The 57,970-nt window shown below is 38.4% G+C and overlaps 6 protein-coding genes across 14 annotated transcripts; 3 read left to right on the forward strand and 3 right to left on the reverse strand.

The window, feature by feature from the left end:
• Positions 1-21,087: 21,087 nt before the first annotated feature.
• LOC112166542 (UDP-glycosyltransferase 87A1) lies at positions 21,088-23,561 on the forward strand. 3 transcript variants are annotated; one of them, XM_040507435.1, is made up of 3 exons: positions 21,088-21,850; positions 21,958-22,133; positions 22,397-23,561. In XM_040507435.1, exons 1-3 carry the CDS (start codon positions 21,355-21,357, stop codon positions 23,288-23,290), a joined length of 1,566 nt encoding a protein of 521 aa, XP_040363369.1. In that variant the 5' UTR covers positions 21,088-21,354; the 3' UTR covers positions 23,291-23,561. The 3 variants fall into 3 exon arrangements, with proteins under 3 accessions (XP_040363369.1, XP_040363370.1, XP_024159183.1); XM_040507436.1 differs by lacking the exon at positions 21,958-22,133 and having other exon boundaries at positions 21,092-21,850; positions 22,449-23,486; XM_024303415.2 differs by lacking the exon at positions 21,958-22,133 and having other exon boundaries at positions 21,094-21,850; positions 22,416-23,486.
• Positions 23,562-24,171: 610 nt separating this feature from the next.
• LOC112167814 (UDP-glycosyltransferase 87A1) lies at positions 24,172-27,948 on the forward strand. 5 transcript variants are annotated; one of them, XM_040519781.1, is made up of 4 exons: positions 24,172-25,038; positions 25,159-26,035; positions 26,512-27,092; positions 27,171-27,945. In XM_040519781.1, the coding sequence occupies exons 1-2, from the start codon at positions 24,435-24,437 to the stop codon at positions 26,001-26,003; spliced, it is 1,449 nt and encodes a 482-aa protein (XP_040375715.1). In that variant the 5' UTR covers positions 24,172-24,434; the 3' UTR covers positions 26,004-26,035; positions 26,512-27,092; positions 27,171-27,945. The 5 variants fall into 5 exon arrangements, with proteins under 5 accessions (XP_040375715.1, XP_024160665.1, XP_024160664.1 ...); XM_024304896.2 differs by having other exon boundaries at positions 24,173-25,038; positions 26,505-27,092; positions 27,171-27,944; XM_024304898.2 differs by having other exon boundaries at positions 24,306-24,350; positions 24,509-25,038; positions 25,159-27,092; positions 27,171-27,948.
• Positions 26,600-27,667, forward strand: LOC112164114 (UDP-glycosyltransferase 87A1). Its single transcript, XM_024300355.2, has 2 exons — positions 26,600-27,092; positions 27,171-27,667. The coding sequence occupies exons 1-2, from the start codon at positions 26,600-26,602 to the stop codon at positions 27,665-27,667; spliced, it is 990 nt and encodes a 329-aa protein (XP_024156123.1).
• A 6,044-nt stretch (positions 27,949-33,992) lies between the features above and the next one.
• Positions 33,993-36,488, reverse strand: LOC112168047 (UDP-glycosyltransferase 87A1). Its single transcript, XM_024305162.2, has 2 exons — positions 35,909-36,488; positions 33,993-34,984 (listed from the first exon to the last, which is right to left on the reverse strand). The coding sequence occupies exons 1-2, from the start codon at positions 36,399-36,401 to the stop codon at positions 34,122-34,124; spliced, it is 1,356 nt and encodes a 451-aa protein (XP_024160930.1). The 5' UTR covers positions 36,402-36,488; the 3' UTR covers positions 33,993-34,121.
• Positions 36,489-46,003: 9,515 nt separating this feature from the next.
• LOC112167119 (putative pentatricopeptide repeat-containing protein At1g12700, mitochondrial) lies at positions 46,004-48,096 on the reverse strand. The gene has a single exon (XM_024304087.2). The coding sequence runs from the start codon at positions 47,943-47,945 to the stop codon at positions 46,101-46,103; it is 1,845 nt and encodes a 614-aa protein (XP_024159855.1). The 5' UTR covers positions 47,946-48,096; the 3' UTR covers positions 46,004-46,100.
• A 1,168-nt stretch (positions 48,097-49,264) lies between these two features.
• LOC112166830 (beta-glucosidase 12) lies at positions 49,265-56,638 on the reverse strand. 3 transcript variants are annotated; one of them, XM_024303755.2, is made up of 14 exons: positions 56,442-56,638; positions 56,245-56,314; positions 55,619-55,677; positions 54,591-54,666; positions 54,365-54,442; positions 54,175-54,262; positions 50,813-51,068; positions 50,662-50,705; positions 50,530-50,601; positions 50,188-50,408; positions 50,063-50,094; positions 49,857-49,959; positions 49,653-49,761; positions 49,265-49,567 (listed from the first exon to the last, which is right to left on the reverse strand). In XM_024303755.2, the coding sequence occupies exons 1-14, from the start codon at positions 56,601-56,603 to the stop codon at positions 49,399-49,401; spliced, it is 1,539 nt and encodes a 512-aa protein (XP_024159523.1). In that variant the 5' UTR covers positions 56,604-56,638; the 3' UTR covers positions 49,265-49,398. The 3 variants fall into 3 exon arrangements, with proteins under 3 accessions (XP_024159523.1, XP_024159522.1, XP_024159524.1); XM_024303754.2 differs by having other exon boundaries at positions 50,530-50,705; positions 56,442-56,603; XM_024303756.2 differs by lacking the exons at positions 54,591-54,666; positions 55,619-55,677 and having other exon boundaries at positions 50,530-50,705; positions 56,442-56,637.
• Between the last annotated feature and the right edge of the window lie 1,332 nt (positions 56,639-57,970).

Here is a 57,970-nt window from a genome sequence, read left to right on the forward strand (position 1 = left end):
TTATAGAATTTTGTTTTGGGATTGTATACGAATTTACATTCGTAAAGCATGATCCAATTATGAGCATTACTGAGGCATGACATTTTCAATTGACAAGCAAGTCAGCTTCAATGTAGGCGTGGATCTTCACTTACTGCGGTGATCACTGCAGCAATTGACCATGAATTGGGCCTTAATCGCGAAACTTCCAGATGTATAGACAAAATTGAGGAGCAATTGGAAAACAAGATCAGACTATGCTCTTGTAGTTCAAATCGATCCTCGCTTGAGGTTCACTGTGCAAGTAAAACTTCTGGGTAGCCTCTGTAAGTACACTTGCTTGTATCCATCGATTGCATTGAATAATTGAGATTTTTTTTTCTTCTTCTTTAGCGTGTAATCATTGCGTTCCCTTTCTTACTGCGGGGAATTGTAATTTCTTCTTCTACTGCAGGGATTTGTCTGAAGTCTTACGCTTTCTTCAATTCGTGGAGTTGATTGCATGATTCTTCTCATCTCAGGTAATCTTGAATCCTTGGGACTTGCTGAATTGGGTAATTCTCGCTCTTCCATGTTGAATGGCTTATGCATGCAGATGGGTTATGGGTTGTTGGGATGTCTTGTGATGCCCAGAGTGAATGTTGATATTGAACCAATCTTTGCCTTTGCTGCGGCCGACATTCAAATTGCTTCTGCGATGACAAACTCTGTTTTCCCTTTTTTTTTTTTTTTTTGTCTATGCTCAATCTTCTTCTGTTATGACCTTGAATCGATGTCGTTTATGCTTTTGCCTACGCTATCTGATCATATTGACCTGGTGAGCTGCATCCTTGCCTTAAACGCCATGAGTTGTGATGCAATTCTGTAGAAGATTTCATAATTGATTTGAACTGTTCCCTTATGCAGTGATCTTTCTAACACTAACTTATCATCCTTTTGTTGTTGCGCTTGATTGCATGGCTTCTTCTTCTTCTTCTTCTTCTTTTGGGACTTAGTTTATCGAATTGAAAGATATTTCTGAGGCTATTCTTGATTTTCATCAAAAATCCGCATCCCCCTTGAGAAGGAGGACTTAATTGAGGAGCCTGCTACCATACATTGGTTTCTAAATTGCTTGATGTCTTCGTGTGTGATAATGTTAAATTGGCTATTTATGTCTCAAATGAAAATAGGTTTTGGCAAGAAAAGGATTTTTGTTGTAATAGAATCTACTTCCAATTCTGTTTTTGGGTTCTACCTATTCAAGCCTTGAGCTTTCACCGATGGGCCAATTTAGTGATAATAGTATGTAGTTATCAACAAATTTTGGGGAAAGGGTTGACTTTGGTGTTTTTAGAAGACACTGATTTGCAAACTTTAGATGCTGGGTGTGAGCCTGATGGATTTGATGAAGAAATTGAAGGTATAATGGAACAATTTGAACAGGTCAGTAGTGAAGATTTGGCAGCTAGTGATTCTGAGAAGCCAAACACATTGGAGTCATTTTGAGAACATTAAGGATGGATAGAGTAGTTGGAAGTAGACTTCACGAAACATAGAGCTATGATGAGTTGTAGGCAAGCTTGTCAACTTTTACTGAGTTCGATAAATACAGTAGCACAACTTCTATTTTCTCTTCATTTTTCTTCTCTCCAGGCTTTTTCTCTTCAAGCTAACAAGAATCACCGCAGCTAACTCTTCCATATTTTTTTTTTGTGCGCACTGCGTGGGTATATGTATGTGCATTGTGCTTGTGTTTGAGGTAAGTACTATGAAGAGGAAAAGGTATGCGGCTTTAGCTTGTATGCTTGGAGTTGATCAAGAATAGCGTTTTACTGTCTGTTCGTCTTGTTTTTCTCCTTTTTTTTTTTTTTTTTTGTGCATGGGCTGACTTATTAGGATATATCAATTTTGAGCAGGGCATGAACATGTCACATGTTGGCTTGGCTTGTGCATTGCTTGACTTCCGTTATTCATTTTTTGATGTATTGTACATGGCATGACTCATGTGGTGATCTCAATATCTCTTTATGAGCTAGCTTGTGAATAATTGCTTGACTTCGTTCTACTCATGACTTGATTGCAAGAACCATGCTATTTGCAATAACATTAATTCCAACTACAGTGACTTGTAGACTTGTAGACTTGTGAATTCTATGGGTGCATAAATGAATTCTTTGAGTATGAAAAAGCTTCTTGCTTGATATCTAGCATATAGATCTTTGCTTGACTAATTTACTGCATAGACATTTTGTTCAAGATCAATGACAATATCTGTAATTTTGCTGTGGGTGGTAGTTGACCACAAAACATAGGTCTAAGGTAATAGTTGTGGAAAGCTGTAGAAAAAGGATCTGGGATAGAGTTAAAATTCTTAAATTCTGGAGTTTGGACATGGATTTAGGAAAAGTTAAGTTTATGAAGCTGGTTCTGATAATAAATGTGTGTGTTCACTACCGCGGTAAACATGGTAAAGAGTCTTGGTTCAAGGAAAGGTTTAAATGTGAGTTTTGGGTTTGAGTTGATATGGTTTGTTGTTGAAAAGTACTGTGTCTAAAGGATTGAATTTGTGGATCTCAAATTTTGTTGCTTGAAGTTGTGACTTCTCCATGGTAGAGGACACAAGGTACTGAAAATGGCAAATACCATGCATGAACTAGACTAAGTGTACTAGCATGACTACAAGGATAAGCCTATAGTGTAACATAGAATTTGTGATTACTGCTTATGGGGTTTTGCTTGCTGCAGTTGTAAAACTTTCGACATAGTACTAATTATTTTGGTTTGACATCAGGCCTAATTTGGTAGAGCTCAGCGTTTTGATCAATGTTGAGGTTTAGGTTATGGAGTAGAATAGTTACTGTAGTAGAAGTTTTGGCTACGGCAAGAAGCTTTCTATTGTTGTAGTGAAAGTGTGAAACATGACTGGGAGCTGCGGGGAGAAAGAATAATCCATAATACAAATCATAGTATTAAGACTAGCATTCGTTGTTTGGCTTGGATAAAGACTTGGAATAAAAATGTCATTTCGACATTAGAATCACTTAACCATGGTGGAAAACAATGACTATGGCATATTTATGATCATGGCTGACACAAAGGCTTGGGAGAGGTATTGGCTTTTTCATACGTGAGAGAAGGGAATATTGAAATATATGTGCTTGAACTACAATATATGATGATCACATGAATGTACTAGGGACTAAATTAAAACTTCACAGTAAGCCTGAACAAGATCACCATTAGTTAGCCCCCAAGTGTCATAGCATATTACTATGAGATACTGATTGTTTTTTAGTGTGATGATGGATAATGCCTTTTGCTTGGAGTTGGCTTGATTGAATAGTGATTGCTTGCTCTAATGCTTTTGGCTTGATTGAGTATTACTTGCTTGTTCTAATGCTTTTGGCCTGATTGAGTATTGCTTGCATATTCTAATGGTTTTGGCTTAACAGAGTATTAGTTGCTTGTTCTAATAGTTTTAGCTTGATTGAGTATTGCTTGCTTGTTCTAATGCTTTTGGCCTAATTGAGTATTGCTTGCTACTTGATTGAGTAGTGATTGCTTGTCCTAATTGTTTCCTTCGATGTGTGTTTAGTATTTCAAATCAACATGGTTGAGGCAATGAGCTTTAGGAAAGAGCATGAATGGCTTGGCTAGCTCTTTATTTTTTTAAGTTTGGATTTCTCGTTTTGACTTGAAGGCTTGAATGGATAAACATGTATTACAGTAAGTCAAGAAAAGTTCACTGCAGCTTACAATGCGCTTATGAGAGGTACCAGCTTGATTTGGTGGGTGTGAATATACATGTGAAATGTGGGATTAAAGTATGGTGTTGGAATTTGTGTGCTTGGCTAAAATTTTGGTTTTAAGCTTCTAGGATAATAAAGCTTAGCATGCTAGGGTAGGTCTGGTTTGCTGAGCAAGTGCCTTTCTACAATTCTACTGTTGCAATATTGACTTTTTAGAGTCACGTATATGACTGCTGTGTAAAAGAATGCTTGCATATTGTGTAAGAGGCGTGCTTGTGCCTTTATCGCAGTGCACTTTTTTTCTTTTTCTTTTTTTTGTGTTTTTTTTAAGTGCTCACAGCAGTAACATAGCTTGGAATGCTTGAATTGCTTGATGTGAATAAGGCTTTAAGTGCATGATGCTTAAATTTCTTGCTCTGAGTTTTTTTTCAATAGTGTTGCTTTTTCTGGTTCAGATATGGAAGAATAATAGAGTGATGAGGAAAGGTTACACTTTGTTGGATTAAAGATAGCATCAGGTTTAGCATGGAGCATGATTGTTTTTATTGGATTTGTCAGCATGAGATTGACACTGTAGCATGAGAATAAAGAAGGGCTTTTTTTATCATAAGAGATTTGGTATTTTGCTACAGCACTAATGGAATGAAATATATGGTCTGAAATTGAATTCTGGTGTTGAGTGGATATTGGATAACAAAACTATATATAGTAGTTTGGCTTTGATTTTTGTGACAAACTTGAAACATGAACTTATCTTGACATAAGGTGATTTGGCTATGGCAGGTGAGGATATGGCACATTGAAGGTTTTGGCTAGTAGAGAAAGCATGTTTTAGCTTGTTGAGATTTGCTTGAAGCCAAGAACATTAACGGAGTGATGGGTGAGAGGAAATAAGGGATCTAAATAAATAATCCGGAACTTCTTATCCGGCAAATCCCTCACACTCAGGGATGGATAAAATCAATGAAAATTTTGGCTTTAACAGCAGATGCATTGGCTTGAGAAAAGCTTGTAATAAGAATTTTGGTTTGACTTCAAACATATCCCTATTTTATTACTGCAGTGAAAAATTGTACTATGCAGGAAAAGTTGGTTTAATAAAGGCTTGAAATAGTTGGTTTGACTTGATATCAAGCTTATTTGATCTTGAATAGTTTGATTACTGCAAGTGAGGTTTTGGTTATTGCGGTGACAGCTTTGAGTCTGATGGTCGATGTTTTTGTTTGAGCTTTGACATCAGGCTTATTTAGGTACAAAAAGAGGAGGTGTTGGTTACATCAATGAGAGTTTTAGCTATGGCATAATCTACTTTGGTTCGAGGAGGCTTGTAATAAGGAACTTGCAAACTATAGTGGAAATTGTTACTGTGGCTTGATTTTGGCAATGGGAATGTTTGACTATAGCTGTGAATATTTCCTTTTGAAAATGCTAGAATGCATAAAGCAGGAATGGATTAAGTCTCTATTTTGGCATGAACACAAGTGAATGATCCTGACCAAGAGTTAAACCTTCACCCTTCAGCCCCCAAGTTCATTAGCATAAATATAGATGTAGATTAAGGTATACTCAAATGCAATTCAACATTATACATCACAAGAATTACTGATCAAGCTTGTTTGCATGGCATGAATTGCTATTGTGAACTATAGCTGTGGGTGGTTTTATTGTGGTAGAGGATTTGGCTAAGATAGTAAAAAATTTAGCTAGGCATTGAAAGTTTTAGATCTAAGAAAGACTTGTAACAAAAAGTTCTGGTTTGAAACATTTTCAAATATGGCAGTGAAAATTCTGGTTATTTCTGTGAAGACTCACACTTTGGCAAGGAAGGCTACAACTTGGAAAGGGACTTCCTATAAGAACTAATTTGTTTTGACATCAGGCTAATATAGATATAAGGCTGAGTACTATGACTGCTGCAAATGAGATCTCCACTATTGCAGTGGAAGCTTGGCCCTAGAATGAATGTTTTAGTTTATGAAACGCTTGCAGCAATGGTTTTGGTACTGCCTAAACTCATTTGGCTAAGATGAAAACCTTTTTTTTCTCTCTCTAGGAATGTACATTGGTTTGAAGAGGGTTTGGACTAAATGGTCTTAACTGCAATGAAGTATGGTTACTGTAGTAGAAGTTTTAGCAATACTTGCAATGGACATTTGTGTTATCTGCAGTAAATGAGGGCTTGAATATGAGTGTGAATAGATGGTTGCTTTAGCTCTGGCTATGGTTGTAAATGCTTCTTCTAAAGGAAGCTTGAATGTGGTGACTATGAATAGAAGAAAAACTCATTCTGGCATGAACATAAAATGAAACCTCTGTCTAGATTAATTAAGAAAAGGCATGTATTCATAAACCACAAGCATGTTTGCTTGTCTGTATACATTGAGTATAACATATTAACAAGAGGCCTTGTTAATTGCATAAACATGATCAAGCATGGCTTCAAATCGCATTGATTTTGAAAATGAAAGACCACTTGCTGCAGTGCCTGGTCACCAATATAAATTCCTGTTTCCAGCTTTCATAGTTGAATTCTCAAGTCTTCAACTGAATATGTACTTGCACATAGTATAACATATTAACAGGGGAGCCTCTGCTAATTGCATCCAACAACAGCTGTGAATAACAAAAGCATACTTGAATTGAAGAACTGCTTGATGAATCATTTTTCTGAATCACAACCTAGTCCCCAGTGGAGTCGCCAAAATGTGAGGGTCCTTTTTGAATTAAGCATCGACTAGGCCAAAATCAACCCAATAATTCAATTAATGGGAGGACATTGTGTGTGATTCAGATAATGAACAGAGCTTGCCGTGTGCAGCGTGGTGTGGGAGCTAGAAACACATTGTGGTGAGAGAATTGGATTGTTTTTGGATTTGGGATTTCTGGGAAGGCTTGAAGGACGATTTGGAAGGGTGGCTGAGGACTGGGTTTATGCTTGAAAGCTTGAAGGCATGACTGATATAGGTGCTTCTCAACTTTCTGGGCTTTTGCTCAATTTGTGCTCCTCCCTTTTTACACTGGAAAAGCTCCCCTTTTATAGACTCCATTGGAGAGGCTTTGAAGCTTCAGAACATTTGGAAATATGGGTAAAGCAGTGTTTTCTCATCAATCTATACAGAATCTCTGCCTTAAATTTAGGAAAAGAGATGCTTGCTTGGAAGATGAGAGCTTGGGAGACGTAATGGTGGCCACAGCGGTTGACACTCCTTGTAGCAGAGACAGCTGCAGTGATGGGAAACAAGGAACGAGGCAGACTAGGTGGTTAAGGGGAATTGAAATCTGTAAACTCATCGTTTAAGGAAGAAAGACATCACTCTTAACTGGTCACAATATTTCCCTTTCACTACTTAGCAGAAGGAATCAATCATTCTTGAGGATTTTAGTTTGATCTGTGTGTACAATTGCTGCGGGGAAGAAGTCAAGATTAGAATGAAGAGAAAGAAAGCTGGGCTTTCTGTCTTGGGCTTTTTGTTTATTTGGGTTTTGAGTTTTTAGGAAAAAGGTTGGTCCAAATCTCATATTCACCATTTCGCTATCGATTTAAGTCATTGGGCTTGGATTTCGGGCCCAAGACCGAAATCACCAACAACACTAAATCAATAGACGAGCAATATGTGTTTCCGTAACCTTCCACACCACACCCACTTCTGCAAGCCCCAAGAGCGTGGTTGTGGCTTGGGTCCACATGTGTGGCATGACGGTTCGATATGTAATTTTTTATTGTTCCAAATGTCGTTTGCATTTATATCTCCCTTTTAGGATTTGAAATGTGCGTACGGGATGTCTCGTGCTTTTTTGGGTATCAACATATATATATAGAGGACGGTTCTGAAGAGGACGACAGTAGTTCATGGAGCGGAGTAGTAATAGATTTTAGTCTATATATATATATATATATATATATATATATATAGGACGGTTCTGAAGAGGACGTCCGCAACCCTAGAAAACTGCGGACATCCCTCTTTCGGCGTCGAGAAGGCAGCGATGGCTGCACTGCGGTTGTCGGACGAACCCTCTGAACATACCATACCAGTTTGCAGTCGGGTGGACTCGCCGGCTACCACTTTCCGGTCAACCTTGATCGGACTACCACTTTGCAGTCGACCACGCTGCCCAGACCTCTGACCTTGATCTCTTTGGTCTTTGTCTTCACTGCAAACTGGTCTGGGATACTGTTGGCCTCTATCCGGCAAGAGGCGCGCCGCCGTCGGGGCTTGATCTCGGAGAAATCCCAGACGTCGGCACTTTTTCTGGGTTGCGGACGTCCTCTTCATAACCTCTCTCTCTCTCTCTCTCTAACTATATATATATATATATAGTTACTTAGTTAGTTTTTTTTTTTTTTTTGTATATACTATGAAGTTAATTTGAAATTTCAGAATACATACCTATAGTACGACATGGCTTTACAGGTAAAATATCCAACATAATTGCTCTGCCTTTTCGAAGGCATCCCACTAACCCAATAGATTTGCTCTGCCTCTTCTTTTAATTTTCATTATTGTATATGGCATTTGATGATTTAAATTTGGGATAATTGTTGATTCAAGCTACTATACATTCATTTGGAAAAAGAGGACAGTGAGATATTTGCTTAATATATGCAGGTATGTCACTTTGCTGCTGTGCTCCGTCCCTTGTTTCTTCTTAGGTTCCTACTGCTTGAACATATGTATACATATATTGTAGAGGTATTCAAGTTATAGTTCCTAGGTTCCACCATTTGCATATTCATGGTCATAAGAGAAAAAAACAAAGGGTATGGTGGCTCTCCTAAAGTTCAAAGTAGATGTCAAAAATGTTATATATATATGTTAGGAAAATAACTAACTATATATCATATGTATGCGGGTTTTTTACTTCAACAGTGTCTGAACTCTTCAAGGACTTTTGAAATGATACCTGAACTTTCAAAGTTATCAATGTGGTACCTGAACTCATTTTTTTGTTTCAACGTCATACCTGCGGTACGGTCGATTTCCATCACAGAACCGTTAACTATGACCACGTGCCCAGCACGTGAGGCACAAAATAAGGGTAAAAATGACATTTCGCACTTTCTTTAGTTCTTCATGGGGTTTTTTTACTTCAACAGTGTCTGAACTCTTCGAAAACTTTTGAAATGATACATGAACTTTCAAAGTTATCAATGTGATACCTGGACTCATTTTTTCGTATCAACGTCGTACCTGCGGTCGATTTCCGTCACAGAACTGTTATCTATGACCACGTGCCCAGCACGTGAGGCACTTAATGAGGTTAAAAAACTAATTTACCCACAAAAGTATTGTTTTTTATTATTTTTTTGGTTTCTTTTTTTCTTTTTTTTTTTTCTTTTTTTTCTTTTCGACGTCTTCTTCCCTCTGATTTGTCCCCTCCGATTGGAAGCCATGGCCGCAAATCAGATCTCAACTTCTCTCTCGACCACCCAACCATTTCCAAGCACTACCTAACTACAACCACATTGAACTCAGCAAGATCGATATGGCTACCTTGCAAAAATTCAAGCTCCTCGCCACTCAATGCCCCGTCATCGCCTAAAGCCCTACGAGCAGCCCATCCGCCAACCCCGTCATCCACCTCCGTCGCCGTAAAACCCTCAGATGTTCCTCACCCACCCTGACCGCCGCCGATTGCCTCGCCGGAGTACCTCGTCCGATGCTCCCACTAAGTACTGATATTACAGCCGCAAATAACCAAAGGCCGGTTCTTTTTTGGACAAATTGATTAGAAGCTAGAATCAGTGAAATGATCATTGCCCCATTATTCGATAAATCATATATAGATAGATATAGTTATACACAGACAAGCAGTTGCGGAAAAATTAGTTTTGGGTTTTCTCCCATCATCACCATCCTTCGCCTTTTCACCGCTGTTGAGAGAGAGAAAGAGAGTTGCAGAGAGAGAAAGAGAAAGACTCTTAGTCTCCCTCACTTTTGCAGATTTTGATTTAATTACAAAGACACGGACTATTTTTGAAATTCATGAACTTATGCTGTGATGTTAGTTGCAGTGAGGAAGCCGAGTGCCACGATGGCGTGGCCCACCTCAGTCATATCTCCAGCAAGCTGCACAAGAAGGTATGGATTGCCGTTGGCCATATTCTCTCTCTCTCTCTGATCCCTCTGTTTGAAATCTCAGGTAAATTCCAAGTCTCAGATCTGGAGGCCAAGAGTCGAGAAACCGTCTACACCACTTCGGCCTGCAATAAATTCAGAGAAGCAAAGCCGTTGAGCAAGTTGTGCTTGGAGAACTCCGATGAGATGGAGTCCCCGGCGGTGTCCGTCCATCAGAGAATTGGATTCAAGTTTTTCTTTGGGTTTTTCATTTTGCTAGGAAATGTCATCATCCCATCTGATTGCATTTTGTAGATGAAAAAGGAAATAGAAATGGAGAAGAAGAACTGAAGGTACGACGGGACACGTGAAGAACTAAAGGAAGTGGGAAAGGTCATTTTTACCCTTATTTTGTGCCTCACGTTCTGGGCACGTGGTCATAGTTAACGGTTTTGTGACGGAAATCGACTGTAGGTACGACATTGATACGAAAAAATGAGTTCAGATATCACATGGATAACTTTGAAAGTTCAGGTATTATTTCAAAAGTCCTCGAAGAGTTCAGACACTGTTGAAGTATATACTTTTGAGGGTAAATTAGTCTTTTAACCTCATTAAGTGCCTCACATGCTAGACACATGGTCATAGTTAACGGTTCTGTGACGGAAATCGACCGCAGGTACGACGTTGAGACGAAAAAATGAGTTCTGGTATCACATTGATAACTTTGAAAGTTCAGGTATCATTTCAAAAGTCCTCGAAGAGTTCAGATAATGTTGAAGTAAAAAACCCTATGTATGCAGAAGTACTTGCATTTCGTAGTTACTACTGACACCTTTTGGCTCTTCTTGGTAACAAGAGAAAATGTAAAAAATTTCTGGTCTAGATATAGCCTTGACATGTAAGATTGAAGAAAAAGTTAAAAAGATTCAGTTGCTCACAAAATCTCTACTGTAAGTGCCGATACCACATAGTTTTTTGATTCTCAAGTAGATGCATCATACAGTTGCAAAATGCATATATTATGTTTTGGCATGTATACGCATGTATCTAGATAAGATATTTTTTGGCAGTCACTGTGTGTGTTAGTATACATGATTTAGTTTTGTGAAGTATGAACTTGACCATACAAAACTGTCACATGCATGTACATCATAAACCCCGTTTTTCATTTTCATTATCTTCTGGTTCTTCGAATAAGTTTCCTGAAAAGATGCCCCTGTGTACTTAGGAATTGCAATTGTACATCATGTGCCAAACAGTTGAAAAGCAATTGTAGAGGTACAAATTTCAGTACTGTCTTATAGAACAAGGATATCCATACATGATCATTTTGCCTTGTCTTTAGCTGCTGCTTGAGTACTTAATTTGAGTTTGGTTATTTTTTTTTTTTTTTTTTTCGCTTCTATTATTCATGACAAACTGCTATAGCCATGTCCCAACTGATATATTTTTGTATCTGTTAATTAACAACCAATTTTTTTTTAATGCTATTTATATTTTCAAACTAATTTCAATATGAGTCAATTTCATAATAAGTTTTGCTGAAATTTATTTCACCCAGAAATCTGTGTGAGCACATTAATCAATTTACACAAACATTTGTGGGGGTAAAAAACATACTTCACACAGATATCTGTGTGCGTTAAGTGCTTTAAAAAGCTATTTCACACAGATATCTGTGTGCATCAAGAATGTATTTCACACTGATTAAGATATTAAAATATTATTTTCATCTCACACGGATTACAGAAAATTTAACTATGCATGCTGGAAGACAAGTGGGACCCACGTGAAATTTCACATAGACTCCTAAAACCGTGTGAATAGAGCATTAGAGCCTCCTCCGAAGGCAACCGAAAAACATTCCGTGCTTGCACTGTAGGTACAACCTTTTACATATTGATATCCGTGTGAAATAGTAGTATTTTACACAGATTTAAATCTGTGTGAGTTGCCCATTTTGCTAGTAGCTAGTGATTAAGCAAATTGCATATTTTTATTGCCCAATAGCAAATTAATTATCTTCTTGGAAGTTCGGGAAAAATTCACCAACAGTGTCTGGACACTTTGGTGACTTTCACAATGATACCTGAACTCTGAATGTTATCAATGTGATACCTAGACTCATTTTTTCATATCAACGTCATACCTACGACCAATTTCCGTCACGAAGCTATTAAATTTTACACGTGCAATGCACGTGAGTCACTTAATGAAGACAAAAAGACCGATTTACCCTGGAAAAATTCACCAACGGTGTCTGGACACATAGGGGACATTCAGAATGATACCTGAACTTACAAAGTTATCAATGTGATACCTGGACTTATTTTTTCATATCAACGTCGTACCTATGACCAATTTCAGTCACGGAGTCATTAAATTTTGCACGTGAGTCACTTAATGAAGACAAAAAGACCGTTTTACCCTCAAAAGTTTTTTTTTTTTCCTTTTCTTTTCTTTCTTTCTTTCTTTATTCTTCTTCTTCTTCTTTTTCTGTTTCTTTATTCTCTCCTTCTCTCCTTGCCAACACCACCGCTTTCGGAGAACCCACCATCAAATATTCAGGAAGAAAAATGGGGGAGAGCCACAACAACCTCCACCACTTCGCAATGACGTCGTCCTCCGCTGCTTCTCGATTTGGTTTGGGGATAAAGATTGCTTCTTCCTCCACCTCCAGCGAAATCATGGAGGCTCGAGGCCATATTCTAAGGGCCACCGGCCGGAAGGACCGCCACAGCAAGGTCTGCACCACCCAAGGCCCTAGGGACCATCGAGTCCGGCTCGCCGCCTACACCGCCATTCAATTCTACGACGTGCAAGACCGGCTCGGATACGACCGGCCCAGCAAGGCCGTCGATTGGCTCATCAAGAAAGCCAAGGCCGCAATCGACTAGCTCGACGAGCTGCCGCCGTGGAACCCGAACTCAATTTCTGTTCAGACAACATCTTCTCCGACGGTGCCGATATCCGCCGCGCAGGACACGCTGAACGCGAGCCTCCATTTCTCGATGGTGGAGGCTCCGAGTTCTTTGTCTGCTAATCGGCGAGGCGCAATGATGGGTAGCAGCAGAGTGGCGGAGCTGGTGAATCAGAACAACTCGAATTTTCTGCAAGTGAGGATGGTGTGGAGGCCGAAGTTGTTAATCTTTGTCTGCCTACAATTGCCTCTTATAGAAGTTGGGCTAGAGGCCGAAGTTGTCGGCTAGACCGATGAAGTTACAGGTGAGGATGATGTTGCATGTTGGGAACGACGGAGAGGATGGCGGGGTGGGATTGGAGCTGTGATTTGAGAGTGGAGGGCTGGCGGGGTCTGAGTTTCTGATCAATGGTGTATAAAAGGGGGTCGAAGGAGAGAATGAGAGTGGTGGTGGCTAAGTCGGCGGCGGCGGCGGCGGGGATGAACTCGGAGTGAGCGGCGAAGCCTCAATGCACAATTTCAATTTGCTGTAGGATTTGAAGTGGGGGGAACCAAAAACATATGCGGTGCATGAAGGTGGATTGAGACGCAACGGCGGTGTTTGATCGGCAATCGGCAGTAGGAATCAGACAGGCAAGATTATTTGAATCTTGATGATTCAAATCAGGGGAAGAAGAAACCAAAAAAGAAGAAGAAAGAAAGAAAGAAAGAAAGAAAGAAAGAAAGAAAGAAAGAAAGAAAAGAAAAAGAAAAAAAAACTTTTGAGGGTACATCGGTCATTTTTGTCTTCATTAAGTTACTCACGTGCAAAATTTAACGGCTCCGTGACGGAAATTGGTCTTATGTACGACGTTGATATGAAAAAATTGAGTCCAGGTATCACATTGATAACTTTGTAAGTTCAGGTATCATTCTGAAAGTCCCCTAAATGTCCAGACATCGTTGGTGAATTTTTTCCTAAAACAAACTGAGGGCAAAATGTCTTTTTTGCCTTCATTTTTGGGCTCACGTGAGTCACACGTGCTCACAGTTGACGGAGACGTGACGGAAGTTCGCCAGAGGTACGACCATAATATGAAAAGTAAAGTCTAGGTATCACATTGATAACATTCAAAGTTCAGGTATCATTGTGAAAGTCACCAAATTGTCTAGACACCGTTGGTGAATTTTTCTCTGGAAGTTCTGATAAGATTGTTTCAAATAGAGATTTTCTTCGAGGGGAATTCTTCATTATAATTACAAATTTATAGGGACTGAAGAGTTATGCCTTTTGCAATTGATTTCGTTAGGTAATGCATATGTAGTGTCGGCATGCTTCTTACAACTAGTTCAATGAGTTTGTCTTTGATGTTGTAGTATCTAGCTTTCCTTGCTTTGGAATCCAAGTTAATGCTTAAATGCTAATTTTTAAGTTCTAAATCTCCAGAAGCTAAGATGTTTTCAAAGCATATATAGTTATGCTTTTGGTCGATATTTCATTCCCTAACTTCGAACTTCAGAACTTCAGGACAAAGTTTTTGGAAAGAAGTGCCTCCTTCATTTATCGAAACTGTTTTTTTTCACTAAACCATTCCTTTTAATTTCTTTTTTAATCTTCCAAATTAATATATAAAATTAAACATGTATTGAATTTTGACCCATTTATCACTCTGATAAGTCACTCACATTTAGCACTGTGTCACACTCCTCCATTCACTATTGTTAATTAACTGTCAAATGATCGTAAATAATTATATAAATTGAAGTGTATATTTGTCCCAGTGATGAAAAATTAGATCTCTCTTTGGTAAAAGTCTAGGATACACAGGCTGTAAGTTACGCAGCCAACTAGGGGTGGGCTCGCGAAACCGAAAACCGAAAAAAACCGCACCGATACCCGAACCGCAGCCGAAAAAAACCGCACCGAACTGGAAAAAACCGCACCGCACCGAATCTGTTTGGTTCGGTTTTCGGTTTCAGCAGGGCAGAAACCGAACCGAACCGCAAAACCGCACCGCAAAACGACGTCGTTTTTGAATAGGGTTTAACTTACCCTAATGACCTAATTCACTCGGTCTCGCTGTCTCGCACTCTCGCCTAACCCTCGCAGTCTCGCACTCTCAGTCTCCTCTAACCCACCCTCTCGCTCCTCAGCCTCGCACTTTCAGTCTCCTCAGCGATCTCTGTCGAACCCACCCTCTCGCTCCTCAGCCTCCTCTAACTCTCTATTCTCTAAGCCTAACTCTCTCAGATTGCCTCCTCTAAGCCTCTAACTCTCTCAGACCGGCGACCTCTCTCTCTTAGACCAACCTCTCTCTCGATCACCTTCAGGAAATCGAAGCTCTCCCGACTCGGCGACTAACGACCTCTCTCTCAGACCGACTTCTCTGCCGATCACGTTCCGAAAATCGAATCTCTCATCGATCTCGCCGGTAAGCACTGTGTATCTCTCATCGATCTGATATTTAGGGCTAGTTTCTGCGTTTCTCTCATCGATCTGATTGAGTCTCTATCTCATCTCACAGCCCCTAGTTTCTCTCCTTACCAAGTCACCATCTCGCCTCCTCAAGTCCTCCATAGCAGTTCTGGGCTCGTTTGGTCTGGAGTTCTGGGCTCGTTCTCCTCCACAGCAGCAAGCGAGCAAGCCACCTCCACCTCAGTACACTCATTCGAATCTTTACGCCGGTAAGGGTTGGATTGCATAATCTTGAATCGATGGGTGTGATTCATTTTTGCTCATTTGTGTATAGAATCGATGATTTGGAGTATTTATTAGGGTTTTCAGTACTAGGGGATTCCAAAATGTCTCTCTCTCAGTCAGGTTTTGTTAATGAGTTGCTACTGAACTCAAATGTATTATCTTTTATTACGATCTGTTTGCTTGTAGAGGTTGGGATATAGGTTTGGTATTAAAAGCATTGTCAGGTTTTGTTAATGAGTTGCTAAATATTGTGTAATGATGTTCTGATGTGATTTTGCAATTTTTATACTAGACTATATATTACTGTTTATATATGCAGTAAGCTAATTGCAGTTTGCAACTCCTTGAATTTGAATAGGAGTGATCAGTAGCAAACATTATGAAGAGGCAATCAAAATCTGCTGCTACTAGTTCCGGTGCTAATCCGAAATCAACTTCTTCATCTCAGGTACCAATCTAAATCTCTGCAGTTTGTTTTTCTGTAACTATCAACTATGTTTATCTTCCACTCTTTTAATTTCACTTTTGAACAGAACCTCTCTTCTATTTTTTTCCCCTTTTGCATGTGCACAGTTGCAACTACTATGTTATATATACATATGTGTGTGTATCTATATATATATATGAATAGCAGAGCTCTGCACAAAGCTATTGGGTGCGGTCTTGGTTTCAGGTACTTTGATTTGCAATGGTACTTCGAATCTATGACAACTCCAATAACAAATAACCATGACCCTTTTGCGTTTTCTTGAACCTGTGACCAGTTCCTCTTATTCTGTTTATGTTTATACTTAAAATAACTGCTTACCAAACATGACTTCTCTGTTGCTGTTTCATGGTCCAAAATTCAAGTATATTAATCTATTTGAACAGCTCTAGAGTCTCAATTTTAGTTGCATGAGTTCTATTTGAATAGCATTCTCCATTCACAACCTGCTGATTGTTTTTACAAACACAGATCGCAATGCTACTCATTTGTATTTTATGAATTTTTGTGTGCACCTTTTCTCTTTGGCCTGGAACTTGAACTTTTAATTGAAAATCTCTTGGGTTGTGAGATTAAAAAATTAAAAAAAGATTTTTCTTTTTGTAAGTGTATACCATGATTCTTCTGTCTATCTCTGATTCATTGCTTTTGATTATGGGAAATGGGTATTTGGTGAATTGGTTTTTGGTTACTGTTAGAAATCAGGTATTGAGATTCCTGGGTTTTGTTGTCTTTATTCACTGTGGCCTTTGGGTTCTAGCTCAACTCTTAAAAGGTTTTAATATGTGTGTTGGCTTGTGTGTTGAAGTAAAAAACTGATGTTAATATGTGTTTCTGCATGATGCATACCCGACATTGAGTTAATTTGACCTTCATCTAATCATTGACTTTGATCTGTGCATGATCCATAGCTGTTAAACTCATAAAGTAATACTATTTTTCTGTTTGCACTCTGTAGTTTGTTTTTTTGTTTTGTGCTGGCATTATTGCAGTTTCTGCATTTTGTTTTCTGCCTTTTGTTTTCTGCTGATGTTTGTGCAGTTTCTATTTGTGCAGTTTCTGTTTTGTTTTCTGCTTTCTTTTTTGTTTTCTGCTCTCTGTTTTTCTGTTCTGTTTTGTTTCTTATTGCAATTTCTGTTCTGTTTTGTTTCTTATTGTAGTTTCTGTTCTGTTTTGCAGATCAACACTAGTGTTGGTGAATCTACAACACCAATAACTCCCCATGAAGGAACTTCTACTGCAACTCCGGAAGTTCAAGGAACTCAAGCAACCGAGCTTGAAGATGATGGAAGTGTGGAAAGCATCCTTGAGGCGTTGAAACGGAAAGAAAGGTCAGATATTTGGAATCATTTTGAGAGGGATATGGTGGAGGGTAGAATTAAGGGTAAATGTAATTATTGTGGAAAAATTTACTATGCCGATCCTAGGAAGAATGGTACAACCTCCCTTAATAATCATATGGACAGGTGTCCAAAGTATCCCCCTAATATTGAGATGATGAAAGCTAAAAGGCAAAAGATTTTCTCTTTTAAAAAACCAATTACTGAGTTGTGTACTGTAGAATGCACTCAAGAAGAGCTATCTATGTTATGTGTGGAGTACATTATATTAGATGAGCTACCATTTTCTCATGTTGAGGGAGAGGGGTTTAGGCGTTTTATGGGTAGAGCTCTTCCTTATTGGAGAATTCCTTCCCGTAAGACAATAGCAAAGGATGTCCTTCAGCTTTATTTGGGGGAAAAGGAAAAATTAATGGATCAATTGAGTAGATATAGGTTGTCTCTTACAACCGATACTTGGACTTCTATTCAAAACATTAATTATATGGTCCTCACTGCACATTTTATTGATGATAATTGGGTGTTGCATAAGAGAATTTTTAATTTTTATGTGATTCCTAGTCATAAGGGAGAGGCTATAGCTAAGCTATTGGAGGATTGTTTGTTGGAATGGGGTATAGAGAAGATTCTCACGGTCACCGTTGATAATGCTTCGTCAAATGATGTTGCATTGAAGGAGTTGAGTAGGAGGATGGGTGATTGGGGTGTCCCTAATGCAGTTTTGCATGAAGGGAAGAATTTGCAAATGAGGTGTGTAGCCCATATTCTGAACTTGATTGTCAATGATGGGTTGAGTGTGATGAAGATATTCATTGGTGCCATTCGGAATGCGGTGAGGTATGTTAGATCCTCCCCACAAAGGCTTGATTTTTTTAAGGAATGTGTTGAAAGGGTAAAACTAGAGTGCAAAGGGCTTGTGATTTTAGATGTCCTTACTAGGTGGAATTCCACATTCTTGATGTTGGAACGAGCTTTGAAATTCCAAAAAGCTTTTGATAGAATGGTGGAAGAAGATGCGTGCAATTTTTGTGCATGGCTTGAAGGTGCCAAGGGTGAAAAGCCAAAAGAAGGGCCACCGGCAAGTGTTGATTGGCAATATGGGGAGCAATTTATGGATTTCTTGAGACCATTTTATGAAATCACTTTGAAGGTATGTTGTTCTAATTCTCCTACCGTTCATAGTACTTTTGGTGATATACTATCTATTTATGGTCTCTTGCAAGAACAAAAGAACCCATGTTTGTCTGAGATTGCATCACCTATGCAAGACAAGTTTGTCAAGTATTGGGGTAGCTTTGATAAGTTGAATCACTATCTATTCATTGCTATTGTTCTTGATCCGCGTCATAAACTTGAGAAAGTTGTTGACTATTTTGAGATTCTTGATGATGGGGATATGAATGAAAATGTGGAAGCTAACACAAAGACTGTGAAGGATCTCTTGTATGACCTTTACAAGGTGTATGAGGAAGAGGGAAGGGAAAGTGGTGTTGGTGAGATTGTGGGTTCTCAAGTATCAAGTGAGGGGACATCTAGTTCAAGTAAGGGTCTAACGGAGTTAGAAAAGAGATTGAAAGAGAAGGAGCAAAGGAGAAGAGCAATGAAAGCCGGGATCGTAAACAATGATGTGGATAGGTATCTTGGAGATCCTATTGAAGGAGATGGTGAAGACTTTGATTTGTTGAATTGGTGGAGGGTGAATGGAGTTTGTAAATATCCTATATTGGCCCGCATTGCAAGGGATGTTCTAACTATTCCGGTGTCAACCATAGCTTCGGAATCTTCCTTTAGCACGAGTGGGAGGATTATTGATCCATACCGTAGCTCCCTAAGTCCTAGAATAGTGGAGGCTTTGATATGTACACAAAATTGGCTTAGGAGTGAAAATGTGTATCTACATCATATGCCTACTGTTGAGGAGATGGAGTTGTGTGAAGAAGCGGAAAGAGGTAATTTAGTTTCTATTTTCTTAGTTATAGTTTTTTGGGTTAATGAAGTTGTAATATTTATGTTATATATGATTGTATGTATTTATTTTCTAATGTTATTTTTATTATTCTCTTATACTAATGTAGAGATGCTTAAGATGTCATGTGGAGCTGCAGTGGGGAGTAGTCGAAGCGGAATGTTACCTCCAAAGTCGAAGCCTTCAAAGTCGAAGACTTCATCTTTCCGAGCTTGAGATTATGCTATTGCCCTCATTCATGTAATGATGGACTTTTATAAACTTTGGACTCTATATTTTTTGACAATTTCATATATTGATGTTAGAATTTGATGGACTATATGAATTGAATTATATGGACTATGGAGTATCGAATTAGAGATTATTGTCTAGTGAAGTACAAAACATGCATTAGTAAACTTGTAAACTTCTTGTTATAGATTATAATTACAGGTTTGTAGAAACAAAAACTTCTCGAGTTACAATACCAAAGGAGTATATTAGGTAAAAATCTGTTTTTCAAAAAAAAAAAAAAAAACCGAAACTGGCCGAACCGACCCGAACCGTTCGGTTCGGTTCGGTTTTCGGTGCCAACTTTCCAAAACGTAAAAACCTCACCGAATGTCATTTCGGTTCGGTTTTCGGTTTAAGCTTGGAACCGAACCCACCCCTACAGCCAACGTCTGTTAAGACATAGGAGCTTAATTGACAATTTCACTTACTGTATTAATCAGGGTAAAATATCTTTTACAGTCCTCCTCGTTAGCGCATCAGCCGCCACAATCCAATTTTGTTCGTCTTCTTCTTCTTCTTCCTCCTTCTCCTCGTCGGCCAGAAAGCACATTCTGCAACCATATGAAAACTGATTAGGGATTAGGATCCGTGTCCGCAAAGATTTGGATTTGTTTGGCATCGATTTGTTGAACCCAATTTGTTGTTTTCAGTAGTATGTTATCACGGCGTATTCCATCAAAGGAAAAATCCGTCTAGGCTGTCGAGATCTACTGCACCGGATTTTTTTGTTGATGTTCTGCAGAACTTATTAATTATCAGACCCAGATTAGATTTTTGATAGCTCCTCATCAAACTTCTGAGTCATATTATTACTTAATCAAAGAGATAATAAGGACCATGAAGCCCAACTCTATGTTGGGAAACTGGCTGGGAACTACTCCTATGATCCATCTTCAAATTCTTTCTGATAAATGCAGATGAGACATATATTACATGAGTTCTAGAAGGATCTGGGTAGTTAATCACTATATATCTTGACCAATATTTGTGAGATGGGATGACATATATCTTCATATTTCGCTATTTCGCTATTCCACCCTAGTTTTCTAAGATCTGAAAGTTTCCTAATCGACTTCATCGTCTGAAAGTTGAAAAGTCTTCATCATCTTCGCCTACACCATCCTTCAGAATGATCTTCACGTACACAGCCGTTTATATTTGACCGACCACTTCCCTTCACTATGGATGTGCTCTGTGAAGAGAAAAATCCCCTGCTTTGTTCATTAACCAGAGCTTTCTTTCATCGCTGAGATGAAGAAGAGAAGGGTGATGTCTCGTGGCTTCAAGAAAACACTAGGCTATAATGTCCTCATGTGAGAATTGATTAATTAATCCCCTCATTTTCTACTTTGACGGCCACCAATTTACTCATAACGACCGTCAATTACGAAATTACCTGATGCCCCTACTTTCAGCCATTTTGTGGCGTAAAGAGAGCCACGTCTCCTTTTGTCAGCAGCTGCAAGTTACAGCCTGTGTATTCTAGCCGCCTCCCTCTCTTTGTCCCAATAATTATATAAGTTGAAGAGTTTTTCAATTGGCATGTGATTGACAAGACCTGAACTCAGACAAAAAAAAAGCAAAGACAAGACCATGTGCTCTGTCTTTCAAATGAAAACGTAGACAACGACACATAACACACAGGATCTGTACATGCACAGTGACCAGACCACCGATGTCCGAACCGAAATAGTCCACATGTAATAGTTGATTACTGTTCGTGGTTGAAGGTAGGAATAGCACGTCTGGTCATTCATTTCGATCAACGAAAATTTTAGTATGCACCTTAGTCCACCCAAGACTCTTTAACTCAATTAATTATCTTCTTCTCCTCTTGTTCTTCTTCATACTACTTCTGGTCATTCATTCTCTGTTACAAAACTTCATAGCAAACCTGATCATCATAGAATTCCGACATGGATTCCGCCACCATAAGACAACCAAACGGCGTCTGCCACATAGTGGCCATGCCCCATCCCGGCCGGGGTCACATAAACCCTATGATGAACCTCTGCAACTTGCTAGTTTCCCAAAAGAGTGATATTCTAATAACCTTCGTCCTCACAGAAGAGTGGCTCGGCTTAATTGGGTCTCAAGCCAAGCCAGACAACATTCGCTTTGCCACAATCCCTAATGTGGTCCCATCGGAGAAGGAACGTGCCGCCGATATGGTTGCGTTCTTTGAAGCCGTCATGACCAAAATGGAAGTTCCGTTTGAGCAACTCCTGGAGGTTCTCGAGCCACCACCTAGTGCCATTGTGGCTGACACTTTCCTGCCTTGGGCAGTCGCCGTCGGCAACCGGAGGAACATTTCTTCGGCATCGTTTTGGCCAATGACAGGGTCCCATTTCTCCGTGTTCCAGCATTTTCATCTCTTCCAGCAAAATGGACACTTCCCAATTGATTTGTTAGGTGAGTATCTGTCAGTCGATCTCTCTTTTGCGTATTTTTTAGTTTACACTATGAACAACTCTTTAAAAATAATAATAATAATAATAATAATAATAATTTGAATTTAGGGTATCAAAGTACTATTCACTTTTACCAATGCTTGGTGGTTCAAGTGGTAAGGAGCCTGTTCCCCTTAAGCAAGGTCTCGAGTTCGAACCTTGTGAATGGAGCAGCCAGCATTGAGAGAGCTTTCCCCCTAAATAGGGTCCGACCCGGCTCGAGATGGATTAGTCCTTGCCTACGGGTGAGGGATACCTTGGTTTAACCAAAAAAATACTATTCACTTTTGAAATTTGGGATATGAAATGTGATAGGATATAATTTTTTTGCGTTGAGAACTTGAGAGAAATAAGTTAATCTAGATAAAACATCAACATATTTGCAAAATATTACTTTTTATACATTTGTTAACGAAATTCAAAAAATTTGACAATTGAATAAGCTTATTATTTTGCATATAAAATTGTGATTTCTTGGAGAACGAGATGCGATTTAAATCACATTTAGCATAATTATTGTTTGACAGAGAAGGGCAATGAACGTGTTGATTACATCCCAGGAGTTTCTTCCATACGGTTAGCGGACACTACTAATTTCATTGATGGAAGCCAATCAAAAATTCTGGACAATATACTCAAGGCTTTTTCTTGGGTGCCCAAAGCACAATATCTCTTTGTCACCTCTATCTATGAGCTTGAAACCCAAGTGATTGATGCTATAAGATCAGAACTCTCACAACCAGTTTACACAATAGGCCCATTACTACCTTCCTTCAAAGCTATCAGTCCCACTGGTACTAACCATCTACAATGGTTGGATTCTCAACCTTGTAGCTCTGTTTTATATATCTCTATGGGAAGCTTTCTTTCAGTTTCAAGTGCCCAAATGGATGAGATCGCAGTTGGTTTGCGAAAGAGTGGTGTTCGATTCTTTTGGGTTGCTCGCACTGAAACGAATAGGTTACAAGAGGTTTGTGGTGATATGGGGTTAGTTGTTCCCTGGTGTGACCAGTTTAGAGTGTTGTGCCATTCTTCTGTTGGTGGGTATTGGTCACATTGTGGATGGAACTCAGTTAGAGAATGTGTTTTTGGAGGTGTTCCTTTTCTTACCTTTCCCATAACTTTCGATCAAGGCACAAATAGTAAGGTGGTTGTGGAGGATTGGAAAATTGGGTGGAGGGTGAAGAGTACTGAGGTGAAAATCGACCATTTGGTGACAAGTGAGGAAATTGCAGTGTTAGTGAAAAAATTTATGGATTTGGAGGATGATGAAGGGAAAGAATTGAGAAGGAGAACAAGTCAACTCCAACAGATATGGAAAGGTGCCATTGCAGAAGGCGGTTCAACTAAAACTGACATCAATGCGTTCATTAGAGACATTTCACAGAGCCTTGAGGGTTAAGCAGAACTGAATCTTCTTGTTGGACCGATGTTTCACTAAGATTGTCTAGACCATGGATTTCCTTCACTGGATACTCGTCATAATGTATGAGTATGACTAAAGAGAACATGATTAGTTGCATTTGATTTTGTTTAGTTAAAAATGTGTAGTGACATGTTTACCCCATCCAGTTTAATTATGGATGTGTTTTACTGTTTTATATTATTTTTTATCACATAGATGTTCAGTGTTATGTTAAAGTCGACAGGGCTCTCCCTCTCTCAATTTTTTCCACCGTAGCCGTCATCGGCATACCTCCTTTACAGTTACTACTTCTTTCACATCTTACTTTTTTACTGTCTGTGCTCCTCGTATCCAAATCCAATGTCAACCATTGAGATGTTTTCAATCTAGAGGTGTTGAAATTTAGGTAATGTTTGGGTAAGGGATTTTGGGGTGGGAGATTACACTTGGATGAGATTTTAAAATCTCAAATCCAATGTCAACCCTTGAGGTGTTTTTAATCTAGAGGTGTTGAACTTTAGGCAGTGTCTGGATATGTGACACATTTATTAAGAAAAATTCATTTCTGAGTTCTACCTAAAGAGGCATAACTTTGAAATCTCAAAAGGCACAACAACACGACATGGATGACCTTGATTTCTCACAATTTTCTATCCTTCAATCGCTAATCCCTCGATTTGTTCTACTAGACTTGTGTTTCTCTTTATAATCTAAGATTTTATGGTTGAGTTTTGCGTTTTTCGATCTCCAATTTATGTGATTTATGATTATGGGGTAATATACTTGAGCTTCAACATTCAACATTCATCAGGCAAGTTTACCCCCAAACTTCCATGTTATTATTATTAATTTTCTTAAAAAGTTTTATTTCAATCTTAAATCTTAATCCGGATTAACAAAATCTTAAATACTTACATTCAACATTTTTTTGATAGGCACAACTGTACAAGAAGAGAGTGAGAGTGACCAAAAAAAATAAAAAATACCTCCCTATAATACCCCCAGACACCAATCTCTTCAATTTTCACAAATGGAAATTATTCTATGCACCGACAGTGTAAGTGACCCAACCCTCATAAAATAATCTCAATCCTTGATATTTATTATCAACTTTATTTTTAATAAATAAAAAGTGTATTTAATGCAATCTAACCATTCATTTATGTTGGTGCAAGTGCACGGCGGTGCTCTGAATAATCTCTCTTTCACAAATAGGGTGCGCATTTTCCATACTAACAAAACCGTCACCTCAGAAACCCCCAGCTTCCCATCTCTTTATCGGAGACGCATGAATACAACCCCCACCGTCTGCCACGTGGTGGCAGTGCCATATCCCGGCAGAGGCCACGTCAACCCCATGATCAACCTCTGCAAACTACTAGCTTCAAAGAAAGACCACATTCGAATCACCATTGTCGTCACAGAGGAGTGGCTTGGCTTCATAGCCTCTGATCCCAAGCCTCACCAAATCAGCTTCGCTAGCATCCCAAACGTTCTTCCATCTGAGCTAGTTCGCAGTAAAAACTACCCTGAATTTTACGATGCAGTGATGACAAAAATGGAAGCTCCATTTGAAGAGTTAATGGGTCGAATTCAGCCTCCGGTGACGGTGATTATAGCAGACACCGAACTTCTTTGGGCCATTCCCGCCGGCCGCAGGAGGAATATTCCGGTGGCATCGCTCTGGACAGCGTCGGCGTCAGTCTTTGCAACCAAATGTGAAGAGTTGAAGATGGATTTGTTAGGTATGTGATGAAGTTTTAATCTTTGGTGCAAGTACATTGTCTATGAATGTTTTGTAGAAAGAAAGAAAGAAAGAGTTTAAATTTATTAGGCAACTGAGTTTGTTTGGTTTTTTGTGATAGAAGATGGAGAGCTGAAATTGGACCAAACAGGTGAGCTGGGAGAGCTAGAGGACCCAAGAGTAATCAAGCTCGCTATGGAGTGCATTGCAATGGTTTCGAAAGCGAATTACCTACTATTGAGTTCAGTGTATGAGCTTGAATCCAAAGTTGTAGACACTTTACGAACAGAATGCACTTTCCCTGTGTACCCAATTGGTCCGGCAATACCTTATTTAGAGCTTGAATGTGACAATGGCCTTGACTATCTGAAATGGCTAGATTCCCAACCTAAAGACTCTGTCTTGTACATCTCGTTGGGGAGTTATCTTTTGGTTTCGAGCACCCAAATGGACGAATTTGCTGCTGGGCTTCGAAAGAGTGGGATTCGGTTCTTATGGGTTGCTAGGGGAGAGAGTGCTAGGTTGAAAGAGAGGTCTGGTGATATGGGGTTAGTGGTGCCATGGTGTGACCAATTGAAGGTGTTATGTCATACTTCTGTTGGTGGTTTTTGGACTCATTGTGGGTGGAACTCGACTCTAGAAGCTGTGTTTGCTGGTGTTCCAATGCTTACTTCCCCTTTGGCTTTTGATCAATTTCCTAACAGTTGGCGAATTGTTGAAGAGTGGAAGATTGGCCGCCAGGCAGTTAAGAGAGAGGTAGAAGCTGATCAAGACTCGATGACAAGGGAAGATATTGCTGACATTGTGCAGAGTTTCATGGATCTTGAAAGCAGTGATGGAAAGGAGATGAGAAAAAGAGTGAAGGAACTCAGCACTTTGTGTCACGGAGCAACTGCAAAAGGTGGTTCATCTGATAAGAACCTTGATGATTTTATCATGGACATAACCAAAGCTGCAGCTATCTGATAAAACCTCTTACCCATAGCATGAGGACAATGGTATGTGCATGGCCTTGTAGGTTCAATACTTCTATATATTCAAATTAGCCTTTATGTCTGAATAGGTGTAGGTGGATACCATAAACATGATAACAATGGTGTACATGGTCTTATAGGTTCAGTATATGTTTTGAAATCTAAATAACTGCTTAATGATAATAGTAAAACTTTGCATATCTTATTTCCTTTTTGGCTATCATGAAGCATCACAGTACTTTCTATATATTTGTCAATTGCTCTGGTACAGTAAATAATAATAATTGAGTTCTTTTCTTGTTGCTGGAGAATACAAATTTGGCTACTTATGTTTTAGCATTTGTTAGTATCCGATTTCAGTAATTTTAAAGCATAAAAACTCCCTACTTCCCTATACAAGCGTCTCTCATTTCATCTGTTCTATTACATATTATATTACCTTTGAAGCTTTCTTTCTGGCATAATAAATCAATTTATTCCTAAACACCAAAAGCCAATAGGGTCACTTTAGGGGATTCTTCTACTTCATAATCCCCTGCATATGCTGTGGCCGGCCAACCTGCTATCTGATCATCATAGAATTCGGACATGGACTTCATCAGTGGACAACTGGCCAGTATCTGTCACGTGGTGGCCATGCCCTATCCAGGTCGGGGTCACATAAACACCATGATGTACCTCTGCAAGTTACTAGCTTCACAAGAAACTGACATTCTCATCACCTTAGTCCTCACGGAAGAGTGTTTAGGCTTCATAGGCTCTGAAGACAAGCTGGACAACATTCGGTTTGCCACAATTCCCAATGTTCTCCCATCAGAGCTGGTCCATGCTGCCGACATGAATGCCTTCATTGAAGCTGCCTTATCCAGAATGGAAATCCCATTTGATCAGCTCTTGGATCAGCTCAAGCCACTGCCTACTTTGATAGTGGCTGACACTTTCCTGCCTTGGGCAGTCAGTGTTGGAAATCGAAGAAATATCCAAGTAGCATCGTTTTGGCCGATGTCCGCATCCATTTTCTCTGTGTTCCAATATTTTCATCTTTTTGCCCAAAATGGGCACTTCCCAGTTGACTTGATAGGTAAGTCACCAGCTTCTTTTCATTTTTCTTTTCATTTAGGTTTCTTTTTCGCTATTTAATTCTAGCTTTGGTGAATAGATGAGGGCAATGAATGTGTGGACTACATCCCAGGAGTTTCTTGTACAAGATTGGCAGACCTTACTAATTTCATCGATGGAAGCAAACCATATATGCTGGGAAACATCATTGAAGATTTTTCTTGGGTCCCCAAAGTACAATATCTCTTGCTTGCTTCTATCTATGAGCTTGAAACTACAGTCATTGACATTTTAAGATTAGAATTTTCACTGCCTGTTTATACAATTGGTCCATTGATACCTCACTTCAAAGCTAATGACCCTCCTAGTAGTGGTCTAGACTATCTAGAATGGCTAAATTCTCAAACTTTTTGCTGTGTCTTGTACATCTCAATGGGAAGCTTTCTTTCAGTCTCTTGTGCCCAAATGGATGAGATTGCAGCCGGTTTGTGCAAGAGCAGTGTTCGATTCTTTTGGGTAGCTCGTGGTGAAACCGGTAGGTTACGAGAGGTTTGTGGTGATAAGGGGTTAGTAGTGCCCTGGTGTGACCAATTGTGAGTGTTATGACATCCTCGTATTGGGGGGTTTTTGACTCCTTGTGGGTGGAACTGATAAGAGCACAAAGTGTGACATTTTTAATATGTATTTTCCCTCATTTGGCTAAGTTATTCTCTTAAAATTAATAATTATAATAAAATTTATGTTTTTAGTTACTTCAAGGTCGGAAATGGTGAAAATAGGTAAAAAAGGGCATAAATGAGCATAAATTAAGGACAAGTCATTTTAGAAACTTTCCTCTTTCATTTTAGGAAATAGGGGGAAGGGGAAATTACTGGTCACTCCCTGTACTTTTAGGGAGTCGACAGTTCAGTCCCTGCTATCCTAATTTCGACAAGTTACTCCTCAGACTTTCAAATCTCACACAATTTGGTCCAAAATGACTATTTTGCCCCTCCCTTCCTCTTTTTGTTTTTTATTTTTCTCTCCTCTCCCCTCCTTTCTTCTAAAATTCATAATTAATTCATACGAACTCCGATATTTGCGTTCCATATATGTACGAGATCGTATCGATGAGCTCCACAACTTTTATGAAGAAAGTTTTTCCAAATTTTGTATGTATAAAAAGTCAATTTTCACAACCGCTCCAAATAACATTCGTTTCGAAAATCCACTTTCTTCTAAAATTCATAATTAATTCATACAAACTCTAATTTTTGCGTTCCATATATGCACAAGATTGTATCAACGAGCTCTACAACTTTCATGAAGAAAGTTGTTCCAAATTTTGTACGTATAAAAAGTCATTTTCACTACCCCCCTAAATAACGTTCGTTTGGAAAATCTCCTTTCTTCTAAAATTCATAATTAATTCATACAAACTCCGATTTTTGCGTTCCATATATGTACGAGATCGTATCGATGAGCTCTACAAATTTTATAAAGGAAGTTTTTTCAAATTTTGTATGTATAAACAGTCAATTTTCACGACCCCCCCCCCCCCCCCCCCCCCAACCACAAAATAACACACACACACACACTCTCTCTCATTATGCACATTTCAACCCAAGAAATATCAAATATTTGAATTATGAATATTGAGACTATTTCATAAGTAGTTGTACGAGAAATTCGGTTTTGTATCAATTTTAGTTTCGAAATGAACGTTATTTAGGGGGGGGGTCGTGAAAATTGACTTTTTATACATACAAAATTTGGAAAAACTTTCTTCATAAAAATTGTAGAGATCATCGATACGATCTCGTACATATATGGAACGCAAATATCGGAGTTCGTATGAATTAATTATGAATTTTAGAAGAAAGGAGATTTTTGAAATGAACGTTATTTAGGGGGGGTCGTAAAAATTGACTTTTTATACATACAAAATTTGGAAAAACTTTCTTCATAAAAATTATAGAGATCCTCGATACGATCTCGTACATATATGGAACGCAAATATCGGAGTTCGTATGAATTAATTATGAATTTTAGAAGAAAGGAGATTTTCGAAACGAACGTTATTTAGGGGGGGTAGTGAAAATGACTTTTTATACGTACAAAATTTGGAACAACTTTCTTCATGAAAGTTGTAGAGCTCGTTGATACAATCTTTTGCATATATGGAACGCAAAAATCAGAGTTTGTATGAATTAATTATGAATTTTAGAAGAAAGTGGATTTTCGAAACGAATGTTATTTGGAGCGCTCGTGAAAATTGACTTTTTATACATACAAAATTTGGAAAAACTTTCTTCATAAAAGTTGTGGAGCTTATCGATACGATCTCGTACATATATGGAACGCAAATATCGGAGTTCGTATGAATTAATTATGAATTTTAGAAGAAAGGAGGGGAGAGGAGAGAAAAATAAAAAACAAAAAGAGGAAGGGAGGGGCAAAATAGTCATTTTGGACCAAATTGTGTGAGATTTGAAAGTCTGAGGAGTAACTTGTCGAAATTAGGATAGCAAGGACTGAACTGTCGACGCCCTAAAAGTACAGGGAGTGACCAGTAATTTCCCCTAGGAAATATTTCCTATTTTGTTTTAGGAAACTTTCTTCATTGGAACTTTTCTATTTCTGATTTTCCTATTTTAATGAGAGTCCATCCCATTAAAAACTCTTGAGTGATGAAATCAAGAAAAATTGAAGGATTAATGAGGAAGAATTCGAGGAGATAAAATGGATTGTTTTTAATCAATATTTATTCCTAATTATCTGATTTCTTATTGATTATAAACTCTAATTAAATTCTGATTTTTCTTGATTGTAGGAGTTTATTGTGTGCACAATTCTTGGAAGAAATTAGTGCAAATTAAAGGAGAAAAATAAGGGATGTATCTGGTCGCTATTCAAGGCATATACAATGAGCCATTAAGGGGAAAAGAAATCAGAAAATTCATGACTTTGTCAAGAGAAAATCAAGCAAATTTGGAGGAGAAATCACCTCAAGATGATTGGCCATGATTGGATCACAAGAGATGAGAATTCCACTATAAATAGCAGCCATTCTCTACTCCAAAATCATCACTTCCTGACCAAGATCAGTTCCTAGTTAAAAATTATTCCATAGCTCTTCCCAATTCACTTCTCAAACCTCCATCACCTACAAGATCGTGACCACCATCCTTCCATCAATCCAAGAAGTTCTTAGGCGCTAAGTCAAGGACGATCCACCACCATAGCGGAGACGAGTTCATCACCTTGTTGCCAAGCCGCTAAGGAAAGCTTCAAAGTGTAACTATGACTCTACTTACAATTTTTGTTTCGGTTTTGTTTGTTTGGATTTGTGAGTTGTGTAATTGGAGACATGAGATTTTCAGAATATTTTTATTAATATTTTTGAGATTTTCAGTTTATTATTAAGTTAATTTTGAGAATTCTTTGATGATGCATATTACAATCTTGTGCCCTTTTATGTGTTTAGGTAATTTTAAGAGTTAGATTGATAAGTTTGCACGCTAGAATAAAGGTGAGAGTTCTTGTGTGTTTGCTTCATTTGCCAAGAGTAATTGTAATTTGTTAAGGCGCTAAGTTAAACAAGTAGCAATTAGTTATAAAAAGTGGTAAAAATCATGCTTTAATGATTAAACGATTCTGGAAATTACGTGTTAAATTCTATGTCTAATGGTTAATTTGCACGTGTGAGTTGATTCGAGGGTTAGATAATACTACTAGTTAAGAGAATTACGCTAAGTGTTTTCGAACATTAGTAGTATTAGGCTTGGTAAGGACTTTTCCGATTCAAGCCTACATTAGAACGAATTAGATAAATGGATTGATCCGCTAAGGCTTTTCATTTGGGCTCTTATCTAGACATTTAAGATGGGAACATTTTTGTAGCATGTTGAAATGGATTTTCTATTTTTACACTTAGTAATTTCCGAGTGGTATTGGTCTAGGTTAGGGAAGTCGATCATTGTATATAGTTTTATTTGTTTTGTTTTTATTTTATGTAGATTAGAAACCAAATTTCAAAACCCCCATTTTATTCTTTTATTTGTTAATTGACCTTTTTGTGTAGGTGTACCCTACAATCCCCGGACTGAACGATCCCTGCTTATCCTATACTGACAACTACATTTTGCAGGGTTAAATTGTGAGGCTATTTCAGCCGCATCAGGAACTCAGTTAGCGAAGGTGTTTTCTCTGGTGTTCCTTTTCTTACTTTCCCCATGATTTTCGATCAAGGCCTGAACAGTAAGATGGTTGTGGAGGATTGGAAGATTGGATGGAAGGTGAAGAGACCTGAGGCGAAAATCGACCAGGCGAAAATTGCAGGGTTGGTGAAGAAATTCATGGATTTGGAGGATGGTGAAGGGAAAGAGACGAGGAGTAGAGTAAGAGAATTACAGCATACATGGAAGGGTGCCATTGAAGAAGGTGGATCCTTTAAATCCAACTTCAGTGCCTTCATCAGAGATTTCTTGCAATGCCATGCACATCAAGCAAACTGAATCAGTATCTCTAATTGTTAGATGTTGTGGTAAGGAGTTTAAACCCTACATTTTCAGCGATGATTCTTCACCTGTTTTGGTTGAATTTCTGAAGTACGTAAATAAAATGTATGCAATTTTCTTTCTAATGAAGCCATGTTGGAGAATGACTTTAAGCCTCGTTTGGTTCGCGGAAAGTAAGCATCAAGAAAGGAAAGTTCCAGCGTTTGGAATGAATAATGAAAGGAAATTCTTTCCTGAAGCAGAGGAAAATAGAGGGGAAAATGGATTTTCCATACTTCAAAGGAATCACTTTTCCCCCTTATTTCCTTTCATTTATTACTCACAACACATTATTTTATTAGATTAATTACAAACTTTTTAATAACTTTCCGGATAACTTTCCGGATAACTTTCCTTATTTTACCGAATATCGGAATGGAAAGTTTTTCGGAAATTTCATTTTTCTTTCCATGGGAAAGATGAAGGAACTACTTTCCTTTCTACAAATCAAACAAGGCCTTAGTGTTTCAGGTGCATCCATGCATTAAATTTTATGGTATCTTGCACATGTACCCTTAACTTTAATTTAAAAGTAAATTAAATAATAATGGATAAACAAGTACATGGTTAAATAATAATACAATATACATTACATATTTAGATTATGACCTGTAATTAATGATTGTTTAATCAAAATAAAAATCTATATGCTTGAATATAGAACGTTTTTTTTTTGTGTAAAAATTTTCTTACTTTTTTTATTTTAAAAAGAGTAAAAATTCCAAATGATACATAAATTATTGTGAAAGGTACTTTTTGATACTTACGATTTTTTTTTCTCTAAATGGTACCTGAAATATTGCGCCGTTACCAAATATAGTACATCCGTTAACTTTTCCATTAAAATCGTCTACGTGGCATGTACTTTTTTAGATAAAAACTCCAAATGATACTCAAACTATTGTAAAATGTATTTTATGGTACTTGTAAATTTTTTTTAACCCCAAATGGTACCTCAAGTATTGTGCCTTTACTTTTTTTTTCATCATAATATGAAATTCATTTATCGGAAGAAGTGTTACAAATAGGCTGAAACAATACAAGTTTCGATATAAAAAAATCTAATATTTCATCAAATTAACTATTTATTTTTAGCTAAAAAATTTATCCACAAAAACTACATTTTGCAATAGTTCGAGTACCATTTGAAGTTTTTATTTAAAAAATACATCCATGTAGGCAACTTTAACAGAAAAGTTAACGGAGATACTATATTTGGTAATACTTTAGGTACCATTTGGGGTAAAAAAAAATTCGTATGTACCAGCAATAGTTCAGGTACCATTTGGAGTTTTTACCCTTTCAGAAATCATAAAATATCTTGTTAGAGATTTCGGTATTCTTATCAATTGAAACACATTGTAAAGATCATGCTTTACCAATAAAGAGTTAAAGAAATTGACAATTTGAATAAAACGGGGCTTTTGCATGGTTTTAAATGTTGGGAGATATCATGTGGGCACTTATGGCATACTGAAAGATATTAAACTTTATTAACACTGTTTTTTTCCTTAAAATTCTCCTATACCATTAGCTAGTCATTCTTAAAACATTATCTTTAGAATGTGTTCCATTTGACGAAACACCGAAACCTCTAATGAATTTTTTTTAATGAATTTTATTGTTTGTTTTACCTTGAAAAATAGTAGAAAATAAATGCGCTATGATTTTTGAGTTTCATTAGTTTCATAGGTGTTCAAAAAAAATCATTTGAGGGTGGAAAAATTTTGGTGAGAAAATACTAAGATGCAATTTTTGGCCAAATTGTGTGTTATGTCCACAGTTTTGGATAGATCACACACACACACACGCACGCGTGTGTGTGTTAAGATAGGCAAAGGCTCCAATTAAGTAGAAGCATTGAGCCCTCTACCGATAATATTTGTGAGTACAACGAGAGGGACAGAGAGCCTAAAGCTAGTGTTACATTACAACCTCCTCAACAAGAATGCCCCGAGTAATATCAGGTGTATACTCCAAAACTCATCCAACAGAGAGTTATGGGGTCTAGTGTTAGTCTATAGTTTTAGTTTTAATTGTTTTAACTTGAAAATAAAAAGCAGTTTTGTTTTTAACATTATAAATTACTAATTAAAGCGTAACTAACAAAGTAAATGACACTAAAACTAAAATGGTGTCATATAACATAAAGTATCAATACATGAGGTGCACTGTAGAGTTATCGATGTTGTTAATGGTGTACTAAAGTAAAGTTGTAAAAGAATCGATAATAAGCCCCGGTTAAAAAATAATATACTGACCAAGTTCTCTCCATTTTGGTTTGTAGTGAAGCCATGTTTACGTGCAACTCGTGGAAACACTGTATAAAACGTATGGGAGAGCATTATACTTCCATAGTTTCCAATACTAAGCAAATTGCAATATTGTGTTTTTCTTGAGCTTTTTTTTTTTTTTTGGTTATGATTTTTTTATTGAGCTTAGACAACAGTGAAATTCAAGCTTTTACTCTTATTACATTAAACAGGAAAGTAGTTTTATTAATGCTCATGGCCTTAACAAATGTCACTAATGAAGGTGCTAATGTTACTTTCAGATGATCCACCCTCTGCAATTGCACCATGACATATCTGCTGAAACTCTCTGGCTCTTCTCCTCATGTCTTTCCCTTCCCCGTCCTCCAAATCCATAAATTTCTTCACCAACCCTGCAATTTCCTCGCTCGTCACCAAATGATCTATTTTAGCCTCAGTACTCTTCACCCTCCACCCAATCTTCCAATCCTCCACAATCGCCTTCCCATTCATACCTTGATCTATATTTAATGGAAAGGTAAGAAAAGGAATACCGGCGGAAACACCTTCTTTAACTGAGTTCCACCCACAATGTGTCAAGAAACCCCCTATGCAAGAATGGTTCAACAAACTCAATTGGTCACACCACGGCACTACTAACCCCTTATCACCACAAACCTCTTGTAACCTACCGGTATCACCACGAGCTACCCAGAAGAACCGGACACCGCTTTTGTGAAAACCAGCTGCAATCTCATCCATTTGGGCACTAGAAACTGACAAAAAGCTTCCCATGGAGATGTACAAGACCGAGCTACAAGGTTGAGAATCTAGCCATTGTGAATGGTCAACATTACTCAGGTGGTCATTAGCTTTGAAGTAAGGTATTAATGGGCCAACTGTGTAAATTGGTAGTGAGAATTCTGATCTTAAAACGTCAATGACTTCGGTTTCAAGCTCATAGATGGATGAGAATAAGAGGTATTGTGCTTTAGGTACCCAGGAAAATGCTTCAAGAACGACACGGAGTATAGTTGGGGTTTTTCCATGCATCAAAGGGGGAAAGTCTTGGATTGGTGTAGAAGAAACTCCAGGGATGTAATCGACACGGTCATTGCCCTTCTCTGTTAACAAGGTGGCAAACTTTAACTTTAACTAACTACGACAAAGAAACCATGAGTGAACAGGAAATGCTAATCACATGTTGCTTGCTCCAAGCACAAGGTCTTTCATTCTCCGGTTCTTGAAAGTCTTAATTTCAACTCTCAAGTATCGGAAAGTAACATTTTACTTCAATACAAGGTTACAAACCATGATCATTTATAAATTGCTGCCTTTTTAATCTCATGATTAAAACTCTCGGCAAATAAAGCAGTATTATTTGCTCTAAGAATAAACTGAAACCCTTAAGGAACAGTCTTCAATGCATCTTTACTCTACCAGGTATTTCCAAAGTCAGGGAATTGAAACTAGGTATTTATAAAGCCACACCAGCCACTTACCACTACGATAGAACCATCAAATTTACAAGCATTGACACGAAAATATTATATTTAAGATTTTAACAATATAAGGCCCCTTAAATTGGAGGCCTTAGGCTGCCTAGGCCCAAGGCCGGCCTGATGGCATTGTTTACAATAGAAAGCTAGTTTACTACTATGTAATTTGTTTACTATAGAAAGCTAGTTTACTACTATTATTACATAGAGCTAGTGAATTTTAGAAATTTTTCTAGATACCGATAGTGCAAGTGATCTAATACTTGTAAGATGATTTCAACTTTTGATATTTATACTCAACTTAATTTTAATAAACAAAAAATATATTTAATGCAATCCAATTGTTCTGAATCATTCTCATGAACATACGAATATCGAAACTTATGTTCACGCATAATACCTATAATACCTATACGGCTATACCTGAAGGGTGCCAAAGAAAACAAACAAGAGGTGCCAAATTCCATGGTCATTAAAAAATACGTTTCAAAATAAAAAAAATTAAAAAGGAAACAAAAACGAGTGGAAGGTGAGCAGTTGAGCACTGACCCGACAAGTCAATAGGGAAATGACCATTTTCCTTTAGAAGATGAAAATGTTGGAACACCGAGAAAACGGACGCCGACATCGGCCAAAACGACGCCGCCGGGATCCTCCTCCGGTTGCCGACACGAACTGCCCAAGGCAGGTAAGTGTCACCCAGTATCAAACTCGGCGGCGGCTCCAGCCGATCCACGAGCAGATCAAACGGAGCTTCCATTTTGGTCATGAGAGCTTCGAAGAAGGCAACCATGTGGGCTGCGCGGACCAGCTCCGATGGGATAACGTTGGGGATTGTGGCGAAGACAACGTTGTCCGGCTTTGGTTCCGAACCGATGAAGCCGAGCCACTCTTCTGTGACGACGAAGGTGATGAGAACGTTGCTGTTTTGTGAAGCTAGTAACTTGCAGAGGTTCATCATGGGGTTGACGTGGCCCCGGCCGGGATAGGGTATGGCCACTACGTGGCAGACGGTGGTTGGTTCTTTGCGGCCGGAATCCATGTCGGAATTGTTTGATGAAATCGGATAGAGATTTAATAGAGAACGAACGTGCAGTTGGGGCCTTATTTTGTATACCTCATCAGACCGAAAAAAAAAATGGCCTATATACTTCCGCCCATCCATGAAATGACCATAATGCCACTTAATTTTCTAGATAATGGAAGGGTTAGATTTTAGGGCTTTACAGCAAGTTCACATATTAGACGATCTCCAATGGTTATGTTATTTGCCACATGTAAACTCCAACAACTATTTTTGACATATTAGGTTTACTCCAATTCATATGTCATTTCTCACGTTGTCTGATATGGCAAAAAACAGATTGGGTTTGACGGCCCAAACGCAAACTGTCTTTTTTTTTTTTATTCTCTCTTCTCTCTTCTCTCCTCTCTTCTTCTGTCTTCTATCCAATGGAGCTGAGATCGCTCACGGCTCATTTGCCTAGCGACTGAGTCCTTTGATCTATTAGACCTGAAACTGAATCGAGATGGAGGAAATATCAAGATTCAAGAACACCACGGACTCAGTCTTCAAGTACACCAGAGTGTTTAGACCTGATGCTGGGTAAACATCAACTCAATCGCAAAAATGGAGGACTGATTCTGGGTATGGGATAGCTAAACATGGTGATGAGTTGCGGACGTACCACAATGGGGTTCGTCCGATCAGGAATAAGGGTCGCGGCCTCGCGGGCAAGATAAGCGATCCCCGCATCTATACTTCTATCTTCTCTCTTCTCTCATCTCTCTCGTTCATTCTCTTCTTCATACCCAGTATCTACTATCCAGACCAAAGCAAAATCAAGAAGGAGAAGAAGATAGAGATTTCAACAACACCCTGAGATGGACACTGAGGGAGATCAGATTTCACCGTTATGCAGCGATGCAAATCGAGATGTTAGATGGCTGCTTGGAGATGGGATCGTTGGGGTGTGGCTGGGATCAGAATTCTATTTGATCTGGTTTGATTCCAAGCGAGATCGATCTGATCGATCTGAAGAAAGAGAAAAATAGTTTTCTTTTTGTTCTAAAATATTTCGAAAAATAATAAAATAATATTTAAATATAACTAATCCATTGGACTAAAAATTTGTCAAAAATGACCATGACACGTCATCATTCAAATTCGAATTTGACACAAGTTTTTTGACCAACGTGTTGGAGATGCTCTTGTGAGAATGTCAAAGTCATTGGGTCACTATTCACTGCCACTAGACATGTGTTTCCACCAGTTATGGTTCTTGATCGATCAGTTACTGTTCATTGAAATTTTTATTAATTTGTTTATTATAAAATTGAAATATATTTGATGTAAATAGATAGTATAATGGACATTTATGGATAATTGATGTAGAACGGATAGCAACAAGAATCGAAGAATAGCTTGATTGTGTCATGGAAAAATTCGGTTTGCTGCAAATTTAACATTCGGTGTCAGAATTGTAATTACTATAGCTTTTCAGAAATGGAATGAAGCTAGAAACAGTACCCGTAGCTTTGTTACGATGTGTGGGCTTTTCCGGGCTTTCGGGATAGTTTGGGGCTTCAAAACTGCAATTTACTATTTTTTATAATTTTCGGTAGACAAATTATGAGCCACCTACATTTATCGACAATTTTTCTTGAAATGAGTAAAGCAACCACCAACAATTGTTTTGAAAAAAGATCCAAAAAAACCACCAACAACATTATACCGTTAATAGAGAGACAACTACCATTTTTTCTTTTTTTCTAATCATGTCCATCAGCAACTCTTCTTTGCTGAAATGAAAACAAGGCATCTGCAGACTTGGCTTTCCCAAAATCAGGCCAGGGAGCTGGGACGAAGTAATAGAAGGTGATGAGTCTCTGAGCTCACCGCTGGTTCTAATTAGTAGATCAGGATAGGGAAACTCGGTACAGTTAGTTTGTAGTACCTGTGCAACGAGACATTCATTAATATCTTCAACTTGACTAAGGCCATCTTTTACCTTCTGAGAAATGGTTTTGCGTGCTTGCACTACAATGTATTTTCCACTGTAGCTCTCACTGCCACAATGAGTGTTAGTGTGAGTCGTCGTTCCCTATTAGGAATAGACTTCATGGGAATATATTGTTGTAATTACTTACCTTGTATATGTTGTGTAGTACGTTGTAGTACGATTGTAATCTGTTTATATACACTGCAGAATTGGTGTAATAAATTATCAGAAAATTCATTCTCTAAATCTTGTATCTCTGACTTGGTATCAGAGCAAAGATCCGAGAGGACTTTGTCTCCTTAGTTGTCCAATTTTTTCCCTCAAGTCCGAGGAATTGGTACCAAACCAAACCCCTTTGTTAGGGTTGTTGTTTGTCGTTCTCAACCTTTACTTCAAAGACTGGTCTTCGTCTCTTTTTAGAGATCGACCTTCAAGTCAAACCAAGGACGGGCCCAGGCCGCGTCGCTCTCCTCCTACCCTGCTGCCCAGATCGACTTCGCGTCTGGAACGCCGTCGCTGCCCAGATCGACGCCGTGCCTGCTTCTGTCCGACGCGCGTCCGAGTCCGGTTGTTCTTCCAGTCCGATCGATCCTCCCTTCAGTCCGATCAGAACAACCCAGTCCGGCCTCCCTTCAATCCGATCGATCCTCCAGTCTCCAGCCCCGGTTCTTGTTCCCGGCGTCATTCTCGTCCAGACCCGTATCAGATTCATACCAGACCCGTATTAGATCCATACCAGACCGGTCTTCCCTTGATCTCATCCCAGACCCGTACCAGACCTCTCATACCAGACTCACGTCAGCTTCCTCTGTTCAAGACTGATTACCAGATCGCCCAAGCAACAAGTCAACCCGTGCAACTGGTCAACCTGCAACAGGTTTCAAAAAAAAAAAAAAGAAAAAAAAAAAAAAAAAGGTTCTCTCTTTTTGATAAATCGTACTTCTGTCTCTTTCATTCCGCTGCATATTGTGTGATTTTACTACTATATTGTTGCAATGGGTGGTGCTGATAGTGAAGGACCGAGCTCTAAAGTCAATGAGGTCCAAAAGATTGAGGTTTCTGTTCGAAGTTCAGATGGTGGTTCTTTTGGTGGTCCGAAACTCAATGGTACCAATTTTCGAACATGGAAGAAGATTATGTCTGTCCATCTTCGTGGCATACACAGGATGGGGCATGTGAATGGAACAACCAAAGCTCCTAGTGAGGCAGATGTGGAAGCCTATGCTAAGTGGGAGGATGATGATGGATCTGTGATGGCTCTTCTGTTCAAAGCTATGACTGAAGATGTTTTACAGTTGGTGGAAGAGTGTGAGACTGCTGAAACAATATGGAAGACATTGGGAGATCTGTATACTAATGAGTCTGATTTTATACAGGTTCATGAATTGATGTGTAAAGCTGCTAGTATGCAACATAATGGGCAACCAGTAGCTGTGTATTTCACCAAGCTGAAGAATGTATGGGCGGAGATTGATCAGAAGCGTCCTTGCAAGATCAAGAATCAGGAAGATCTTGTGTGGTACCAGAAGGAGAAGGAGCTAGAACGGGTTCATGTATTCCTGAGAGGGCTTGATGAGAAGCATAGCAGTGCCAAGGGAGAATTGCTCAGAATGACAGACCCTCCTAGTTTGACCACAGCTTTTACATACATCCGCAAGGATGAGTCTCAGCAGGAAAGTGTCAAGCATGCACAGGTTGAAGTATCTAGCCTAGCCATTCAGGCCAAGTCACCGGCACCTTTCCTTCAGCAGCAGAGTTCAGCCCCACTTCATCAGCAAGGTTTCCCACAAGGCTTCACCAACCGCCCCCGTCCTCAATGTACTTATTGCAACGACCTTAGGCATGTTCGGGAGACTTGTTGGAAGTTGAACCCGCACCTTAAACCTAAGAAGCAAGGTTATCGTCCTAAAGGGAAAGCGGCTGCGGTTCAGTTGGTCCAAGAACAAGATTTCTATGGAGTGACTGGCCAAGATCATCATACAGCAGGTGGAGCTACTCCTACAGCCTCTATAGCTAGTCGAGGTAAAATTGGTATGGCTTTAAAGGTTTCTAACTTTGTTGGTTCTGATACATGGATTATTGATTCTGGTGCCTCCGATCATATGACTTATGACAAATCATACTTTACTGAATTGTCTTCCCCACCAGTGTCCTATGTAACCAATGCCAATGGTGAGGCCTTTCCTGTGTTAGGGTCAGGATCAGTTCGTATTACTCCCACCTTAGAACTTCATAATGTGTTATATGTGTCTGATTTGTCTCACCATTTGATATCTATTCCCCAGTTGAATACTGAGTCTAAATGCTCCGTAACTTTTTATCCTATGTATGTGATTTTTCAGGATCTTCTCACCAGGGAGATAATCGGTCGGGGGTATCTGAGGGGCAGGTTGTTTCATCTGGATCAGACATACGCAGGGGAGAAACCAGGAGTCCAGTCCCGCGCCGCTTTGACTTCGAGTTCTGATAAGCTAATTGAAATTTGGTTGTGGCATCGCCGTTTAGGGCATCCCTCTTTTAGTCTTATGAGAAAAACCATGCCTACTTTGTTTATTGGTGTGGATGAGTCTATTTTACATTGTGAAACATGTGTTTTGGCAAAGAGTCATCGTGCTAGTTATTCTCCTAGTATTTCTAATAAAAGTGTTACTCCTTTTGAGTTGATTCATTCTGATGTTTGGGGCCCTTCTAGAGAATCCACTTTATCGGGTTTGAGATACTTTGTGTTGTTTATTGATGATTGTACGAGATTGTCGTGGGTTGCTCTTCTTAAAACCAAAGATGAAGTATTTCCAGCTTTTCAAACCTTTCGCACTCTTGTTCAAACACAATACCATAGCACCATTAAAGTCCTTCGTTCTGACAATGGGGGAGAATATGTTAATCATGCTTTCCAAGAGTTTTTCAAAACCCATGGGATTGTTCACCAAACTACATGTCCACAAACACCAGAACAAAATGGCGTGTCTGAAAGAAAAAACCGTCATTTACTTGATATGGCTCGCGCCCTCCTCTTTAGTGCTCATATGCCTAAGTATCTTTGGGGCGATGCTGTACATGCTTCCTCCCATCTTATCAATCGTCTCCCATCCAGCGTTCTTCAGGGAAAAATTCCATTTGAGGTTCTTGCATCTCATGTCTCCTTACCTTCCTTTCATAATCTTCCAGCTCGTGTCTTCGGTTGTGTTGCCTTTGTTCATGTTCCTAAAAACCAGAGGTCTAAGTTGGATGCCCGGGCACTTAAGTGTGTCTTTGTTGGCTATGGAGGACATCAGAAGGGATACAAGTGCTATCATCCACCTACCAGGAAGTACTATGTCACTATGGACGTTACCTTCTTTGAGGACATGAGTTATTTTTCCTCTTCAGATACTGCTCTTCAGGGGGAGAATTCATATTTTGAAGAGCTGTATCATGGAGAGGGGGAGGAAACAGAAGGAGGAGAGGAAAAAGTCACACAGGCAGGAGGTATTTTGACGGATCCAGTTGAGACCATCAGCTCGCCATCTCTTGAAGCAGTAGCTCCAAGCATCCAGGCACCAGATTCTATGGCTGAAAATGAAGTTGAAGACACAGCTGCCCCTCCTGCCATCAATTCTACCCCTGACCCACAGCTTCCTGGTACGGAAGATCACTCATTTGAGGTATGTCCACCCACTAGTACTAGTAGTAGTGAGTCTAGTATTGAGCAATATGTGTTACCAAATAGGACCACTCGGGGTCAGTCAGCCAAAAGATATGAACCTACTCTTACTGCCAAATCAAAATACCCAGTAGCTAATTATATGTCTACTAGGAGATTGTCTAAGTCATATGAATCATTTGTGAATCAAATATCTGCTGTATCAGTACCTAACAAAGTGCAGGATGCGTTGGGGGATCCAAAGTGGAGGAAGGCAATGGAGGAAGAGATGGAGGCGTTGCAGAAGAACAATACTTGGCAACTTGTACCTCCACCACAAGGCAAGAAGGCTGTAGGTTGTCGTTGGGTGTTTACTGTGAAGCATAATGCAGATGGATCAGTGAATAGGTACAAAGCACGCCTTGTAGCAAAGGGGTTTACTCAGACATATGGTATAGACTATGATGAAACATTTGCCCCTGTTGCCAAGATGAACACTATTCGGGTTCTGCTCTCATTTGCTGCTAGTTTAGACTGGCCACTCCGACAGTTTGATGTCAAGAATGCATTTCTTCATGGTGAGTTAGCCGAGGAAGTGTACATGAGCCTTCCACCTGGGTATGTAGTTGCTTCTCCTGGTGATTTTGTCTGTAGATTGAGAAAATCTCTGTATGGTCTCAAACAGTCACCACGTGCTTGGTTTGGAAGATTTTCACAGTTTATGAGGAAAGTTGGTTACAGGCAGAGCAACTCAGACCATACCTTGTTTCTTAAGCATCAACAAGGGAAGGTAACAGCTCTAATTATTTATGTGGATGATATGGTAATCACTGGTAATGATACTATTGAGATGGATAGACTGCAGATACAGCTAGCCTCTGAGTTTGAGATGAAGGCCTTGGGTGAGCTTAAGTACTTCTTAGGAATTGAGGTAGCCAGGGGGAGAGAAGGAATCTATCTGTGCCAGAGGAAGTATGTTCTTGACTTGCTGACAGAGACAGGTTTGTTGGATTGCAGACCTATTGACACTCCTATTGAGCAGAACCATTGTTTAGCTGAGTATCCAGATCAGGTACCTACTGATCGAGCTCGCTATCAGAGGTTAGTTTAGCGCTTGATTTATTTGGCTCATACTAGACCAGATGTTGCATATGCAATGAGTGTGGTGAGTCAGTTCATGCATAATCCGAGTGAGAGTCACATGGATGCGGTTATGCGGATTCTGAAGTACTTGAAGTCAGCTCCAGGAAGGGGAGTACTGTTTTCTAAACACAATAACATTCTTGAAGTTTGTGGCTTCACAGATGCAGATTGGGCTGGAAATATCACAGACAGGAGGTCGACATCAGGTTACTTTACCTTTGTGGGAGGTAATCTGGTTACATAGAAGAGTAAGAAACAGAAAGTTGTGGCACGTTCTAGTGCTGAAGCCGAGTATAGAGGTATGGCTCACGGAGTGTGTGAATTGTTGTGGCTGAGAAATCTGTTACGTGATCTGGGTTTCAAGCTCAAAAATTCCATGCAGTTGTATTGTGATAACAAGGCAGCTATTGACATATCACAGAATCCAGTACAGCATGATCGTACTAAACATGTGGAGGTTGATCGTCACTTTATAAAGGAGAAGCTAGATGCCAAAATTATTAGCTTTCCTTTTGTTCCAACTGAAGAGCAACTTGCAGATGTACTTACCAAAGGAGTTTCCAGGAAGGCGTTTTATGACTCACTTAGCAAGTTGGGCATGGTTGATGTATATGCGCCAACTTGAGGGGAGTGTTAGTGTGAGTCGTCGTTCCCTATTAGGAATAGACTTCATGGGAATATATTGTTGTAATTACTTACCTTGTATATGTTGTGTAGTACGTTGTAGTACGATTGTAATCTGTTTATATACACCGCAGAATGGGTGTAATAAATTATCAGAAAATTCATTCTCTAAATCTTGTATCTCTGACTATGAGTTGGAGTCTAAAATTGTCTTCTGTTCTGTTTCTGTGTCGCTAATATTTCTGCAAGGATGTGAGGAGCTTGGACAAATCCCCAATGACTGATATACATTCACCTTCACTGTGAAAACATAAAAGATAAAAGAATCAGATGCTTTCAGCAAATACATTCATCAACATGCATCATTGCATCAACTATAAACATCAAAACCAGAACAAGTTTAATTAATGATTCATTTTTAGGTCATAGTCGATCACGTAAAATTGCACCACTGAACGAAGAAAACGGGTATTAGATGTCTTTTGATGTACTTGAAATTCAACATCAAGGGATCAAATAAGTCATGGTTTGCTCCTGTGGCCTGGCTTTCCCAAATATTTGCAGTTAATGACACAGAGCTTTGGATTCCACAACCCCACAGAACCTATGCAGATTGCTGTCTTCCCCAATTAGAGAGAGAAGTTGAGAAACATTCTCTATTAGTCTATTGAATGTAAATGAACAATGATGATCAATTAAAGCGGTAGCTATGATTTTAACTTCAACATGTTATGGAAGTTCCGATGCAGAGCGGGAAAAGTGCTGCCTTGCAAAAATGAGAAGTCTCATTTTCCATTTCTAACAAAGCTCAACATCTCAGGACCCACCTCATGACCCAACACCGGCGGCAACCCTCTTCTCCTCAACCACCTCGATATTTATGATGCATTTAGTCACAGAAAATCTTACAGATACAGAAGACAAAAAATATCATTCTCTCATCGTGTGTAAGAGAACTGGAGAAAGAATACGGTTTTGAATGAGGTCCTTCACTTGAAGGCTTGAACAAACAAAATACCTCAGGTCCACCACTTAAGGAGAGTAGACCTTAAACTTTCCATATGCTAAACTCAGGCAAAAGATTCTTTAAATGACCTTCAAATTTACCAACAAATCAAAACAATAATTCAATCACAAGAAGTGATGGAATTACTAGTTACAACAGAGAGCTAAACAAGTCAATGCACATCGTGGAACTATACTATACTTCCTTGGTGGCTTGGTCAGGAATGCTTGTGTGACAACTTAGAAGATTGGGAGGGGCTTTGTCCCTCGATAGTTTTAACCGAGGTTTCAGTAAACAGTTCAGCCAAAGCAAGCACAAAGTGAAAATCTAACAAAAGATTTACATCAGAGTGACTCCTCATACTGATAACTTTGATCTTACAATCCCACTTTTTCAAGAAATAAAGGAATAGGCAAGAACCATGAGCAGAAGTGCTTTTCTTGTTCATACTAGGCACTTTAACATATGCAGCTTTCATTGCTGCGGTTTGTTTCACTAAATTCCAGCAGGATTGATTATTAAGTAAAAGCCTAAACGAAGAGATCGGCTATAGTGTGAATAAAATCCCACTGAATCATAATCTAGCATCAACATAACCTAATGCACAAGCTGCTCTGATATAAAGACACTGATTTCTTATCATGCTCTGAATAATACATTATATAACATCGAAGCACTAGACGGTGCACCTTGGCAACAAGGGCTGTCAATAGAACTGAATTAGCTCAGAATTCACACTAGTTGAAGCAACTATTTCCCTCAGGACATCAGAAATATAGGACTAGAAAGGAAGAATAATTACACTGCTCGTTTGTGTTTTTCTGAGCAATTCAAAGAAGTATTGCTTCTCATATACTTCTTGACTATGAAGTGAAAGTATGCATTTTTTTGTGTTATCTGCAAGGGCAATCAGCAAGGCAGAGTAAATTTTAAGAAACCCTTATTCCAAAGTGCTGAAATCAACGAGACCAGCATATGACAAAATAGTAAACATACAATGCGTTCTGAGATAAAAATGGCACCATACCAGGTATTGAAAGATAAATTTCCTTGATAGCCTATGTAGCCAAGGTATCAAATGTTATAGTTCCTCAACTGATATGAAACTAATCATTCTGAGCATAAGTATGTTAATCTTTGATTATGTGAACAGCCATGGCTAATGCACATGACATTGACTGACTAGTATATCAAACTGCAAACTATACTGTACATATCCATGTATAAAGTCATAGCCAGAGAAAATATGTACATTAAATTCATGAGATAGAGAGAAAAAGAAAATTAACACATATTCTTACCATTCTAAATTTCAAGATGACTACCAAATCCACAAGTTTTTCTTCATAATGAACTTTTTAAATATGACAACAAAGCTGGATCTACTTCATCTTTAGACAACAAATCAATTATCAATTCTGTAGTTGATGCATCTGCAGAGAACCCCATATCCACCATTTCTTGAATTAGTCCCACAGCTCTTGATATCTCATTGTTATTGATAAACCCTCGGATGATGGTGTTATATGTACACTCATTTGGAGAACAGCCTTTCTCTCCCATTTCTCTAAACAACTTTTCTGCTTCAACCCATAGGCGTCCATTACAGAGTCCATTAATCATCACAGTATATGTCCTCACATTAGGCTGAACTCTTTTTGCAGACAAACTAGAGAAAACATCTGCAGCAGATTCAAGTTTTCCAGCTTTGAACAAACCTTCAATTATAACAGTGTAAATTACAATATCTAGTTCCAACTTCTTGTCTTCCACCTCTCTAAGCAGTTCCATTGCCGTACAAAGTTGCTTGTTTCCACATAGGCCATCCATTAGAATGGTGTAAGTTTGAACATCTGGAAGTTGGCCACTACCTTGCATCTGAGAGAACAACTTCTCTGCTACCTGTATTCTTCCCGCTTTACAAAAACCGTCAATAAGAGTATTGTAAGTAATGGTATTGGGAACAAGTTCCATACAAAGCATTTCCTGAAAAACCTTGTTGGCCTCATCCATCTTTTTATGTTTGCAGTATCCATTTATCAATATACTACAACTACGAACATTAACCATGCAGGCCTTGCTAAGCATTAGATCGAAGACTTTTCTTGCTTCATCCATTTCACCTCGCAAACAGTAACCATCCATTAGTGAATTGTAGGTAATTACATTAGGCTCAATATCTCTTTGGATCATCATTTCAACTACACTTTTGGCTTCCACAACCATCCCCTCCTTACAAAGTCCATCAACCAAGACATTGAAGGTGACTACATCCGGAAAGATATTTCTACTCGCCATTTCATTCAACAACCTTGTAGCTTCTTTCCACTGACCTATGTTGCAAACTCCTTGAATCAAAGAGGTGTAAGTAACAACGTTTGGAGCAATGCCCCTACTAATCATTTCTGAGAAGAGCTTCGCAGCATCAACAACTAGTGTATCCTTGCAAAGACTGTCAATGATCGTGCTGTAGACGACTACGTTAGGCTTACAACCTCTTTCTTCCATCTTCCTGAGCAACTGAATAGCTGCAGTGTTGTCACCCCTCATGCAAAGTCCCTTTATTAGTGTGTTGAAAGTCACCACATCAGGCACACAATGACCTGCCTGCAGCATTTTGCTGAAAATCCCTGCTGCCTTTGCTATTCCATTCTTGAGAACAAAGCCGTTGATTAGAGTAGTGTAAGTGGTGACAGTTGGTTGAAGACCCAATTTGAAGAATTGTGCCAAGACAGATAAGCTAAACCCCATTTGATTTAAATGGCAAAAGCAATTCATGATAATAGATAGAGTATAGTGATTAGGACCAATTCCGCAGTGAACCATCTGTTTATTCATAGAAATGACTGCCGAATATTGACTCAATTTGGAAACTTGAGTCAAGATTTGAGTGAAACGGACAATCGAAGGCAGAGGACGCCTTTGAAGCATTTCATCGAACACCTTCAAGGCATGTTCAAGACTTCTGACTTTGGGCACAGAGGGTTGGGGGTTGTCTCTGACAAGCTTCCCTCGATGGGTTTCTCTAGATTTAGCTGGGATTGAGGGTTGAGAATGAAAGCCTCTTCTTCTTGTGCTCATGTAATTGTTGATGGGAACAACAAGAGTGGTAAAGTGCAGAAATGGGTTACCTCTTGTGCTGCTGCTTCTGCAACTAGAAGAACAAGAAGAAGACATTTTGAGCATCATATTCACAAAAGATAAAGATCAAATCTTCAACTTCAAGTCTGCGTATCCTCAATTTTCACAACTGAAATTAGTTGCTTTGAACCGTTGAGCTTCGCCAAAACTCAAAGGGTTTACTCACTCGGAGAGTCGGTGCCTTAACTACAAGCCTGTGTCTCCTCAGTCACTCTAAATGTCGTTTTACTATTGTTTCGTTATTTATCGGGTAAATACATTTTTTTTCTTTTTCTTTTGACAATTATACTGTTTCTTTGTTTTTTGAAATTTTCTTCCAGAGCAATTTGAAATCTGTATATGTCAACTTCGGGAATTTAAGTAGTCCTCCGTCTATCTATATTTAGGGTACCTTCCATCCCTAGCCTCTTGTCTTTAAAACAAGAAGCGGTCAATGGTGAGATTTTTAGTTTCGAAATCGTTGTTGATTCGTTGAACAGGATCAATGGTACTTTGAACGTACAACGAAAACGGTCATTAATTCCTCAATTTGTTGATTCAGGTCACTAAATCATAATTCAGATGAGGAAAAAAAAAAAGAGGGTGTTTCAAGACACTATATATTATTCATTTAGAATGAATTCGGTTTCAAAACTCGACAATTTAGGAATGATAATTTATTTTTGTTTTTTGTAGCTATTAATTCCTCGATTTGTTGATCCACATCACTAAATCATAATTCGGATAAGGAGAAGAAAAAATAAAAAATGGTGTTTCAAGACACGTAACATATTATTCGTCATGTAAATTTAGAATGAATTCGGTTTCAAAACTCGACAATTTAGGGATGATAGTTTATTTTTATTTTTTGTTGGGTAATTATCTAATTGAGTATGAAGGAAAACTGAGAAAACTTATCATCAAAGTACGTACATAGTGTTAAAGTAATATGAGGTTCACATCCAAAACAAATTGGAGTGCCTGAAACCTTTATAAGCTCACAGGCAAGGTTATATTTTTTCAATGTCAGAGTTATATATTTACACATTCTTAACACGACTCCACACATGTGATGATTTTTTAAGTCATATACGTGGACAAGTAATATTGGATGACCGTGAGCACATGTGATCATCATTGAAACCATGCACATGTGGGTAAGCCGCTCTGATATTAAGATAAAGTAATTTGGAGCTCAAATCCAAAACTAATTAGTAATGGATTGAGTGTCCCAAATCTTTATAAGCCCTTGGGCAAGCTTATATTTTTTTAGTGTGAGAATTATATTTTTACAGATTCTCAACACATAGGCTGATCAAAAATTTTTTGCTCATATATTTAAATTATTTGCATTAATTCGAGAAACAAATATGAACTTTACACACACATACAGGCAAGGGAAAAAAGTACGTAAACTATGCACTTTTTTTTTTTATTGAAAGGAACATATAGGTACATATATAAAGATTGTTTGTTTATTAATCCATTATTGCGTATGATGTGACAGATCCAAATGTCTTCACTAATTTTCAAGAAAATTCTTGAACCAGTGTGCTGAGAGTTTAGGATATCTTTTGAGCCCATCATTGTAATCCACATAGTTGATGCCAAACCTAACACTGTGACCCATATTCCATTCGAAGTTGTCAAACAAAGACCAAGCAAAATATCCCTTCACGTTAACGCCATCCCTGATCAATCAAAAATATACACCAGTTAGTGGCAGTAAATTAGGACAATGAATTTTTATTGGGTACGTTGTTAATTAGAACTTACTTGATCGCTTCATGAAGATAATAAAGATGTCGATAGTAAAAGTCGATTCGGTGAGTATCGGCTAGGGCTTCCTCAAGTGATAATTTGGGATCATTGTGCTCATCCCTTCCTACAATACGATATGTGATACATGTTTAATTAGTTAGCTATTAATTCTAGTACTATAGTTAACACATGGAGTGAAAATCACATGATACTAATTACCATTTTCAGTGATGTAAATAAGTGGATTATTGTACTTTTCCTTCGTGTAAAGCAATAGTTCTCGAAATCCTTCTGGATAAACATACAGCCAATCTGAAGCAGCCTGGGAAAACCATTTAAACAAGTGAAACAGGTATTGTCATTTTAATTAAGTGTTCTAAAGAAACTCAATTAACCCAATGACTATATTAATAACTAAATCACACCTTTTGACCAATAGGAATACCATTACGCTCGGCTGCAACAACATACATGATCAAAAGCTTGTTATAAATCAAGTCGTGTTTGCGATCCTAATTACACTTTTGGATTAGTATAATGTTCAACTCACTGGAAACAGTAGCGACAGCATCTGTAAAGTAGCTAGGGTTTGCAGCATTATTGAGATGAGGTGCATAAGTAGCATAGTTAGCGGTGTAGTAATTCAATCCCAGAAAATCAAATGAACCTTTTAACATCTCGGATTGCTCTTTAGTGAACTTGGGTAATCGATCTCCGACAAGAGATCTCATGCTGTGCGGATATTCACCGTTTGTTAAGGGATCCATATACCTACATACATTAACAGTTAAAATTCAAGATTCCAAATGCTATAAACCTAATAATAATGGAAGTTCAAATTAGCCAAGTACTTTCCACTTTAATTAATTGGTATTTTAAATTTGTTACATACCATCCAAACATAAAATCCAATGCTCGTAGAGCAGCTTCTTCATGGTGCTTGGCATCAGAAAAGGGCACAAACCAGTGTGACGGATAACACGCAGCTTCTTCATGGTGCTTGGCATCAGAAAAAGGCACAAACCAGTGTGACAGTATTGTTATCCCTATCACACCCATCTGATCAACCTGCATAGGCATATTGAGTAGGTTTTAATAAAATTATAAATAAACTCCATGTGAAAAAAATAAAGATCTTACAAATGTGTTTATAAAGAATTGGTACGTGCAGAGACCTGATACTTCTCCTTGTATAACTTTACGGCTGCTGCGTGAGCTAGAAGCTGGTAGTGTGAGACCAAATATGGCTCTGTTCCTGAATTTCCACCAGTGCAATTTAGGTTTTGCCATTCAGAACATCGGCATGGTGCAAACGTCCCAATTACATAACCACCAATGGCGTAGCTCCAGGGCTCGTTTAATGTGATCCAGTCCTTAACTCTATCACCAAATTCCTTGAAGCATAACTCTGCGTAGTCTTGGAAATGGTTTCTACAAAAGAAGAAAGAGAACTGATAAAAAATTTGTGTAATTTGAATACTAGCTAGTTATAGACTTTGTTGAGAATATATACATCTTACATAAGAAAAATAGTGTAACGTCCCGAACCTGAATTTACCGATTTACTAGTCATTTGAACGGTAAACGATAACTACTTTCACTTTTTGCTTGTTTCAATAATTTTAGTGGCCTTAAATGTTGACTTTTTGTTCTTGTTAAAATTTGAGAAAATTTTCTTCATGAAAGTTGTAGAGGACGTTAGACCGAGCGTGTGCATATGTGCTACGTAAAAATTGGAGTTCGTATACGAAAATTATAAGTGAAATACCAAAATTACTATTTATGATAGATAGTATATATTTGAATTTTTACTGTGAGCAGGTAAATTTCCCTTTTTTTTCTTTCCTCTCTCCTTCCCCTCGTGCTCTTTCTCTTCTGCAGCTCTCTCTCTCCTGCAACTCTCTCTTGCTCCGCCTCCAAGCCACCTAACGGCGTGCAACAGGCATCGTTGGCTTCGTCTCCTCCTCCTCTTGACGCCTACGGTGGTATTTCACTGCAGCATGGCCGAAAAATGAAGAACCAACACCGAGAAGCATGCGGTTACTGTAGCATAAGTGGTCAACGCCTGTTTCTCTCGATTCCGGCCACATCCGGACATAAACCGACTCCCATTAGAAGCATATTGGGCCACTATCCGTGCTCTCGAAACCTCTTGCAACGATTTGCATCGTGGAGGAAGAAAGCATAATTGGAAGATTTTACTGTATAATCGGGTTGCTTAATTGTTCGACCACTTCGAGGTATTTTCTGACTTTGTCACAGTTGAGAAAGTTGTTAGGCTTGTTGAGTAGGTATTGCTGCTAAAATTTGGTGGTCATTGGAGGTGGTGGGCTGCGGCGCGTGGGGCCCACGTGCCGCCACTGTGGGTGGCGCGTAAAGCATGTTTCTGGCTTCAATTTTTAGCTATTTAAATCCTATTTTTGATCTAGAGCTTATATATGTGAATTTGGTGAAGATTAGAGAAGTTTTGAATCGATTTCTAATTTTCGAAGATTTAGAATTTTAATTATCGATTTACGAGAATTCGATCGTCAGATTTCTCTCGAATCTGTCATAGAACTTGTAATTAAAGGAATGGTGTTAGAGTGGTAAAGTTTGTGTTGGATCGGAGAAGGAAATAGAGATGTTGGCTTAAGAGGATTGATTTTGGGAATCGTATTTAATTACCAAATTGTTATTCATGAAATATAATTGTGTACAGGGCGCTATACCGAGTTACTGCTGAACGAAGAAGCCCGTATGCGTGGTCGCCTATATAGTATTGTGAGTGGACTTTTGTTTTAAATAATGATGCATGCAATTATTTTCCTGAAATGATGATTGATTTATTTAATTATTTATCGTTTTATTTACTAAGCATAATATTTGGCTTTGGACTATACTTTTGGCATCGTTTTTCCATATGAGTTTCGGAATTGAATTTAATATACTTGGGTTTGGACTTATGAATTATTTTCGGGATTATGAATTGATTTTTCGGAGATTAATTATGATTTGGGAAATGGATTCATGATATTATTTTTGGATTTTGAGCTTTCGATGTTTATCTCCGATATTTGATTATTATTTGAAATTATGATTTATATGAGTTTCGACTAATTATTTTCCAAAATGATATCCGGAATCTAACATTATATATTTTATTTGTAGATTTCGAGATTTCTGCTATATTATTAGACTTGAGGTTTTGGGAATGATTGTTATATTTATTATTTATCGCATATTTGTTTATGTTTTCAAGAATGTTTTGGCGTGCGGGGCCACGTCATTGGAATATATTTCTTTTCTTGGGAGATATTGGGGAAGCCTTTTTTATTTTTGATTTTCGTGGTTTTAACCCACCATAGCTGAGTCGATATATTTTATTTCTAGCTAGCCTATTAGTACTCCTCCCTGCTTACTTTGTGTTTGTGGGTGAGTTGAGCAAAGCATGAGATGCTCAAGAGTGTGGGACACTCCGACCCGAGCCTGGGAGGCTCCCTTCTTATCATATGGTGATAATGCCTTTCTCATATTTTATATTTATTTTGACTAGCGGGGCTAGTCCGTTTTCTCTTAACCAGCGGGGCTGGTATGTTTTCATGAGATTTCAGAGTGTAAAGAATTATGTTTTATAAATGTTGCATGCGTTGGACTTCCAAATGAATAAATATGGGAAAGTATTCAAGTTTGCTTCATTTATATTATTTTGAGTATTTATTTTTGTCCACTCACTTTAACATATTTTTTAGTACTTTTCCCCTGGGCCCTTTTGTTTCAAATTCCCAATTTGCAGGCTAGATTAGTTGAGGTCGGGCATACATGGAGTTGAGGCATAGCCAACAGCACAGCTTCCGCGTATTCATTTTTTATCCATGTTTTTTTGGTTTACCTTTGATATTAGAATTGCTCTGATAACCTGTGGGATTAATGTTATTAAGTTGAGATTTGTGTAATGTGAATTGGAAGATGTTGTAGATTAGTTCAGTTTTGGGAGCAAGGCGGCTCCAGGAGTTTTTGGAAGGTTGTTTAGAAGTGTGAATGTGTTTTTACAGGTTTTGGGTAGTCAATTTTAGGGTGGCTATGCCGAATTTTTGGTAAAATTATTCTTAAGGTGGGCCCCACAAGGCCACCTAGGATTTCAGCATGGTGAAATTCGGGGCAGATCCTGTCAAATAGGACATTGCCTATGAGTTTATAAGGGTTTGAGTCACTTCATCCATAGCCAATTATCATGGTATCAGAGCAGGTTATTCCAAGTGTGCATGCCTAAAGGCCACACAGGTTCCATGTTATCCAAAATTGTCCACATGTATGATTTGAAAATTCGCCACACGTGCGGGGGTGTGTTTATTCTCACATCCCACATGGGAAAAATAAGACCTTGCCTATGAGTTTATAAGGGTTGAGGCCACTCCGTCCATTGCTAATTGGTTTTTGATATAAACTCCAAATAACTTTATCAGACCTATAAGCTAGTTATACTCTTTTCTTTGTTACTTTGTTAAACATAATTTATTTTGAAGTAGATCAAGGATATAAGATCATTGTCACTTACACAATTTGAGGGCTTAAGAAACCACCGTATTCATCTTCTAAAGCTTGGGGAAGATCCCAGTGGAAGAGTGTGACAAAGGGCTTTAGACCTGCATTAATCAACAATTAATATTCAAAAATTGCAAATCACGTTAATTAATCAGTTGATGAGAAATTCTTAGTGAATATATTGATCAGATTATAACTACTACCATTGGCTAGAAGCTCGTTTATGAGGTTGTTGTAATATTTGATTCCTTCCTTATTCACACCCCCTCTTAGCGTTCCATCTGACCAAATTTATGAAAGAAGACAAGAATGTTCATTTCATTATAGTCAAGGAAAACCATTCAATCAATTCAATGGAATAACCAAAAGTGACACTCGATTGGTATTACGAAAAACAGGGTAGTGATGTAATCGATTTGATCGTCTTACTTGGTAACAATCTAGACCACGAGATGGAAAATCTGTAAGCATCAAAACCCATATTTTTCATGATGCCAACATCCTCCTATAAAACAAAATACAATCAGACAAACCAAAACAAATTATGTCCAGAAAAAAAAAAAAAAAAATTCATTTGTTCTTGTACTACTGTTCAACTAGTGCTCTTTTAGTAAGGGATCAATTTTTTTTTGCAATTAAGGGATAGCTTATTAGATTCACTTTTCGATCACATATTCACATATCAACCGTTAAGTTTTTAGGTCTATATGAGTAGATCACCTCTGCAAATTTACAGCCAAATTGATAATTGTTAAGACATTCATAACTGCAATTTACAATTATAAATATGAATGGTTCAGGTTGGACAGATTCAATTTGTCCATTGATTTAAACTTGTTCAATACCTTAACGATAATTAATTTAGCTGAAAATTTACAAAAGTGATCTATACATTAAGACTTAAAAACTGAACGATCAAGATGCCGAAATTGGATCGAAAAGTGGGTCCCACAAGGGATCCCTTAAAATGATTAAAAAATAGATCTTTAGTGGAAGGGCCCTTAATATATATATATATATATATATATATATATATATATATATACATACACACAGTCCGTCTCAGGTGCGGACGTCCGTACCGAGCGGACGGTACGGATTTCCTGTTTTCGACCACTTTCCGGCCACATTTTTACATCGTAACCGTTCAGATTTTAGGTCCTAGTGTATAGATCACCTCTGCAAAATTTCAGCCAATTTGGTGATCGTTAAGGCATCCAAAACTGCAATTTACCATTATAAATACGAACGGTTCCGGTTTGACAGATTCGGTCCGTTCGTGTAAAATGCAGTTTTGGATGCCTTAACGATCACCAAATTGGCTGAGAAAAATTTTCGATACGGATGTCCGCACCTGAGAAAAATTATATATATATATATATATATTGTTTTAGTCACCAGATGACCATGTGAACGTTTCTATTCTTAATATCTTGTTCTAAATTTAATATATGTACCTTGTAGCGGTGATATGCATCAATAGCAACATCTCCATTGCTACCGTCTTTTATCTTATCTGGTATTTTCCATTAACACATACTCAATCATCAATATTGATAAGAAAAAAAAATTAATATATTAAAAAAAGATAGATATACAAATTCAGAGGTATTTTTATTTATGTTGTTAGTGTAATTATTCAAGGTTCATCGTACTAGATAATATATGTGAAAACTAATGTACATGTGAAGGTGTGAGTCTCGATCTTTGCAGGTATCCTAGTATTCCCTTCTCAAAAATTGACATTGACAATTAAGCAATTACGTGCTGTCCAAAGGTCGACCAAAATGCCTCCCAGCTTCAATTTGTATATTTTCACAGCCGTGTTATTCTCACTAAACAGAAATTTCAAACAGAAATTCGTAATAACAATTACTATGAACTTATTTCATTTTAGTTCTCTGATATTCTCACTTCACGTTAATTAATTGTTGCTTTGCATATCACATGTTCTCATTTGTAACACAAAGTTCTTATTGTTATCGATATGAAGCATGTTCGTGCTCTCTAAAACACGTATCCATATATTAACCGACACGCAAGACGAATCACATGTGAAAAGGACAGGAAGAATGGAAGAGACCTGGAATTTTGTGAGTGTATGTATCCCATATGCTTGGTCCTCTTCCATCTTCTTTTGCAGCACCTTCGAACTGAAATTCAAGCACCAATTAATGAATATAAATAAGCAAATATAAAATTAAATTGATCACGCTCAAGTGACATCTTTCGTACGATTCAGAACCTTCAAAGAACTAGTTAAAGCCTAGCTAGAGGTACCTGGTAAGCTGAAGAAGCTGTCCCAAATATGAAACCTGCCGGAAAGGTGCTCCGGTTGATGGAAGCAACGTCGTAATGGCTTGGGGCGGTAGCTATACTAGTTGCCACTGCACAGCTAAAAACAAGTATGATTGCAGAGATGAGAGTGCCTTGAAGTGCCATAACTGATCGACTATGTTTTCTGGCTCTATACTTGGCCCCCCTTTATATAGAGGGGAAACGTGACATTAGAGATAAACACGTAAGACATGGTCCAAGACTTTCACAGTCACATTTTTCATTTGAAAGGCAATGTACGTTCAAGATAAACTCTTTACATATGCCATGAGGTCAAGTATTTTGAATTTGAAACAAGTACAAGTAAACTGTGGGTAATTAATGTATACAATAACCATGCATATATTAATTAGCTTAATTAGATTTTCTTAACAGTATGCCGCGTAATCAGTTAATTTCATAATATTTTTGTAATGTGAACGGAAAAGGTTGGCTTAGAAGCTCTACCTCATGTAAGTAGATCGCTTCTTGAAAGATCGAGATCCATCCACGTTGTTAAAAACCACAATGGATTGTACGTACTAAGAAATGCATGAATGCAGTGATACGCAGACTGTTTGGTGGTGACGTTGGATACGGCTTAATTATCACTTGAGAGAGTCTTACGTACGGCCTACACCACGTGGCAGTGGGGTGGACCAATCAGTGCCCAAACAGAGAGGTATTTAGAGTATTGCATATTAAAAATTAGGAACAGTTTTGAAAAAGAGAGAAAAGTTTGAGATTTTTGATTGAAGGGCCGCACGGCCTCACCACGTGGCAGCCCCACACAAGAATTTATCTTATCACTTTGGTCCAAATGGACGTACCAAATATTGAAAGCTACCTGGGAACGTGGGTCGGTCTGATCATGATGGATAATAAACATGACTAGGACTTGGCAATTTAGCATGATCGCGAACTTGATCGACCAATTAAGTTCAACTAACAATCGGACTATATATGTTAGCGATATAATCCTAATTAGCCGCTTATATGATGTGTTACTCGTACCTCATTAGTTAGGTTAATTCGTGAGGTTGCTAATTGCTTATCAAATTAGCTAGTAGCCTACAGCTGTAGTTCACGTGTCCGCTATATCTGCACCTCAAGTATAGCCTGTTACCATCGAATTCGATCATTTTCGTTTGTATCAGAGCATTGCTAAATATACAATCTCTATTCTCTCTCAATATTATCAAGCTTTCCCTATCAAGCTAGCTTTCAACATATACAATTAATTAGGATTGAAAAAATGAAAACCGATCTACCTTATCTAATAATTTGAAAACCGGGGCCGGGCAAAGGGAGAGTTCCTTAAGTATTTAAGTGTACGAGTTCTCAGACGACCTTTATAAACTTGTGGTGAGCATTGCCAACTTTTGGATAAACCAAAACGAAAAGTCATCAAGTCCATGTTTATTTTCTGAGGGGATTTCTAACAGACTAGCTAAATTTAAATTTTATCTATATATAACTATTATTAAAGCAAA

Source organism: Rosa chinensis, chromosome 5 (genome assembly GCF_002994745.2).
Source record: "Rosa chinensis cultivar Old Blush chromosome 5, RchiOBHm-V2, whole genome shotgun sequence".
Taxonomy (NCBI): domain Eukaryota; kingdom Viridiplantae; phylum Streptophyta; class Magnoliopsida; order Rosales; family Rosaceae; genus Rosa; species Rosa chinensis.

What these genes read in the sequence shown, in the direction of transcription:
- LOC112167814 (XM_040519781.1), top strand. Translation starts at nt 24,435, where the DNA reads ATGCAATCTAACCATTCATTTATGTTGGTGCAAGTGCACGGCGGTGCT. An exon ending in GTTGAAGATGGATTTGTTAG is followed by an intron (nt 25,039 to 25,158) that starts GTATGTGATGAA and finishes TTTTTGTGATAG; the next exon opens with AAGATGGAGAGCTGAAATTG.
- LOC112166830 (XM_024303754.2), bottom strand. Translation starts at nt 56,603, where the DNA reads ATGGCACTTCAAGGCACTCTCATCTCTGCAATCATACTTGTTTTTAGC. An exon ending in CAGCTTCTTCAGCTTACCAG is followed by an intron (nt 56,315 to 56,441) that starts GTACCTCTAGCT and finishes CTTGAATTTCAG; the next exon opens with TTCGAAGGTGCTGCAAAAGA. An exon ending in AAACGAGCTTCTAGCCAATG is followed by an intron (nt 54,263 to 54,364) that starts GTAGTAGTTATA and finishes TGATTAATGCAG; the next exon opens with GTCTAAAGCCCTTTGTCACA.
- LOC112167119 (XM_024304087.2), bottom strand. Translation starts at nt 47,945, where the DNA reads ATGATGCTCAAAATGTCTTCTTCTTGTTCTTCTAGTTGCAGAAGCAGC.
- LOC112164114 (XM_024300355.2), top strand. Translation starts at nt 26,600, where the DNA reads ATGGACTTCATCAGTGGACAACTGGCCAGTATCTGTCACGTGGTGGCC. An exon ending in CTTCCCAGTTGACTTGATAG is followed by an intron (nt 27,093 to 27,170) that starts GTAAGTCACCAG and finishes TTTGGTGAATAG; the next exon opens with ATGAGGGCAATGAATGTGTG.
- LOC112168047 (XM_024305162.2), bottom strand. Translation starts at nt 36,401, where the DNA reads ATGGATTCCGGCCGCAAAGAACCAACCACCGTCTGCCACGTAGTGGCC. An exon ending in TTTCCCTATTGACTTGTCGG is followed by an intron (nt 34,985 to 35,908) that starts GTCAGTGCTCAA and finishes CCTTGTTAACAG; the next exon opens with AGAAGGGCAATGACCGTGTC.
- LOC112166542 (XM_040507435.1), top strand. Translation starts at nt 21,355, where the DNA reads ATGGATTCCGCCACCATAAGACAACCAAACGGCGTCTGCCACATAGTG. An exon ending in CTTCCCAATTGATTTGTTAG is followed by an intron (nt 21,851 to 21,957) that starts GTGAGTATCTGT and finishes ATTTGAATTTAG; the next exon opens with GGTATCAAAGTACTATTCAC. An exon ending in GGATTAGTCCTTGCCTACGG is followed by an intron (nt 22,134 to 22,396) that starts GTGAGGGATACC and finishes AATCACATTTAG; the next exon opens with CATAATTATTGTTTGACAGA.